Genomic DNA, 69,251 nt, shown 5'->3' on the forward strand with positions numbered 1-69,251 from the left:
GCTTCAGCCCGTACAGCGCCTTGCGTAGGCACAGAACCTTGCGCTCCGCGCCGTCGACGACGAAACTGAGTGGCTGAGCGACGTAGACTTCCTCCTTGAGCTCGCCGTTGAGGAAGGCGCTCTTCACGTCCATGTGGTGGACCTCCCAGCCGCGGTGCGCTACCAGCGCCAACAGAAGGCGTACGGATTCCATGCGAGCCACCGGAGCGAACACTTTGTCGTAGTCGATGCCGGCATGTTGGACGTACCCCTTCGCCACCAGACGCGCCTTGTGCCGGACAACGTTGCCATGCTCGTCGCGCTTCACTTTGAAGACCCACTTAAGCCCGATCGCGCGGTGTCCAGGCGGGAGCTCGACGAGATCCCAAGTGGCGTTGTCGCTGATGGAATTCATCTCCTCGATCATGGCCGCCCTCCAAGGTGCCTCCCACTTAGCTTCAGCGAACGAGGTCGGCTCCTCAGCCGTGGTGAAGTGGAGCTCATCGTCGAGCACCCTGGGCGCCAGGCCAGGTGCCGTTGCTGGGCCGATGATGCTGTCGAGGGCGCGGAAGCGGAGCGGCGCGTCGTCGTCGTGGTCTGCATCCAGATCCTCGAGATGGCCAGGTGGAGGAGAGATGAAAGCGACCGGCGAACCTGGTGTAGGCGATACTGGTGCGGTCGCCGGCGAGGGAGTGCGCCACATCGCAGTCCCCTGCTCAGCTCCCTCTGTTCCTGGCGTTCCCGGCGTGAACGCCGTGGCATACTCGGCGGTGAACGGTTCTAAGTCGAAACTGGTTCCGCCGTCGTGCTCGTCCCATTTCCACTGCCCCGCCTCATCGAAGACGATATCGCGTGAGACAGTGACGCGCCTGGTACTGGGGTCGAAGAAGCGCCAGGCCTTGGAGCCGCTCTCATACCCGACGAAGATCATCGGGATGCTGCGATCGTCGAGCTTCTTCTGGTGCCATCATGTGGACTTCACACGCCTGATGCAGCCGAACGTACGGAGGTAGTGCACCGGAGGCCGCTCGCCGTGCCACGCCTCGTAGGGAGTCTGGCCGTCGAGCGCGTGCGTCGGGGCCCGGTTCAGGATGTGGACCGCCGTGGTGACCGCCTCACCCCAGAAGTAGCCTGGGAGCTCCTTCACCTTGAGCATGCATCGCGCCATGACGACCACGCTCTGGTTGCGGCGCTCAACCACCCCATTTTGCTGTGGGGAGTAGGGAGCGGAGAGCTGCCACTGCACGCCGCGCTCGGCGCAGTAGCGCCCGAACTCGACGGAGGTGAACTCCCCCCCCCCCTCGATCGGTGCGGAGGGTCTTCAGCTTGCGGCTGGTTTCCACCTCGATCGCTGCCTGAAAGTTCTTGATCGTGGCCGCTTGATCCTTGCTGGAAAGCAACACGAGCCACATGAAGCGACTCATGTCATCGACCAGCAGCAGGAAGTACTAATTGCCGCTGGGTGTTGTGGGCGTGATCGGGCCGCAGATGTCACCGTGGACGAGGTCGAGGACGTTCATGGCGCGACGCCGCGCCTGCTCGGGGAAGGGTGTCCACCACTGCTTGCCGATGAGACAGGCGTCACATACCTGGTCGACCTGGTCGAGGGGCGATAGTCCTCGCACCATGCAGTGGTGCGCGAGCCGGCGCAGCGACTGGAAGCTTAGGTGCCCGAATCGAGCATGCCAACGCCACACCGCCTCCTCGCTCTTGGCCGACAGGCACACGGGGCGCCCGATCTTTAGCTCGAGAAGGTACAGGCACGTCGGGGAGCGCTTGACCTGGGCCAGCAACTTGCGGCCCTGCTCAAGGATCCGGAGGACGCCGTGCTCGATGTCGATCCGACAGCCCGCCTCATCTAGTTGCCCGAGGCTGATGATGTTCGCTGTCAAGCGGGGTATGTAGTACACCCCCGTCAACGCGCGATGCTCGCCATTCCTGTAGCTGAAGACGATGGTTCCGCTGCCCTCGATCTCTACCCGACGGTCCTACAGATGCCGGTGTTGAGCTCGGAGAAGGCGCTCCTCGCCCCGGTCATGTGGTTCATCGCGCCAGTGTCGAGAACCCAGCGGTGGGGGTCTCGATCCTCGCATGGGCCGAGCTGGGCGAAGACGCGCTCCTCGCGGATGTCGACGCGGTGGTGCGGCAGCGGTGAGGTGGTGGGAAGGATGGAGACGACGGCGTGGGCCATGAGGAGAGTAGGCTCATCTTCCTCACCTTGGACCACATGAGCCTGTCCCTTCTTAGGCTTGTGACATTCCTTGGCCCAGTGGCCGGTCTTACCGCAGTTTCGGCACGTATCTACTGTGTGTCGCTCCTGGCCCGTGGGCGAGGAAGAGCTGCTGCGGCTTGAGTCACGGTTGCCTCCGCCGCAACCGCGCCGCGTCTTGCCGCGCCTCTTGCCGTCGCTGCTCGAGCCGCCGCCATTGTCGTCGCCGCTGGCGCGCAGCTTCAGCCGTGCAAGCCACTCCTCCTCGCTGAGAAGAAGGCGGCCTTGTTTGTCGACGACGGGCTCGGACGGTGGTGGCGGCACCTTCTTCTTCTTCTGCCGCTCTTCGACTTGACGTAGGCGTCCCACCACCTCCTCGACGGTGAGGGTCTCGCAGTCGAGAAACGTCTCGATGGCGATGGCGATCTGCGACAGATGATCGGGGACCACCTGCAACATCTTCTTGACGATCTCCGTGTCCGTCACGTCGGTGCCGAGGATGCGAATGTTGTTAACGAGGCCGACGATCCGGAGGGCGAAGTCCTCGACGAATTCTCCCTCCTTGAAGGTGATCTCGCCGAAGTCCTTCTTCAACTGCGCGGCGTTCGACTCCCTCACGCGCTGGACGCCGACGCGCACGGTCTTCACCGCCTCCCAGGCGGAACGCACCGTGCGCTTGCGCGCCAGGGACCCGAGCATCTCGGGCGGGACGACGCGGAGGATGGCCGCGAGCGCGAGGCGATCATCACGGTACTCAACGACCTCGCCTTCCTCCGGCTCAACGGCCTGCCAGAGGCCCTGCGCCTGCATGTTCACGCGCATCATCAACGACCACTCTTGGTAGTTGGTGCGAGTGAGCATCGGGTACTACACGGTGCCGCTCGACTCCTTGACGACGCGCTCGATCACCACCTCGCCGCTGCGGCGCCCTCGCCACAGCGCATGCGAGTGTGAGACGCGGCGTCGCCGCGGCGGAGATGGCGAACGTTCGCCTATTGCCGGCGCAGACATGGCCCTGGGATCGGTAACCGCTCTGGTACCAAATGTTGGAGTTCACCGCGAATCCAATCGCCGGCGAACTCAGGAATGCGCACTCAAGAACACGATGAATACAAGTGGTTTGGTGCTGCAAAATGCGGGCGTTGTTTTCTGTTGTATTGGACGAGTATTTAACAAAAACTAAACAGCAAACTTGGCAGCTAATCTGCCGGAACGTGCGGCACGCACGCCACTACTTGGCCGCGCCATCCCGCGGCCTATGCGCTACCGCACGACGTCCCTAGGACTCGGACGCGCCCCTGCATGAACGCGGCATGCGTCGGGCTCACAGAACATGCACTGACATGCTAACGATAGCAAAAGGAAAACTAGATACATAGGTGATCGAGCGAGGTTTACTCCAACACAGACCTGGTAGCAGATGCTCCATCGAGCTGTCGCCGTCATTGCTGCCGACGAGCACGCGCTTCGCGTGGGCGTGTTCATCGTCGAGACCTGGTAGCAGATGCTCCATCAAGCTGTCGTCGTCATCGCTGCCGGCGAGCGCGCGCTTCGCGTGGGTGTGTTCATCGTCGAGACCTGGTAGCAGATGCTCCATCGAACTGTCGTTGTAGTCGCTGGACGTCTCCGACAAAATGGACTCGGATGGACTCACGAAACTGTACACGAAGCGCTCATAGCATGCAGCAGCGCCTAAATACATGCAGCAACTATCGAGGCGTCGCCCGTGTATGGGAGAAAGCAGAAGTTAGGGGCAGTTCTGAGAGAATGCGTTGGCTTGTTGCTTTGGCGCCCTGTACTATATAACGCCGAGAAAAAATTAGACGTCCTATAATAGAGAATAGAGAGAGTAATATTTTAGCACAAGTAGGGGGTGTAGGGAAAAAGGCCATCTCCGTCGCCCGGCTAAAATCGGATGCGATTCCTTTAACATACTCCACGCCTACCGCTGACTTGCTGCACGTCTACTGCACGGTCGCTGACACGTGGCCAGCGGGCGTGCAGTACCACTGGAAGCAAAGAAGTACCACTGGAGCTACCACTGGAGGCTGAAATCTCATGTCCGCACGCAACTCCGGTCGATAGAAGCAAAGAACTACCACTGGAGGCCCGCCGCCGCTTTTCTTCCTCCCACAGCTTAGCTAGGCCGTAGAGATCCCATCCCGTCTGCTTTCTTTCTTTCTTTGGGCATGGGGATTACGGGGATGGGGGAGCAGGAGGAGGAGGAGGAGGGTGTGGACTTCTTGGAGTGGCTGGGGCTGGACACCTCCGCCATCGTCTTCACGCTGCTCCAACATCCCGCCGACCTTGCCCGCGCCTCTGCCGTCTCGCGCTCATGGCGCACCTTCGGTCTGCCCTCCTCCTGATTTAGGGTTCATTCCCTTTGTTCGGTTCCCCTGCGCTGCTTCTTGCTTCATAGCGGAATCATGACTGAATAGAATAGCTTGCTTCATAGCGGAATCTCTGTCTCTTTCCCTCTTGTTCATGCTCTTTATTATGCCTATTTCGTGTCGTATGATATGATGCCTTACCAAAATGTACAGCATACACTACGAGTTACTCTAGATCGAAGACCACTATGTTTGCCTCCTTCATATATGTAATATGTTTTTCCCCAAAATACACGCACTCCTTCCCAACTAATTCAATTTTATTTCAAAGTGGTATCCAGTCATCGCAAATCAGTTCAGCAAGATACAGTGCCTGCGAGTCTGTCCTGAGGTCTCCAACTTCACCAGCATTCAAGCAAGCAATTCAGGTAGTGATGATATAAAGGAAGATATCGGATCAAGTGCTGCTGCTGAGAGGGAGAACCAGAAGGGAGATCACAGGGTCTATATGCATCTTAGTCATGACCTTCTCTCACCTTACAATAGCAAGGATTGCACCATTCGCTGCATAGGTGCATCGAGCACAGACAATTTTCCAGGAGAGAGCATACAAAATACCCTTGAACTGATTGATCATGTGGAAATGAGGCCGTCTTATTGGTCCAGTGCAGGCCAAAGTGATCCTAGTGTCCCAGAATGCCTGATATACATGCTTCACTCAGATCTTTGCCTCATTGATGAAATCAAGATACAGCCATTCAAAGGTGTGTGTTCTAACATTTCCTTTTGACACGCCAGAAGGTACCTTTTGCTAATATTTTTCACCATGCAGCATTTTTCCAGTACGGCAACCCAATCTATTCAGCACAGTACGTTAGGTTCTGGATGGGTTATCCAAAGTCGCCTCTACGTCCTGAACAACTTGTATCCGATGAGAACGAAGGGCAGCTGACTGCTGATGACAACTATATCTGGACTTACACATCTCCAGAATTCCCAATGTTGCAGGTCAGCTTGATATATATTTTTATATGTATTATTTCCGCCCTGAGCATGAGTTCGTGCTGTAATCCTAGGAATAAATCGTCAAGTTGATATAGAGCAAGAACGCTTTCTGAAAGGTTGGCGTGAATATATATATATATATATATATATATATATATATATATATATATATGTGGATTTTCTATATATATATATTTGGATTTTCTAAAAGTCCTTATTGCAGAGGGTAGTTAAATTTTGGTCAAGATAGATTAAGCGTTTGCAGTTGCATTGTGTAAAACTGTTGGAAGTAAAATGATCCATCCTGTTCCAGGAAAACGTTTTGCAATCTTTTAAGCTACCACACGCGGTTCTATGCATTGGTGGGGTGGTGAAGGTTGAACTTCTCGGGAGGATTCAAGAACAGGCGTTGGATGGTCTGTACTACATATGGTGAGCCACAGTCATTTTGTCTGTGATCACATATTCAATACACATTGATGATTGATCTTTCATTTCTGCAGTGTGTCCAATGTCCAAATATTAGGGAATCCACTATCGCGAGAGCTAGCGGTGTCTCCTTGCCAGAATGGTGTAGTCCTGAAGTACCATCCGGAACCTCGTAGAAGTAGTGTGTGTCGTAGTGACTTGTCGGCAGATGATGGTGGCAGCCCCGCGAAATGGCATGACTTTGCAACAAGAATCTGGCAGTCTTTCAGGACGAGGAATTGAGTGAAACCAGGCACTGCTGAGCAGGCTGCTGTTTGGCCCTCCGATGTAGTTTGTGAATGTCACGTCTGGTTTTTAAGAGAATAAATTAGATGTATTTCACATGTTTGTTAGCATCAAATTTTTTATACATACGACGATTTCATAAGAGATAACATAACAGTGTCATTATATAACGATAAGATTTATTGCAAAAGAATCTGTAGGTCTTAAAGAAAACATTAAGATAACTTTCAGTGGTAGTGGGTTTTTCATCCATCTACAAACCTTATCCAAGGGAGCGTCAGTCTAGAACACCATCTCTGGGTTGGCTGAGCAGCAATATGGGGTTGAGAGAAGGTAAACGTGAGCATATGGAGTACTCAGCAAGCGTGAGAAAACATGACATGAAGGCTTTGGGTAAGAAAGGCTCGACTCAGGTTGACTGCATCCATGCCATCTTAATTTAGGATTCAAAAAGACTAGTAATTCTATTTACTAGGTGTGATGACACCAACATTAAAATAACAGCTCATCGGATTCCATCTGACTGCTAGACTTACCAGATATCCTATATCCGGTTATCAACTCATCAGGATACTACCCGACTACCCAAAGCCAACCATCCAAGATACCCTATTAATCATGAAGAAGTCCAAGTTAGCTCTTGACCGTGAGCACGGCTGATCGATCAATTTTATACTCTGTAGAGTTTCACACTTTACGCACGAATCGTGATTCCCGTTTTGCTTCACACTTCCAGGGTGTAGAGCCGGGGTCTCACTACAAGGCCTTTACAAAGCGCCTCTAAATTCTTATGCATCCACTAAGGTTTCACCGCTAATAGGAATTTCATCCACTGCAGAGGCCCCCTCTTGTGTCACTTAACCGTCCACTGGTGCGTACAGAATAAGGAGGATATCTAATTAGTTGGCTAAGTCGTATCCATATAAGCCTCGTGATTGCGCTGTTGTGCCAGGTTATATGCTCCACAAACCGGTCCTTAGGATCTAAAGCAGGTACTTGCACATCACTCAATGCACACACAACAGCCATACGAACCAAACCAACTTGTCTAGATCCCTATAATCCATGTTGCCACAAAAGATTACCCAAACCGATTTATGTTGTATAGACCATTAATTAATTTAACATTTATCCCACCCAACTTGACAGCATAACTAAGCATTTCTACCTTTGACACCCAACTATAACACAGACGACAAAGGATAATATAGAAAGTACTAATAAACCCTAAACATGAGATTCATATTAACAAAGCATGCAATTAAAAAGTAAAAGACACACTACTCTATAATAGGCTCAATGTGATCAAGGACACTTGCCTTCAGCAGCGGGTTGCTCAAACTCTTCAAAGATCTGGTCCTACAGGTTCACTAACTGCTCATCTCTTATTGCAATTGCGCACACCAGAAACAAATAAGTACAAACATCTAAGAACAGAACACTAAACAAAAGCAAAGCGCTATAAAAAAAAACCCTACTAACGGATAGTACTCGCTGCTATGATTGCATGAGCGCAAGAATCGCCTCAAACAGAGCTATAACGGAAAAGTTACAAAGGTTTTAAGCTAAGGGGCCTATCTGCAAAAGAACATGAACGTTTTGGTAAAAATAAAAAGTTGCAGGGACTTATTTGTAAAAGTTTAGGGACCTATATGCAATTAAACAAAACTACAGTGGGCTAAAAGTAAAATAGCAAGGGCTGGCAAGGGCATTTTGTGAAAACAGTTAAGTCTAAGGGTCTAAAAGCAAGATTACCTAATTTCAGAAGAAGGTGCACGCGTGGCATGCACACGTGGTAAGGCTGATTGGGATTTGGTTATTTAAATCTAGGGCGCACGATCTAGATTGGACGGTTGAGATTTAAAACGCAAAAGGGTATCCAGACTTCTAATCTCGACCGCGCGCGACAAAACGGACGGCCGACGACGGTTGGGGGACAATGGGCGATCGACAACGGTGGGGACACAGCGGCGCTACCTCGAACATTGTCGGAACATCGCCGGCGAAGCGCGGGATTGAGCTACGACCTACCAAACTCAACGAGATACGGTGCAATCGAAAGAGAAGGTGATGGGGATCCTCACCGAGGGCTTCACGGTGGCCACCGGGGTCTCGGCGGTAGTCGGTGACTGAGGGAAGTGGCGGCGGGGGTTGGAGCTCGATGGAGGCTTGGCTACGGTAACGAAGAGACGAATCTGCGGATCGGGGAAGCTGGCTGGCGATCCTGCAATGCCAAGGAGTCGATCAGCTGACCTTGGAATGCGACGGAGGAAGCCAACGACGGTGAGATGGTGGAGAGGCTTACCGGAGCTCGACGAGATGGTGTTTCTGGGGGGGGGGAGGGGGGAGGGAGAGCCGAGGGGTGGGATGCGTTCCTCAGGTCCTTGCGGTGCTGGCAGCGGCCTCGGACGCGCCAGGGGAAGCTCAGTTGCAACGACGAATGCTTGGCAGAGCCCGACGATGGCAATGGCGGCTCTGCAAAGGTGAGGAGCGGCGGGGTTGTGGGCGAACGGGAGAGTGGCGGGGTTGGGCGGCATTTACAGGTGCGTGCGCGGGCAGTTGCAAGATTCGTTGGCGCGGGTGGAGACGTGGGCGCGCCAGCGGTTTCGGACGGCGTGGTTGCGCATTGCGTGGCCGAAGCGGAGGGACGGGGATGACAGGCGAGCCCGAGCCGTAAGAGAGTTTGGGAGTGTGTCGGAGGGTGAACTCATGTCGCAGGTATCCCGAGAGACCCCCTTTTAGAGATTCGGCCGGGGGGATGATCCTGAACGAGCTTGTTTTGGGAAATAAGCGGGAAACGGAAATAAATGCAGTGGCTGGTGGGAGATGATCGTCCTAGTGCGAGAAAGATGGGTGCACCGGGGTTTAGACAGGTTCGGGCCGCACGGGGGCGTAACACCCTACTCCTGTGTGAGTGTTATATCTGCCTTTGAAGGGAATTCTTCAAGGATGTATCTGGTTACAAGAGAGAGCCACTTACTGAGAGCTTGAGGCTCTCGTGTTCTAGCTTGGCTTGAGCTGGTTTGAGCGTCTGCGTCCTCTTCTTCACCCACCTTTTACGTGTTCTTCATCCTTTCCTTTTATAGGCGCGCCGATCTCGACATATCCTGAATGGGAAAGAGGGGATGCGAATGCCAAGGTGCCACGGAGAAAGGCGTCATCATTTCGTCTTGGCGAAGTGACAGGGGCGGTGGAGAAATGCGGCGCGCACCCGACCACCCGCCACTGTGGAAGCCCTCGGGCGCCATAAAGGGGGCCCACCGGGCAGCCTCAGAGGTGCCCGGTGCGCCCACCCTGTCTTGTCTTTCTGCCAGGGCAGGGTGGCGGGCGGAGCGCTTCGATTCTGGCAACGTTATCCCGAGGCACCCGGATGAAACGGGACGGGACCCGTGCATTTAATGGACCCACGCCCCCTGCTAGTGCATGGCAGGGTCGGACACTGGGGCGTGGGCAGCTGAGAATGTCAGGATGTCAGGATGTCAGGCCGCGCGTGCCCATTAAATGCGGTATTGGGCCTTTGACTGGCTGACATCCCGACGATGGGACTCTTCGAGTCGTCGGACGATCTTGCGCGAACCTTCAGGGCACCGAGTCCTCGGGGGCTGCCACGTGCAGCCCCGAGCACTCTCTCCTGAGCACTTTTGGCGGGACCTTCGGGGAACCGAGTCCTCGGGGGCTGCCACGTGCAGCCCCGAGCACTCTCTCCCGAGCACTTCGGTGGGACCTTCGGGGCACCGAGTCCTCGGGGGCTGCCACGTGCAGCCCTGAGCACTCTCTCCCGAGTACTTCGGTGGGACCCTCGGGGCACCGAGTCCTCGGGGGCTGCCACGTGCAGCCCCGAGCACTCTCTCCCGAGCACTTAGGTGAGACCTTCGGGGAACCGAGTCCTCGGGGGCTGCCACGTGCAGCCCCGAGCACTCTCTCCCGATCACTTCTTTCCCGATATTTGGGCTCTGCGGATCATCGGGGAACTGGGGTGCTCGGGGACCAGAGACGGCGGCCCCGAGCACCTTCTCCTGGGACTTAGCTTCTTCTTGCCTTGCAGGGTGGTGACATGTGACGGATGGCCGGCCTGGTCTTGGGACTTAGGGACCCCTGGTTCCGAATACACCGACAGAGTGGACTGGGCTTCGGCGCGTGAAGAGATGAGCCGGGCCGGTGAGAAAACGGGCGTAAGAGTGGAGGAAGACGATGATCAATCGGAGGAGAAGGAAGCGTGGCAAGCACCCCTCACAAGATACTGCCCTGTTGATTTATCATTCAGCTCAAATCTGTTTTGTCGTCCCAAGCTGGCTCGCACAAGGACTCTTTCTTCTTCTTCTTGGTGCTGTGGAATAAGAGTGCGCCTGTAACAGAGATGAGATGAGATGTTGTCTGCAACTGTACTGCATCGTCGAGACAGGCACATTGTTGAATTCAAACATATTCTGGATTAATACTGCTGCTGCTCAATCATCATTATCCCTGTGTTGATCAATCTAGCAGACTTGTGTTGGTTTTAATTTGCTGATGAGATGTTGAGCGATAATTTTAGATGTGCACAGTACCACCACTAGAAAGCAGCAGCTTGAGCCATCACTGAGCGGCGGGAGAGAGAGAGAGAGAGAGATGCCAGCATTGCCGCGCCACCTCCCACGAGCTCGCTGCCCAGGCCCAGGCCGCGCCGCCTCCTCCTGGGCCGCCGCCGTCGCTGACCACGCGCGCTCCGGCCGCCACGCCGCCGCGCTCACCGTCTTCCGCCGCGTTCTCCGAGCCCACCCCGCCGTCGCCACCTCCGATCAGCTCGCCTACGCCGCCCTGCTCCGCTGCCGCGACCACCGCCTCGCCCACCAGATACACGCGCAGGTATGCCGTCGTGGTCTGGCCGCCTCCAACCCCATCCTCGCATGCTCCCTCCTCGCCTTCTACTCCGAGGACCCAGACAAGGCCACCATGATGTTCGACGAAATGCCGAACCCAGACGCGATCTGCTACACCGCCATGATGTCCGCCCTCCTCCGCGCCGGGGACTGGCCACGGGCGCTCGCGCTCTACCCGCGCATGCTCCGAGCCGCCGCCACTCCGCCCACCCAGCACACCTTCTCCAAGCTGCTCGCCCTCTGCGCCTCCATGCGCCTGCGCCGCCATGGCACCCAGCTCCACGCGCAGCTCCTCCGCTGGGGCTGCGGAGCCCACCTCAACCTGGTCCTCAAGACCGCGCTCGTCCACATGTACGCCAGCTGCGGCGCCATGGCCTCCGCGCGCGCCGTGCTCCAGTCCACGCCCGAAACCGACGTCGTGCTCTGGACGGCCATCATCGCCGCCTACTCGCGGGGTGGCCAGCTCCAGGCTGCTCTTGGGGCGTTTCGTGACATGGAACGTGCCGCGGTGCCGCCCAACGCCTTCACCTACGCAGCGCTCATCGCTGCCTGCTCCTCCGCCCACGCGCTGCACATCGGGCGGCAGCTCCATGCCCGCTTGTTCAAGTCTCGGCTGGAGCACGACACGTCCGCGTGTAATGCGCTCCTGGACTTGTACAGCAAGGGAGCCTCCGCCCGTTTGCTCGACTTGCTGCACGCTTTCCGCGCAGTCGACACGCCCAACGTGGTGTCCTGGACTGCCTTCATTGCTGGACTTGCACGCCATGGCAGGGACCAAGATGCGTTTTCGGCTTATGCTCGCATGCGGGCTAGTGGGGTGCAGCCCAACTCCTTCACCCTGTCCACTCTTCTCAAAGGCTGCACCTCCGCACAAGCTTTCCTACACGCTGCGAAGATCCATGCCTATGTGCTTAAGACCAGCTTTGAGTCACTGGATGCAGCTGTCGGGAACTCGTTGGTCGATGTGTATGCAAGGTTTGCAAGAATGGATGACGCATGGGCGGTGGCTACCACGATGCCCTTCATAAGGGATAGATTCACATACACAAGCCTAGCCAAGGGGCTGAATCAGATGGGGCTTCAGCACAGGGCCCTCGAGATGTTAGTGCACATGCTCCACGAGGAGATTGATATCGACGGCTTCAGCCTCGCTTGCTTCCTTTCTGCTGCTGCGACCATGGCCTCCATGGAGCACGGGAAGCAGCTGCACTGCTGCTCCGTGAAATTGGGATTGAGCGGTCAGGTATCTGTCTCCAACAGCCTTATCGACATGTACAGCCGATGCAAGTGTCTGGAGGATGCCAATAGTGCTTTCCGGTCAATCAGGGAGCCCAATGTTGTGTCGTGGAATGTTCTAATATCCGGTCTGGTATTCAATGAGCGTTACACTGAAGCGCTGTCAGCTTTTGAAGACATGATACTGGCTGGAACTCAGCCTGACGGAATCACTTTCTCAGTTGTGCTTTCCGCCTGCAGCCATGGTGGTTTAGTTGATATTGGCATCAAACATTTCAACTCTATGAGGAATCTGTTTGGTGTTTTCCCACAAAGGAGCCACTACACATGCTTTCTGGATATGTTAGGACGAGCAGGTCGTCTTACAGAGGCGGCACACACCATTGAGGCGATGCCCGTCCAACCAGACTTGTCAATGTACAGGACCCTGCTGGCATTTTGCAAGCTCCACAACGATCCAGTGGTTGGCGAAAATATTGCAAGGAAGGCACTGGAATTGGATCCATCAGACGCGGTGTTACAGAATATGCTTCCAGGCATCTTTGGTGCTCCTGGAGACAAGATCGTGATGGACAGACAGGTCCACGGGGTGAAGAGGGGGATGCAGGTGTCCAAGCTAAATACTAATAACTATGAGCTACCATTCAATTTCTGAAAATTTGTTCTTTGTGTTCTTGTTACATGTTCCCAAGAGCAGACGCGAGTATTATTTCTGGGGCATTTTCTTCCAAAAAGTTCTCCCCATTAAGCTTGGGATGATAAGAAGATTAATTAGAGCCTGCTTATTTTTTCTGGAGACATTCCCCCCCCCCCCCTTCAAGAGTTTATGGAGTCAATGCAGAGTACATTTGAAATAGTTAAGTTCCACCTATGTGATACATTCTATGAAATAGTTAAGTTCCACCCATTTGAAGCCACAATCTTCTGGAGTCAATGCAGACTATGGCATCGACCACCTTCATTTTCTCAGTTAAAGGAATTAACCATCCCTCTCATACAACACTACCTATTTGAGTTCTGGTAAGCGTCCTGTGCTAAGATGCTCAGATGACATTTGCTCTAACATTCGTTACATAAACAGTATATATTTTCTCTGTTGTTTGGTATAAATTAATAACTGCTCTGTCTAGTGCTGTCTTGAATCATTATCCACCTGAGGTTTTTTTTTTCTCCCATAAAAGATAAACGATTCCTGTCAATGAAGTCAATTTCAAGTTCCAAGTATGATACTGGATACTAGATATAGAAAGTTAGTATTATATTTTTGCTGATTCAAAACCAAAATACAATATGTGGTTCTAAAAATAGCATTTTTTGTGTGACCTTTCCTGCAAACTTGTAGACTGTACTGCTTAGTACACAAAATTGTTGGAGTAGTGTCTCCTCTTAAAGGACACCAACATCACACAGATTGGCTTTAGTATATAATGGTAGGAATTAGGATAGCAATCAACCATTATCGGGAAATTCACAGGCAGCACTTTTAGGGCATATTTTTATCAAAGCTGATAATAAAATATTAGGATGTAACAAAAGTAAACGCTCTGTATTCCTTGCAACCATTTCATGTGAACATCTTACTTCTTTACTCTAACAGAAATTTCCTTATAAGGTGAAATGATGCCAATTTCTGTTTCACAGGAGCATGGATATGATAACCATCAGGAAACAGTATAGCATCATGCGAAAAATTCTGGGCCATCCAGACTCCATAGTACAGCTGGTTGTCATGCACCCGTTGACGCTCCCCTTGTTCCTGATGTTACTGGTAATATACTGATAAAATGATTTGCAAATTTAATTTTCTGAATAAGGAATTCTCAGCTATCTTAGCTCGTTACATGAGCCGTTTGGATATGTTATAGACAATATGGAGCACCGTAGTCAATGCTTTACCCACATATGTCCAGAAGTGGGTATAATATGCAAGAAAAGGGAGGATAAAAGGCTCCACATAAAACTTGTAAAGCTTCACAAAAGGCTTAACTACTGCTTCTGGATCTTTGAGGAAACCTGCATGTTACCACCATGCTTAGCTGGATTTTAGCTAGTAGTAGTTTATACTGAACATTTGTTGATCTTGTGGAGTGCATACCTTCAGCTATTTTTGGGAACATGTCGAGTAAGTGGGTGACAATGTTAAGTATTTCCTGCAAGCATTGGAATATTTCATGGGAGTTGATTAGTGAGAGCTATGTCTTTGTTCAATTGGACTAATACAGTTACATACAACAGTAAAAAAAGGAGACCCATTAGTGTGCGTACCAATGCCCACTTTCCTGGTTTGAGTGGTGACTCATTGAAGATATGAACTTTCCTGCAGTGCAGTGAAATTATTGCCATCTCAAGTAAAGGGAAGGTGATTATTTTTTAAAAGAAACAAAGAAAAATTTAAGTCCCCGGTTTCACACAGCTGTACCAAATATAACCAACACAACATTATAGTTCCAAGTGGTTGACTGACATGCAAAAGAATAACAATATATTACAAAGACATTAAAGGATTTTATCTAAGGAGGATATTGATCTCAGCTACCTAATAAGAATCGCTTCTCCATTTCCTGAACATATGCAGAAGCTGCAGCCCTTGGTAAAGGGGATGATGTTACCATTCCATTCTGCAACAAGCAATATGATGATATACAACCAGACTTTCCGATTACTTTGCAATTTGAATTCACGATGGAGGATCTTACCAAGGTGCCACATTACTGCAACGGTGCTCTCTGCACCTTGACAAACCTCATCAATGGCAAATTTGACGTTCTCTCCCATGGTTTCCACCAGTCTTTTGAAGTAGGTACTGGTACACTGCATGCAAGAATTATTATTTCTTTTTTCTTTTGTGAACTTCGAGTGTAGGAACCTGGCTGTAATAGCTTGATATGATGCAGAGGTAATTGGAGCTTGAAATGCTGAAGCAGATGAGAAAATGAAACCTTGCTGTCCAGTGGCTTATAATATGCGGTGTCCTCGATGACGCAATCAGGGGCAATCAACTTATGGAGCCGTTTGCTGTCCTTTTCATTGAGGCAGGAATAGAACTCCTGAATGACATCTGACAGGGGTGAAGAAGTACCTCTGCGGTTACCTTTGTTGAGTCCACCAGTTGCATTTGGTCGTAGTGCTGCTGCGTGTGTAGGCTTTAGGGGAAATCCTGGTTTCCTTTGGCGAGTGCCGCTTATCTCCGGCTGTCGGAACTGCAGGCGCTGTTGAGGACCTGGTTGTAGCTTGAAACAGGGAGATTGGAAGGAGATAGATGTCATGGTAGAGTTCATGGTGTTGGCTGGGCTTGCTGAAAGAGGTGTGAGTTGTGATATAGAGATTGCTGGGCATTTTTGCTCTTGCTTGGTACGTGGTTAAAGAATCCCTTTTTTTTCTTTCTTTTTGCTCCTGACATGGAATGGAACGTGATTTACGTGGTTAAAGCTTGCTTGCTTGGTGATTGACGAACGAATAAAGCAGACACTGGGATTGGTAGGGAATCATCCATTGAATTCCATCGAAGCAAGGGATTGCTTGCTGTTCTTTGCTCTGAAGCCCTATTGGCTCCGGGTAAGAATCTGAATCTTGTAGTGATGCAGCTATCCATCTACTTACATTGTAGTAAGAATGCATTGCTAGCTTTGGGATTAGAATTCCTATTGCATTGCATTTCATTGTGTCAAGTAAGATTTAATTTGGCGCATTTTCTTGTTTGCTGTTGCATTGGAGTTATGCGTGGTTAAAGCAATTTAATTTGTCAAGGAAGAAAAGAGAACAGAAAAGAAAAAGAAAAGAAAAGAAAAGCAAAATAAAACGTCTGAAGGGAATCGAGAACGTCTTAAGAGGGTGAATTAGGATACTTAAAAATTATTGGCTCCAAAATTTTCATAAGATAAATCTATATTAATTTCTATCTAAATATGCTCTAGCATTATCTAGTGTGTCTACTCTACCGCTTAAGAGAATTGCAAGTAAGTAAATACGAAAACGTAAATGAGGTAGAAAGACAAACTCGGTACAAGAGATTTTTATCCTGTGGTATCGGTGGTACATAAGCCACTTTTAGTCCACGTTGGAGCTCCACAAAGGATATGCTCCCGATCGCCAAGTCTCTTCTGGTCACGGCTCTTGAGATACCAAGTTAACAAAACAAGACCTTAAGCACGATGAGCCACTAAGACGAGGTCTCACCACTAACATCTCTTTCGGTCACTTGTACGCTGTCTTCAATTCGGAGCTTTAGTCACAAAGATAATAGCCTCCACATCCCCGCACAATCCTCTTGTCATCGCTCCACACCAAGTCGGAGGGTCAACAAGTTACCGGTGAGTCACAAATACTCCAAGACGCCGGTGTACCTTTTGGTACACTTTTGGATCACTCCTTGATGCACACTCTAAGTTGTAGCACCTGACAACTCTTCTATCTAGGCTTATAAGCACTAATCACTTATTAATGGTGTGCTTAATCGTCTTGGATGAACACTTTATTCTCTTTGGATGGCTTAGATGTCTTTTTAGATGTATATGAACTTCTCTGGACTCTAGCAATTTCAAATGAATGAGTAGAGGGGTGTTTATAGCTTCAACCCCGCGGACTAGCCGTTATCCCAACGGCTCATATATTCTGTGAACATCGGATGATCCGACGTTAACAGAGGTACAAGCACCGTACCATCCGGTGTGTATATTATCAGAAACTAGCCATTGAAACTCTACTCAGAGTTCTTCTGAACACCGGATTGTCCGGTGTAATCTTCAATCCATCACCGGACTATCCGATGAGTTTTCCTGAGCCAAACCGCACCAAACTTCTTCACTGCACAAAATACTCCGGTGTATACTATCTTCAACGCCGGACCTTCCGGTGTGTAGAACTTCTTCTTTTCTGGGTTTTTCACACACTCTGTTAAATGCTCCGGTGAAACCTCCGGTGTGCACTGTCTTCATCACCGGACCTTCCGGTGTGTAGAACTTCTTCTTTTCTAGATTTTTCACACCTTTTGTTAAATGCTCCGTTGAAGCCTTCGGGGTGCATCACTTCATCACCGGACTATCCGGTGAGTAGATCTTCGATCTTGTGCGCTTGGATTCATCTCTGCAAGAATTAGTTCGGTGTACATCTCTTTTGATCGTCGGACCTTCCGGTGAGTGCAATCAACTCTGACTCCTTCTGACAGAATTGCTCCAACGTATACACTCTTTATCACCGGATCATCCGGTGAGGCAAACTACCGTTGGACATAATGCTCCAATGAGTGCAATTCTTCTATCGTCGGACCTTCCGGTGAGAACAAATCCCCTAGGACTTCTCCAATTCAGTCAAACTTTGTTCCGGATGCGGTGGCTTCTTCATGTATTGTATCCATGAGACCTACTAACATATATTCTTGACAAACATGTTAGTCACATTGACTATATTGTAATTAATCACCAAAATCACAGTCATGGCCTAATAGGGTCATTTTCGCTACAATCTCCCCCTTTTTGGTGATTGGTAACAACACAACCAAAGCAAGAGGCAAATGATACTAATTTAAACCAATTAAGAGAATACATGATTTTAAAGTTCATAAGGCCATACCTCTTTGCTTGGATGCATAGTAAGAACAAATTATGATACTAATTGTAAGGCAGTCATATTCTTACCAATTTATTTCTCCTGTTTTTGCTACAATCTCCCCTCTTATTATATCTCACTCGATCAACCCATGTAAAAGCTTCTTCATCTCCTTTGTCAACTCAAGATGCATCCCTCTTTGTCAACAATCTACTCGAGATTTTTCTTGCATCTTGCTTTCTCTTGCTTCTTGCTTTGGTCTCAAAATTCTCCCCCTTTGTCAACAATCTCAAAAAAGCTACAAACACATGTTGAACTCAAGGGAAAAATATTAGAGTATTTTGGGAGAGAGCTCCATAAGGTATGATCCATAAGGTATTGATATCAATTGAAATGATATACCAATTGAAAGAATAGGAGGCATTGATACCATTTTACAAAAGACAAACAAGGATCATAAATCATGAAACTCATATGATATAATCTAAACTCTCCATATATGTATGCATTCATATGATAAGAGTAAAACATATACACAACTAGACAATACGACAAGATAGGAAGTTTAAGACATATCATGCATGGAGGTAACTTAAATGTAGAAAATGAATTGACAATGATACCGATTGAATCTTTTAAGCATTGCATACCTTTGGGAACTTGTTGATCACTTTATGAGACTACAAAATATATTACTTGAAATACATGTTAATCTCAAAATCACAACCCATAAGATATATTCTCCCTAAAAGTATGCATACAAATGTTGAATACTTGTAAGAGATATGTGCTTTTTATTGATAATAATGGAAATTTATCCTATAGATTGGTTCATGGCACATAAGGAATACTAGTTGAAGAGCTAGTGATTACCAATGTACCATTAAAAAAAATCTAAACCTAATAAACCATGTATGTTACTCATGGATAAGAACGAAATACAAGCAATCTACCATATGAGACTTACACTAGGCATTACAATAAATTTAAATAAGCACATGTAATCCTAGACAAGGCAAAGATACCAATTGAAAATATTTTATATCTACTACTGTCGGAGGATTAACTCCTGTCGCAGGGATCCCGGGAGACCCCTTTTTAGAGATTCGGCCGGGGGGATGATCCTGAATAAGTTCGTCGGAGAAATAAATGGAATGAATGCAACGACCGGTGGTGGGGGTGATGACCTAGTGCAAAAAGAAGTAAATGCACCGGAATTTAGACAGGTTCGGGCCACACGGGGGCGTAATACCCTACTCCTGTATGGATGCAATAACTGTCTTGAGGAAGTCCCTCAAGGATGTTGCTGGTTACAAGAATATTGGCCTAACTAAGAGTTTGAGGCTCCTTGTTCTTCGGTTGGAATTGTACTCAACCTAGCTCACAATGTCTCTCGTTCTTCTTTGTTGACATTGTGCCTTGTGCGTTGTGTTGTTCTGCGTATCCTCTGGCTCTGGATCTATATCTTCGATTCTTCTTCTCCTCTGTGCCGCCGGCTCTTTTAAATACTCGTCGGCTGCGACATGTCCCGAACGGGAAGGAGGGGGGGACAAGTTCCAAGACGCCATGACTGGGAAAGGCGTCATCATTTCTTCTGGGTGAAGTGACCGGGGGTGGAAAATGCGTTGCACGCCCGGTCGCCTGTCACCATAAATGCCCTTGCAACGGGCGCCATGGAGAGGGCCCACCGGGCAGCCGTAGAGCAACCCGGCGTGCCCGCCCTGTCTTGTTCCTCTGCCACGGCAGGGCGGCAGACGGAACGCCTTAATCCTCGCGATGTTATCCCAAGACAAGCCGGATGATACGGGACGGGACCCGTGCAATTAATAGCCCCACGCCTCTCTGCCAAAACATGGCAGGAACTGACGCTGCGGCGGGAGCAGTTGGATGTGTCAGGCCACGCACGCTCATTAAATGTGGCCTCGGACCTCTGACTGGTGGACACCTCATCGGCGGGCCCCTCGGGGGCCTTTCTGGGTTGTCGGGGCACCGAGTGCTCGGGGGTACTGTTCACCTCCCCGAGCAGTCTCTCCCGAGAATGCCTATCCTTGTCCTCGGGGTACCAGGTGCTCGGGGGTACTGTTCACCTCCCCGAGCACTCTCTCTCGAGCACTCTTGCATGATCCTTTGGGGAACCGAGTGCTCAGGAGCTGCCACGTGTAGCCCCGAGCACTCTCTCCCAAGCACTCTTACACGGATCCTCGGGGAACCGAGCGCTCGGGAGCTGCCGCACGCAATCCCGAGCACTCTCTCCCGGAACTTAGCTCTTCTGATCGTCGGATGACTAGGGTGCTCGGGGGTGACCGGGCACCTCTCCGAGCACTTTCTTCCCGGTACTTTAGGCTCTATGGATCATCGGGGAACTGGGGCGCTCGGGGACTAGCGACTGTGGCCCCGAGCACCTTCTCCCGGGACTTGAGCTTTTCTCATCCTTTAGGAGGGACCTCGTGGAATGGCGCCATGTGGCGGATGGCTGGCCGGACCTCGGGACTCAGGGACCCCTGGTTCCTGATACACCGACAGTAGCCCCCGGGCCCATTGGCAGGTGATGGTACGGAGACTGCGGATGGGCCCTTCGTCGCGAACGAGGCCGAGGCCGGCGTGGGTGCCACGTGGCAAGCTTTCAGAAGATAGCCCCTTCGGTCTGGGCCTTTGGTACGGCCCGACGGGGAGACGAATGGACGCGCGTCCACACAACTCCCGACGGGCATGACAACGGGACGGGCGGCACACGCGGCTGCCGTGCAGATCGAGGAAAATACGCCTGGCAACTGCTGACACCGCACGACCTGTGGGAGATTCGCCTGGTAGTTGCGTTGATCAAGGAAACCGTCCCGCCGAGTGCGCCGTGGCAGGAGACGTTTGAATTCTCTGAGGTATAAAAGGGGGAGGGGAGCGATCCGCCCCCCTCTTTACGCCATCTTGCGATCCTGCTCTTGCTTCCTTCGTGCTCCTGAGCCCTTAGAATCCCTTAGGCGATTAGAGCACTTCTCCCTCTCCACCACCGAGACAACCTCCCCCTTCGACGAGATGCCGAGAGCTGGGGGAAGCCACCGCGATAGGACTCCGGACAGCGTACTGCCGGAGTCTCGCTTGAGGAACGAGGAGGCGGCGGAGAGGATCAGGAAGCTGCTGGTCCCCGAGGGCCAGCAGGGGGCCCTGAAGGTGACGCCGGCGAGCTTCCCGCCGGCGATGACCCACCCCCGGCGTATCGTCCTGTTTACATCCTTCGTGGCGACGGGGCTGGTGACGCCGTTTTCGACTTTTTTTCTTCAAGTCCTCGACACCTACGGCGTTCAGTTGGTGCATCTGAGCCCCAACTCAGTCGTCGTCTTGGTGGTGTTCGCGCACTTCTGCGAGATGTTCGTGGGAGTGGCACCGTCGGTGACGCTTCTTCGGTATTTCTTCGCACTACGATCGGCCGGGAAGAAGAGAGGCTACTCCACGGCGGACGTCGCGGGCTGCTGCAATCTTCGGCTGCGGGACGACATGGGAGAGAGGTGCATCCCCCAGGTGCTGCGAAGCAAATGGGAGGAGTGGCAGCGGGACTGGTTTTATGTCGACGTCGACCCCCACGACCGTCTCGCCCTGCCGGAGGTGGCGACGGAGCCCCAGAAATCGACATGGGAGGTACCGCCTCCGTCGGATGCGAGGTTGGAGCCGGTCTTCGAGCGCATCAGGTTCCTGCGCGATGCCGGGCTCACCTCGGTGATGGTGGTGGCGGACTTCCTGCTCTGGCGCCCCTGCGGGAGCGGGCCTGGCCCTGCTGGCTCTACACCGGGCCTGAAGACATCACCCGAACCCAGATCGGCGCAAGCTGGGACCTGGGCCCGGTGGAGCTGAGGGGCATGCTCCGGGTGGTGACCAGCGTGGAGGAGATGAGCCGGGCGGAGCTCCCGTGGAGGGAAATGGCGCTCTGCGCCAACCCCGAGCGCGTGGTGATCCAGGCGAAGCTGCCGGAATTCGACGCCCAGGGGCTAGTCGACCGGCCGAGGAGCCGGAGCCCCGAGGCCCCTGAGCTCCCTGGGTTGGATGAGGCGGCCAGCGAGAGGGCCGCGAGCAGTCTGGTACGGACCGGCGGGGCCGCTGTGGGCAGCGGCCATCGCACCGGAGGAGGAGGCACCGCCGGCAGCGGAGCGGTGGCGGCGTTGGAGGACCGGGGGTAGCGCCCCCGGCTCTTCATTCCCGTGCCGGAGTCCCCACCGTCACCATCGGCAGAGGTGGCGTTCCCGGTTCTGGAGCCGCGCCTCGTTCGGCTGGGGCCTGATCCGACGCCCGGAGACCGCGCGGCGGCCCCGCCGAGCCCCCGGCGGAAGAGGAGGAGGGAGGACTCCGGGTCGGTGCCATCAGGCCCGGAGTTCAGGATTCCGGCGGCCAAATGGCAGTACCGAGGGACTAAGACCGCGTAAATTTTGCTCTTCATTCCTTCTTGGGCGTGCTTCGCCCGAACTAAGCCTTGGATTTAGGTTTTTGATCTTCGTCCTTCTCCTGCAAGCCGCCTACGGGCGCCGGTGAGGTCCAGGGGCGGCCGGAGGCGCCGAGGCCGGTGCCAGCCCCCAAGCCGAGCGCGTCGGCGGAGCCAGGGCTGGCAAGCGCGGCGGCCGGGCCGAGGCCAGCGGACACGGCGGCGGAGACGGGGCAGACGGACGCGGCGGCAGTGCCGGAACTGGCGGACACGGCGGCAGAGCCAGAACCGGCGGACGCGATGTCCTTGCTGGGACCGGCGAATGCGGTAGCCGAGAGGGTGCCGGCAGATGCTGCGGCTGAGACAGAGACGCAGCCGCCGCCGGAGCGTTCCGCGCCGTCCGAGCCTACCTCGAGCGTGCCTAGCCTGGAGCGGATGATCGTGCGGCAGTTTTCGGGGACCCTGAGCCCCCCAAAGGAGGCTCACAGGGGACCCAGCGCCCAGCCGCCGCCCAGCCAGCCCGCCGAACCCCTCCCGGTTGCGCTGGGGAGCGTCTGGGAGGCGATGGAGCGGCTGGAGGCGGCCGCAGCGGAGGAGGCGGCGCAACTAGAGGCAGAGCGCGCCGCACTGGCCACGGAGAGAGCGCAGCTCACGACTGCTTGGCGCTCCTTCGAAGACCGGCTCGTCGCGGTGCGCGCCGCCAACGAGGAGGAACAACGCGCCATGGAGGAGGCCCGCGCGGAGGGCGCGCGGGAGCGGAAGTTTTTGGAGGATACCCGCGCGGAAGTCACGTGGGAGCGGGAAGTTTTGGAGAACACCCGCGCAGAAGTTGCGCGGGAGCGGGAAGACGCCGCCCGCCTGGCTGAGGCGTCGCGGCAGCAGGCTGTCGAGGCCCTTACCAGGGAGAGGCAGGCGCTGGAGCGGGAGGAGGCGGTCATGAGCCGCGAAAGGGCGGCAGAGGCCCTCCAAGCTGACCTAACCCGCCGAGAGGGCGAGGCCGACTGGACACGTGCCAACCTCCAACGTTGGGTAGGGGAGCTCCAGGACATCGAAGGGGATCTCTGACGCTGGGAGGAGGACGTCGCCATCCGGGAGGTCGACACCGAGATCACGGCGGCTGACTTGGGCACCCGAGAGGACTCGCTGACCCGCTGGGAGTCGGAGGCTGCCGAGGAGGCGGCGGCCGCCGCTACCAGGGAGGAGCAGATCGCCAAGCACGAGGCGGAGCTGACCGCCTGCGAGCGGGCCCTATCCGAGCTGGTGGGGCAGGTGAAGCTGGCCGCCGGCCATGCACCCGACACCGGCTCTTCTGGTGCAGTCGGGGGCCAGGGGCTCGAGGAGCAGCTGCGGATCGCGAAGGAGAAGCTCGAGGCTGCCTTTGTCGCGCGGGCTAGCCTGCAGCATATGTTGGAGGACACACTCCAGCGGATGCGGCGGTCCGTGGCGAGGGCCGGCCTTGGGCGACTCGTCGTGGAGACGAAGGGCGACGGTCCCGGCCGATTTGTCCTGGGACTCCAGTAGGTCTGCAAGCGCCTCAAGGCGCTGCCCTGGGCTGTCCAGGAACTTGCTGACCAAGGAGGGCGCGGCTTGGCCCAAGCGGTGGCCGAGCACGTCCTGGCCTGCTACCGGAGCAGAGACTCGAACTTCCCACTGGAGCCAGCTCGGGAAGGAGTAGTCGAAGCCAAGGAAGAGGCCGCCCGGGAAGCAGTTCGGAGCATCGCTACCGAGGTGGCAGCCGGCTTCACGCGGGAAGTGCCGTCGCCGCCAGCCCCCGGGGGTGGCTGTGACGATTCCGACGTCGACTCCGACTAGGCTTTTTGTAGTTTCTTCTTCTTTCATTTTTCTTTGACTTGATGTAAATACAGGAGTGATCCCTTAGAAATGCTTGTATTCCCTTTGTAAATATAATGGAAGCTTTTCTTTGGGCTCGCAACTCCGGTATTCTCGAGTACTTAGTCGGTTTGATCCGACCTTTCCTTCCCCGAGAATGAAGTCGTTCCGCTCATCCTTCTCGGTGCGTTCAGCTCCTGAGCCCTCGCGAATCCGCATCGGCTAAGTCAAAAGACAAAGACACGAACTTCCTTGCTCGGGAGATAGATCGATCCAGCGCAGAGCACACCATGACCGGTGAACATTTTTCCACCTTGCGACCACTCAGTCAGCAGACCGGAGACACGCGCGGGCGGTAATGCGACCAAGAGTCCCCATGGTTCGGTGGTGTCCGGGCTTAGGACGGACCAGACCGAGCACCGACAGCCCGCCCCTGAGGCCTAGGCTCCGGACTACTCGAGCGACTCGAGCGATAGGATTACCCAGGGCGCCCAGGGACTCGGTAGTGCTCGGGGCCCTTAAAAGCGGACTGAACACCACGACCACCACGAAAGACTTCGATCGGACATTACCGCACGTACGGTACACCTTTCTATGGACCGTTCTATCGTTCTAGGGAAAAGCGGACACACGGTAGGGTTTTGTGCGCGAGGAGACCATCTCACCGGGCAGATTAGAATACGAGGGCCCCCGAGGACGACTCGGGAACAAAATATTATTAAACGTAAATTCGTCTGAATTTAACCACTCACCAGACAGCTGTCGGCCTTTCGGCCAACCGATCCAGGAGGGGCGTGCGCTCCGAGCTCGGGGTGCCCGGGGACTTGGTTCCCTCAGCCGGGGCGCCCGAGCATCAAGGGGCGCGTGAGGAGCCCAGGGTCAGGTGATCTCGACCACTCATGCTTAAGCGGTAGGACCAACCGAGGACCCTTAGGGCCGAGCAGCGACCTAGGCATCGAGACCCTCGCGGTCGAGCTGCTTTTGCTTTGATTGTCGATCTGTGACTTAAGAGAGAATGGAGAAAATCCTTGTTTGGTGCGCTCTGTTAGTGCGGTACTTGTCATAGACTGCTCTCGTTTTCGACCCGAGACCTCTCGAATACCCAGATCGGCGGACAAGAGCGGACGGAGGCATAACCCAGAGGTCCTATGGTTCGGTGGCGCCCGGGTATGACAGACCAGACCGAGCACCGACTGCCCGCCCCTGGGGCCTAGGCTCCGGACTACTCGAGCAGCTCGAGCGATAGGATTACCCAGGGCACCCAGGGACTCGGTAGTGCCCGAGAGCCTACCACGACGCCGAACACCACGGCCTACCACATCGGACGTAAGTCAGCGGCAACTGCCCGCGCGCATATCGATCGGGATTCTTTTATCAGCGGGGAAAATGAGAGAGCGAACTTTTCTCGCACAATCGAGCATCTCACCAGACAGATTAAACATATGGAATCTAGAAAAATGAAATTGACACATGATTGTACATTAATATTCATACTGAATTGACAATTTTTTACAAGGTTGGGTGACTTACCCAGTTAGTGGTAGCCCCCGGTCAACTTGGGCGGGGGGGAGGGGGGGGAGCCCCCGGCCTGGTTGACCTGAGCCGCGAACATGGCCATCTACGGGTAGAACTTGCGTAGGTGCTCGATGTTCCATGGGTTAGGGAGCAGTTGCCGTCTTCTGTAGCCAGCCGGAAGGAGCCTTCTCGCGGGACCCCGATTACAGTGAAGGGACCTTCCCACATAGGGGATAGCTTATTCTTTCCTTCGTGTGACTGGACGCGTCGGAGAACTAGGTCCCCCACCTCGAGAGACCGGGCCCGGACATGGCGCTGATGGTAGCGCCGTAGACTTGCTAGTAACGAGCTGCCCAGACGGCGGCACGCCGCCAGCGCTCCTCCAAGTAGTCGACGTCGTCGCGCCTCTGCTGCTCCTGTTCGCCTTTAGAATAGGCATGCACCTGAGGGGAGCCTAAGGTGAGCTCGGAGGGGAGGACAGCCTCAGCACCGTACACGAGGAAGAATGGAGTCTCCCCGGTGGCGCGGCTTGGCGTGGTCCGGTTGGCCCATAGCACGGCAGGTAGCTCGTCGACCCATCCCTTCCCATGCTTTGCGAGCACGTCATAGGTCCGGGTTTTGAGGCCCTTCAGTATCTCCGCGTTGGCGCACTCAACTTGCCCGTTACTCCGAGGATGAGCGACGGAGGTGAAGCAGAGCTTGATGCTAAGGTCTTCGCAGTAGTCCCCGAACAGGGCACTTGTGAACTGGGTGCCGTTGTCGGTGATGATACGGTTTGGGACACCAAAACGACTGGTGATGCCGCGGATGAACTGGAGCACCGTGTTCTTGGTCACCTTGATGAATGGGACCACCTCCGGCCACTTGGTGAATTTATCGATGGCGACGTAGAGGTACTCATAGCCCCCGATTGCTCGGGGGAATGGACCCAGAATGTCCAGTGCCCAGACCGCGAAAGGCCATTACAGGGGGATGGTGTGAAGAGCCTGAGCTGGCTGGTGAATCTGCTTTGCATGAAACTGGCACGCCCTGCAGCGCCGAATCAGCTCGGAAGCATCCTGGAGGGCTGTAGGCCAGTAGAAACCTTGCCGGAAGGCCTTCCCAACCTGCGTGCGGAACGATGCATGGCCACCGCACTCGCCCTCGTGGATCTCAGCGAGAAGCTCACCACCTTCCGCCCGGGAGATGCATTTCAGGAGAATACCACCTGCGCTACGCCGGTAGAGATCCCCATGTACCAAGGCATAGCATTTGGACTGTCGAGCAACTCTTTCGGCAAACGCCTCATCCCCGGGAAGGAACTTTTCCTTCAAGTATCCACGAGGCATCTTGAGAACATTCAGCAAGTGCAGCGCACTCGTCAGACGGCGGCACCCTGACGGGGCTTCCCACTGAGGGCGCCGCCGGGGTCCCCTGAATTGAGTTTGAGGTTTCCCCTTCACCCTGTTCGGCAGGCAGGACGGAAGGCCGTGTGAGTCTTTCTTCAAACACTCCGACAGGGACACGCGCCTGGGAGGAGGCCAGGCGGGAGAGCTCATCGGCCAGAGCGTTGTCGCGGCGAGGGATGTGCCACAGCTCCAGGCCATCGAAGCGCTTCTCCAGCTTCCTGACTGCTGCCACGTACGCCGCCATTTGAGGATCCATGCACTGGTACTCTTTGGATATCTGATTGACTACCAGCTGGGAGTCTCCCTTGACCAGGAGGCGACGAATCCCGAGGCCCACCGCGGCTCGGAGGCCAGCGATGAGACCTTCATATTCCGCCATGTTGTTGGATGCGCGGAACTGCAGCTGCACGACGTACCGGAGTTCTTCACCCGTTTGGGAGGTGAGAACCACTCCGGCCCCCGCGCCTTTCAGCGAGAGGGAACCGTCGAAGTGCATGATCCAGTACTCGGGCGCATCGTGCCCGGGATATGGAGAAATCTCTTCTGGGACGTCCTCGGGGACGAGTGTCTACTCTGCCACGAAGTCAGAGAGTGCCTGGCTTTTGATTGCCTGGCGACTGACAAAGTGCAGGTCGAATTCCGCCAGCTCCATCGCCCACTTGACAACACACCCGGTGCCTTCTCGGTTCCGGAGGATAGGTCCTAGTGGATATGTGGTAACCACCGAAACCTTGTGCGCTTGGAAGTAGTGGCGCAGCTTCCGGGGTGCGATGAGCATGGCGTAGAGCAGCTTCTGGGCCTGGGGGTATCTTGTTTTGGCCTCCCGGAGGACTTCACTGACGAAGTACATCGATCGTTGTACCCGGCGAGCCCGGACTGCGGCCTCACCCGAGGGGCTGTCGCAGCCCCCAGGCTCGGCGGCGTGGTCGGGGCTGACCGGGTGCTCGGGCTCTACTCCCTGGTCGGGAGGAACCAAGTGCTCGGGCTCGACCCCCTGCTCGGGGGGAGCCAAGTGCTCGGGATCGACCCCCCGCTCGGGGGGAACCGCGAGGACGGGGGAGTGCCCAGGGGCGGCCGGGAGTTGGGACCCAGCATCTGGCCCCGCGCACTCGTCGCGTTCCACCAGCAGCACCATGCTTACGACCTGAGGAGTGGCCTTCGGATGGAGCCACCAGCACGGGTGGTGAGGTGAGGTACTTCTTTAGATCGCGGAAAGCCTGCTCGGCCTCCGGCGTCCAGTCGAAATGACCGGTCTTCTTCAGAAGCTTGAAGAGGGGGAGCCCCCGCTCCCCAAGTTTGGAGATGAAGCGCCCGCAGGCCGCCATGCAGCCGGCGAGACGCTGGACCTCCTTGAGTCGAGCTGGGGGTCGCATCTGCTCGATGGCCCGGATCTTCTCTGGATTGGCCTCGATTCCTCGGCTGGAAACCTAGAAACTGAGGAGCTTGCCCGCGGGAACCCCGAAGACACACTTCTCGGGGTTGAGCTTTAGGCGGGTAGTGCGGAGACTGTTGAAAGTCTCGGCAAGGTCGTCGAGCAAGGTGGCGCGGTCTCGGGACTTGACCACGAGATCGTCGATGTAGGCCTTGACGTTGCGGCCAACCTGCGAATCAAGGGTGATGCGAATAGCGCGCTGAAAAGAAGACCCAGCATTGCGCAAACCAAAAGGCATTGACATATAACAATAAGTCCCCACCGGGGTGGTAAAAGCAGTTTTTTCTTTATCCTCTATAGCCATGCGAATCTGGTGATATCCAGAGTTTGCATCTAAAAAACACAAAACATCACATCCCGCAGTTGCATCTACAATCTGTTCTATGCGGGGCAAGGGAAAAGGATCTTTAGGGCAAGCCTTATTTAGGTCGGTGTAGTCCACGCACATGCGGAGCTTGCCGTTGGCCTTCGGGACGATAACTGGATTCGCCAGCCACTCGGGGTGGAGGACCTCTCGGATAAATCCAGCATCAAGGAGCTTGTTGACCTGCTCCCGGATGAACTCCTGGCGCTCAGGCGCCTGCCGCCGGACCTTCTGCTTCACCGGACGTGCGTCCGGACGCACAACCAAGTGGTGCTCAATCACCTCCCTAGGGATCCCGGGCATGTCGGACGGTTGCCATGCAAACACGTCGGCGTTAGCCCGGAGGAAGGTGACGAGCGTGCTTTCCTATTTGCCGTCCAGGTCACCACCGATGCGGACGACCTGGGAGGCATCTTTGCCCACCACGACCTCCTTTGTAGGAACAGAGGCGTCGGCGGCGAGTTGAGCTTTGGATGAAGAGGGTCCCGGGCCCCCTGGGTAGCCTTCGACCTCAGCCTGGGCTGAGACCAAAACCATGTATGACTGCTCGCAGCAGGAAACAGCGCCACCGGAGTCGGCAGTCACGGAGATGGGGCCCGTCACGGAGATGGGGCCTGCTGGGCCCGGCATCTTGACCGTGAGGTACGCATAATGCGCAGCCATCATGAATTTGGCGAGCGCCGGACGCCCGAGGATGGCGTTGTAGGGGAGGGGGAGCTTCGCGACGTCGAAGAGGACATTTTTCGTGCGGAAGTTGTCCCGACTCCCGAAGGTTATGGGTAGCTCGACCTGCCCGAGGGGCAGGGAGTGCCCGGGTGTCACTCCTCAGAATGGAAGCGACGGCTTTAGGCGCCTGGAGGGCACTTGCAGCTTCTCGAATGCCTCCTTGGAGAGGAGGTTGAGGCCTGCGCCCCCATCGATCAGCACTCTGCCGACCTTGACATTGCAGATGGTGGGGGACACTACCAAAGGTAGTCGCCCCACGCCTACAGTACTAGAGGGGTGGTCGGCTATACTGAACGTGATCGGAGCATCCGACCACCTCAGGGGCCTGGCGGCCTCTTCGCTCGGGGTTGCCGAGCATACCTCGCGCCGCATGGTCTTGATGCCACACCGCAAGGAAGGCGTGTAAGCGCCTCCGTCAATGAAGGCGACGGTATGCTCAGGTTTCTGGAAGTCGAGCTCGGCGTTGCCGGGGGCGGCCTCAGCATCGCCTCCCCCGCGGGACTCATCGCACTCCCTATGGCGCTGCTCGACGAGGCCTTTGACCGTACGACACTCCGTGAGATCGTGCCATCTGGTTTGGTGGATGGGGCACCATTTGCCTGGCTCGGGCCTCGCGGGAGCGGGGCCCTCGCTGGAGCAGGAGCCTGGGCGGGTGCCGGGGCTCTTGCGGGAGCTGGTGCCCTTGCAGGTGCCGGGGCCCTTACAGGAGCTGGAGCCCTAGGCGGGGCCCTGGCCGGGGCACTCGCGGGCGCATGCCGTCTGTCAGCGGCCGCCCGGCGTTCTTGCCGGCGGTCGGGCTCTTGGGCCGGCCTATGCGCGGGGCCCTGGGCCGGTTCGATAGGAGCGGCTTCGCGCTTTCTTCTCTTTTTCTTTTCCCGCCTGTCGGAGCGGGAAGAACTTGGTTGGTCGGCGGCGGGGCGCTTGGGGCGCGGAGCATGCCAAGCCCGAGCCTCCACCGCCTTGGCGCACTTGTCGGCCAGTGCGAAGAGTTCTGCACTGGTTTCGATTTCGTGCGTACCTAGCTTCTCGAGCATCCGCTCATCGCGGATGCCCTGCCGGAAGGCGATGATAACAGCGTGAGGGGCTATCCGCGGGATGGTGTTGCGGACCTGATTGAAGCGCTGAATAAAGCGCCGCAGCGTCTCCCCCTCCTGCTGCTTGACAGCATGGAGGTCGCACTCCAAGCCGGGGCGCGTGAACGTGCCCTGAAAATTAGCCACGAATTGGTGGCAAAGGTCATCCCAGGAGCTAATAGATCCTGGGGGTAAGTTCATGAGCCAAGAACGGGCAGAGCCCCTCAAGGCAACATGGAAATAATTTGCCATCACCTTTTCACTGCCACCGGCCGCCTGGACGGCCGTAGTGTATATCTGGAGGAACTCAATGGGGTCGATGGACCCTTCGTACTTCTCCGGCAGCTCAGGGCGGAACTTGGAGGGCCATTTGACCCGTCGGAGCTCACTAGAGAAGGCACGGCAGCCGGTGCCGTACCCCGTGGCGCGGGTGGCGTTCCTTGGAGGTGAACGCCGGCGAGCCGGGGAATCCTGGCGATCGTGGGCCGGCAAAGAGGAAGCCTGGTCCTCAGCCTCGGCCTCCTGCCGGGTCTCCCGCTGGCGCTCGAGAGTGACGCGCGCATCTTCATGGCCCCTCCGCTCGTTGAGACGCAAGCAGAGGTCCTGGGCTTCGGACGCGGCTAGGGGGGTGGCGCTCCGCCTGGAGGCCCCCTGGCCTGTGCGAACGTTGCCCGTTGATGGGCTGGTTCTGGCGGCGCCACGCTGGGTGGTGGCGTGAGAACTCTCGGCCAGCACCTGGTGGCGAGCAGTGCCGACCAGGGCAACGACTTCTTGGATCCAGCAGCCCTCCGGGGTTTCCGGCGTCGCCTGAACAGGCGGATGCCTAAGGAGAGCGTGCGCCGCAAGCAGCGCGCTCCCGGGGCCGGCCTCGCTGAAAGCGAGCCTACGCCTGAGAGGCACCCGGCGCTGTCCAGAGGCGGACCTGGCGGCCGGAGTTTCGACCACCAGCTGGGGGTCGGATGGTGCACCGACGGCGGTGACGGCGGCCCTGCTGGGCCCAGCGCCTTGGTCCCCTTGGGACTGGAACGCCGCGCGTGCAGATCGCGGCTGCTGCTGGGACGCAGCAGCGGCTAGGGCCTCCTGTGCGAGGGGCTGCATTTCCCCGCTGGAACTGGAGCCGGAACGCTGGAGGCGGTGTCCACCGGCCATTTTTTCTGTGGAAGAAAACAAACAAACAGATCCAGGGATGTTCCCCCCTACCTGGCGCGCCAGCTGTTGGAGGATTAACTCCTGTCGCAGGGATCCTGGGAGACCCCTTTTTAGAGATTCGGCCGGGGGGATGATCCTGAATAAGTTCGTCGGAGAAATAAATGGAATAAATGCAACGGCCGATGGTGGGGGTGATGACCTAGTGCAGAAAGAAGTAAATGCACCAGAATTTAGACAGGTTCGGGCCACACGGGGGGCGTAATACCCTACTCCTGTATGGATGCAATAACTGTCCTGAGAAAGTCCCTCAAGGATGTTGCTGGTTACAAGAATATTGGCCTAACTAAGAGCTTGAGGCTCCTTGTTCTTCGGTCGGAACTGTACTCAACCTAGCTCATAGTGTCTCTCGTTCTTCTTTGTTGACATTGTGCCTTGTGCGTTGTGTTGTTCTGCGTATCCTCTAGCTCTGGATCTATATCTTCGATTCTTCTTTTCCTCTGTGCCGCCGGCTCTTTTAAATACTCGCCGGCTGCGACATGTCCCGAACGGGAAGGAGGGGGACAAGTTCCAAGACGCCATGACTGGGAAAGGCGTCTTCATTTCTTCTGGGTGAAGTGACCGGGGGTGGAAAATGCGTCGCACGCCCGGTCGCCTGTCACCATAAACGCCCTGGCAACGGGCGCCGTGGAGAGGGCCCACCGGGCAGCCGCAGAGCAACCCGACGTGCCCGCCCTGGCTTGTTCCTCTGCCAGGGCAGGGCAGCAGATGGAACGCCTTGATCCTCGCGATGTTATCCCAAGACAAGCCGGATGATACGGGATGGGACCCGTGCAATTAATAGCCCCACGCCTCTCTGCCAAAACATGGCAGGAACTGACGCTGCGGCGGGAGCAGTTGGATGTGTCAGGCCACGCACGCTCATTAAATGTGGTCTCGGACCTCTGACTTGTGGACACCTCATTGACGGGCCCCTCGGGGGCCTTTCTGGGTCGTCGGGGCACAGAGTGCTTGGGGGTACTGTTCACCTCCCCGAGCACTCTCTCCCGAGAATGCCTATCCTTGTCCTCGGGGTACCAGGTGCTTGGGGGTACTGTTCACCTCCCCGAGCACTCTCTCCCAAGCACTCTTGCACGATCCTTTGGGGAACCGAGTGTTCGGGGGCTGCCACGTGTAGCCCTGAGCACTCTCTCCCTAGCACTCTTACACGGATCCTTGGGGAACCGAGCGCTCGGGAGCTGCCGCACGCAGTCCTGAGCACTCTCTCCTGAAACTTAGCTCTTCTGATCGTCGGGGGACTAGGGTGCTCGGGGGTGACCGGGCACCTCTCCGAGCACTTTCTTGCCGGTACTTTAGGCTCTGCGGATCATTGGGGAACTGGAGCGCTCAGGGACCAGCGACTGTGGCCCCGAGCACCTTCTCCCGGGACTTGAGCTTTTCTCATCCTTTAGGAGGGACCTCGTGGAATGGCGCCATGTGGCGGATGGCTGGCCGGACCTCGGGACTCAGGGACCCCCGGTTCCTGATACACCGATAACTACCTTTCACCTTTGGATGGGGATTTGGGTATATAATGATCATGATCTTCATCAATCCACCCAATCTTGTATACTTGGCTTTTTGCTTGAACTTTCACTTAATGTTGTGTGTCAGGTCTCCAAATCCTCTAAAACCTGTGGATTTTAAGTTTTCTTTGGAACCCAAACCGATTGGGACCTTTTTATGTTGGTGATGACTTCCTTGTCACCCAAATAGGTTGGTTTCACCCCTATCATTTTTCCCAATCATATGTGCAACCACTTTGCCATTGTTCTTTTTCTTAAGGTTGTAGTGGTTGCTCCTGATCTTGTTCTTGTAGTTGGGTTTGGTGTAGATGTTGAAGGTCTTTTTGGAGAGGTTTATCATCTTCTTCTTCTCTTTGGTCTTATTCTTAACTTGCTTGCATTGGAAGGACTTGTGGCCTTCTTGATGGTACTTGAAGCATATCACGATGGACCCCTCCGCAAGCTTCTTCACCATTGTGGTATGGTTATCTTGATGAGGTTGGACATGATTCTTATCCTTTAGTCTTGTCAAGTCCTTATTGAGTTTCTCCACTTCTTACTTAAGCTCACTGTTTTCTTGTGCAATAAGTTTATTAGATGATTCTACAACAGCATTGTCAATGCATTTCTCATTGTAAAGGGGTGAACTAGATAAATCAATTAAATCATCACAAGAAGTGGAAGCATATACCTTAGGTTTGGAATTAAAGAGAGAGGTAGATTGCTTTAAAGAGGCCTTAGGTTGAGATTCAATGCACTCAAATTTAACCTTAACCTCTTCATGCTCCTTGTTTAGCAAATTGAATTTGCACAATAATTGTTCATAATTAGAAACAAATGTAGCATGAATGTCATTAAGTGCAATAAATTTTTTAATCTCTTTAGATTGTTTCTTAAGGGCTCTTTGTTGCTCATTTATCAAATCAAGAAGTTCTTCTTGAGATGGTGAATCCTCATCAGATTCATCATCACTTATATCGCTTTTAATACCTTTGGCCATAAGGCACTTGTGAGATGACTTGCGCGATGACGACTTGCGTGATGATGACTTTGAGAAAGAGCTTCTTTTGGAGGAGTGGATGGTGAAGCTTTAATCACTTGAGCTTGAATCATTATCTTCACTCACCCATCTTTCCATGCTTGTAAAAGCTTTGTTTCTTACTCTTTTCTCCCACTTGTTCTTGGTCTTCTTTTCTTTCTTGATATGATCAATTGTTTTGATCAAGTCTTTCAAGGAGATTGGATAATCCATCTTTGCATTGATTCTCTTGATGTTTTTCTCCACTTGTAGCATGAGTTTTTCCATCTTGGGATCAATCTATTCATCACTCAAGGTGTTTTTATCGTCTTCTTCTTTGCTCCCTTCATCTTGATCTTCATCATCTTCACTTGAGCTTGACTCTTGCTCTTGTCTCCTCATCTTTGCCTTCATGTGTGAACATGATGCTTCCTTGCTTGCGAGGGCAAGTTTCTTGGCCTTGGATGAGGTACAAGCTTCAACCCCTATGTTTATGGTCATCTTATGGGCGGTGATGTTGCCTAAAACTTGGCTTGGACCCATCTTGCTCATGTCATGGTTGTTGTAGATGATGGAGACAATTAGCTTGTATTTTGGAAGAAGAGTTTGGAGTATTTTTCTCACCACTTGAGCATATTCAATCTTTGTCAAACCTAGCCCATTGATCTCATTGACAAGAATATTTATACGTGAGTACATGTCATAAGTATTTTTATGGGCAAGTTGTTTGATGCTATTAAGTTTAGTCACAAGAACATGATATTTCTCATTGCACACATCCTTTGTGCATTCATGTATTTCAATGAGACTAGTCCAAATATCATGTGCATTGGTGAGAGAATATACTCTATTGAATGTATCAACATATAAAGATGATAAAAGGATACTCTTCGCAAAGCATCAAATTGTTTCTCCGCTTTGGTAATGTGTTCTTTCATACCTCTTCGGTGACCCTACAAACATCTAGACATTTTGCTTGCAAATAATATGTTATTAGAATTTTCTATGGAGGGAAATTAGTGCTGCCAAAGTGTGGAGCACTATCAAAATCCATCCCTCACCTCGAATGTCACAACTCTAGTCGATTAAGCCCAATTGAAGAGCACGAGGCTCTGATACCAATTGAAGGGAATAGAGAACGTCCTAAGAGGGGGTGAATTAAGACACTTAAAACTATTGGCTCCAAAATTTTCATAAGATAAGCCTATATCAAATCCTATCTAAATATGCTTTAGGCTTATCTAGTATGTCTACTCTACCGCTTAAGAGCATTGTAAGGTAAATTGCAAGTAAATAAATGCGGAAATATAAATGATGTAGAGAGACAAACTCGGCACGAGAGATTTTTATCCTGTGGTATCGGTGGCACACAAGCCACCCCTAGTCCACGTTGATATGCTCCCGGTCACCAAGTCTCTTCCGGTCATGACTCTTGAGATACCAAGTTACCAAGACAATGCCTCAAGTACGATGAGCCACCAATCCACCAAGGCGAGGTCTCACCACTAACCTTTCTTTCGGTCACTTGAACGTCGTCTTTACTTCGGAGCTTTCACAAAGATAAGGGCATTCACGTCCCTGCACAATCCTCTTGTCGCCGCTCCACACCAATTCGGAGGGTCAACAAGTTACCGGCGAGTCACAAAGACTCCAAGGCGTCGGTGTACCTTTCGGTACACTTTTGGATCACTCCTTGATCCACACTCTAAGTTGCAGCACATAGCAACTCTTCTATCTAGACCTATAAGCACTAATCACTCACTAATGGTGTGCTTAATCGCCTTTGATGAATACTTTATGCTATTGGATGACTTGGATGTCTTCTTAGGTCTATATGAACTTGTTTGGACTCCAGCAACTTAAAATGAATGAGTGGAGGGGTATTTATAGCCTCAACCCCATGTACTAGCCGTTATCCCAACGTCTCACATATTCTGTGAACACCAGATGATCCAGCGTTAACAAAGGTACAAGCACTGTACCATCCGGTGTGTACATTCACAGAAACTAGCTGTTGAAACTCCACTCAGAGTTCTTCTGAACACTAGATTGTCCGGTGTAATCTTCAATCCATCACCGGACTATCCGATGAGTTTTCCTGAGCCAAACTGCGCCAAACTTCTTCTCTGCACAAAATACTCCGGTATGCACTGTCTTCATCACCGGACCTTCCGGTGTGTAGAAATTCTTCTTTTATGGGTTTTCCACACACTCTGTTAAATGCTTCGGTGAAGCCTCTGATGTGCACTGTCTTCATCACCGAACCTTCCGGTGTGTAGAACTTCTTCTTTTCTGGATTTTCCACACCTTCTGTTAAATGCTCCGGTGAAGCCTCTGGTGTACATCACTTCATCACCGGACTATCAGGTGAGTAGATCTTCGATCTTCTGCGCTTGGATTCTTCTCTGCAAGAATTAGTCCAGTATACATCTCTTCTGATCGCCGGACTTTCCGGTGAGTGCAATCCGCTCTAACTCCTTCTTACAGAATTGCTTCGACGTGTACACTCTTTATCACTAGATCATTCGGTGAGGCAAACTGCCTTTGGACATAATGCTCTGGTGAGTGCAATTCTTCCAGCGCGCGGACCTTCTGGTGAGAATAAGTCCCCTAGGACTTCTTCAATTCAGCCAAACTTTATCCCGACTACGATGACTTCTTCATGTATTGTATCCATGAGACCTACTAACATATATCTTGACAAACATGTTAGCCCCATTGACTATGTTGTCATTAATCACCAAAATCACAACCATGATCTAATAGGGTTATTTTCGCTACAACATCTAGACCTATTTTACTCACTCCACAAGCACGAACACTAGGCCTTGCTCATCCAAACATCTCATACTAGCTCTATAACCTCAAGAACACCGGTGCTTCACCATTTCTTGATCGTAGCTCCCAAAATCATCCAAAACCGAACTTAAAACGTTCATTGCTACCATAAGATCCTAGGAGACTTACCCCATATTCTTGCCAAGGTTGGTGACCGTCGGTTGGGGAAGAATCAGAGGAAATGGCTTGGAGAAGAGAGACCAAAGTGCTGAAATTTCAGAAAAGAGGGGTGACGAAAATGATTTGCAAAACCTCCAAATCTTCATGCATGCACGAAAATCTTGTTTGGATGAAGAGCTAGAGAGGTGGGGAATGCAAGGGTAACACTTGCATACCTTGCTTTTGCCTCTTGAGGTGGGATTTTGGGTGGAGAGTGGAGCGGAGTGCTTGAGGGAGGACGAGAGCAGCAACTCCCTTTTGCTGCTCGGCTTGGGGGTGAGAGGGAGAGAGTGAGCACGAGAGAGAGAGAGAGAGAGAGGGAGAGGGAGAGAGAGGGAGAGGGGGTGGGGTGCTGCTACTACTGAAAAAAAAGGAGAGGGGTGAGGTGTGGGGCCAGCCAAGTAGGTCCTACACGTTAGAGAGACAACCATTTTCAGCTATGAAACATTTTAAGAAATCATGCATAGCTATTACAAAAAAGATGAACCTATTTTAAATGGATTCACTTGCCATGTCTATGCGCGACTTAAACTAGATGAAACCTCTAACATCGGGTATTTTCATAACTCTAAACAAAAGTTAAATCGTCATTTACAATAACAAACACTCATCATATGCTTAACAAATAAACGTGATGCTTAGATGCATTCGGGGTGACGGGCCCATCACCCATGACGGTTATCACCCGTCACTCATGGCCTTTTTTCACATAGTGGCTGTTGCAACCATTGCACCTCTAGCTCTAGCGCCGGCACCGGCACCAGGAGGGGAGGAGGAGGAGGAGTCGACGATGGGAATGAAGCCAGGGCTGGGGTCGAAGATGTGGTGCTCCCTGATCTTAGAGACCTCCCTCTCCCTTCTCTCGTTCTCCTCCACCGGTGCCAATGTACTCGGTGCCACCCACGCCCCTCCCTTCCCCTCCTTGCTGGTCACATCTTTCGCCTCCTCATGACGGTGCTGGCGCTGCTGTTGCAAGTGCAGCTGCCCCGACGAAGACAGACTAGAGTCGCAGCCAGGCCCCGCAGCCATGTGGGGCTGGGTTTTATGAACCATATGAAGCTGCTGCTTCTTGCCTGCAAGTCGATTAGTTTGTGCATTTCTTCCTTCAGTCCTTCAATGGAGCTGGAGAGAGAGAGAGAGAGAGAGAGAGAGAGAGCTGGAGAGAGAGAGAGAGAGAGAGAGAGAGAGATTATAACATGTACGGTACATGTAGCTACTTGCCGTGTTATGCTCTCCACCTCGAATGAGTTGTCGTCGTCGTCATCTGAGTGCTCCTGGGCTTCCACTGTCAGGCTGACGGTGGCATCATCACTCAGCAATGACATGTCATCATCCGAGGAGTCACTGATGAGCTCCATGTCCACCGCCATCACATTCCATTTCCATTAATCTTGCTCTCGTCCTATTTGCACGACGGCAACAATGCTGTTGTTGCTTTTGCTTTAACTACGGCTTGTTGTTGCTTCCGGTGATCGTTTCCAGCAAAGGACAAAGACGACGAACTGGAGGTGGAGGAGGAGTTGCTCTTCTTCGACTTAGAGTTGTCGCTATAGGCGTCCCCGCCTCCCTCCAGGGCTAGCGCCTTGTCGTTAGTTACAAATTAAGTAGGGCCTGAAAATGAGTCGATCGGGAGAGAGGTGTGGCACCGGCCGTGAAGCTCTCATGCCGTATGAACATTGCTGCGCTCTCCTGCTCCTCCTAACCTCTTTGATATCGAAGGGGTTGCTGCGTTGCTGAAGTAGGGACGACGGGGTGGAGCCGGGGAAGTTGCTACTGTCATCGTCGTAGTAAGAACAATGGGGGAGGCCGAAGGGGTTCTTCTTCCTAGGTGCCAACACTGCGGGGATGTGGACGTCGACGTCGATGAGGTTCTGATGGAGGCTGCGCCTGGACAATAACTTCTCCAGCCTGGCGTCCCTCTCCAGCTCCAGTGACCCGATGCTCTGGATGATGTGCTCGTCCTTCGTTGTCCACGCCACCATCGCCTTCACCATGTCCTCCTCCTCTTCCTCCTCTTTCTCGCCGATGAGGTGCTCATCCATGTCCTCTATGTTGCTGACACCGCTCGACTCATTGTCCGGGTCTGAGTCCGAGACGTCGAAGGAGCTGCCTCCAGTGATATGGTGGATCATTTTGTCATCCTCTGCTGCTGCAAGTGGCACGTTGGGCTCGCTGTGGACGAGGACAACGCCAAGGAGGAAGGCGGTGAACAGCAACACCGGCGATAACGCGGTGAGGAAGGCCAACTATCACGTCCCAGACCCATAATCATGTCAATAAGCAAAATCATGCATCATAAATATCATGTTTAATTGTTGAGCATTGGAGTGCTTGCTAAATTCTAATGGCGACTTAACTTTGTGTTGAGTTATGAAAATACCCGTTGTTAGAGTTATTTGTTTAGTTTAAGTCTCGCCTAGGCTTTTAGGGTGAATCCAATTTAAATAGGGTTTGTCTCGTGTTGTTATCGTTGCACAAGAATTCTTAGAATTTTAGAGCACTAGAGCACCCTCTCTTAGGCTAATAAAAGAGAAGGATTTTGAGAAGGGATATAAATGTTTTCAATTGAAATTGTTTGTCTCTATAGCATGTGGGCCCACCTGGCCAACCCACACCCTCTCCTCTCTTGGGCTGCAGCAGTCCCACCCCTCCACCTCACTCCCTCACTCTTTCATGTGCTCCCTCCATCTCTTCTCCAACCGGCCAAAGGCAGCAGAGTTGTTGCTCTTATCCTCCCTCTCAAACCCTCTCATATTCTCCCCCAAATCTCTCCTTCAAGAGCTAGGATTTGGGGTATGCTTGTCACACCAATGAAATCCCTAGCTCATTAGCTTCACATCCACCCAAAAATCTCATGCATGCATGAAGGTTTGGGTGTTTTCCAGTCCAATTTCGCGACCTTTCTTTCTCTGAAATTCCAACAGCAGCCTTCTTCCTCTTCCTCAAGCTTTCCCCCTGATTTCTCCTTCGCTGACGATCACCAACCGCTACAAGGATGTAGGGCAAGTCTTTAGGTTTCCCCTACCGTGAATGAATGTCTTGAGATGGTTGATTTCGAGTTTAGGAGCTGTGTTGTTGAAATGGCGAAGTACCGTTGTGTTCTTGAGGCAACAGAGCAAGCATGAATGTTTGGATGAGTAGAGGTATTGTTTGTGCGTGTTCCAGTGAGTGAATTAGGTATAGAACCAATACTTTAGTGCCTATACATGTTTAGGTGAATTAGATTTCAACATACAAGTCGAATCGGTCGATGAATCATCAAAAAATTCGCGTTCTGCTACAACCTAGAAGTTCCAGGTAATCCTAGCTAAAAATACCTAAAAACCCTACCCAGAAGTTTTGGGTATGGCCCAAAAATTCCGGATTAATCCGAGCAATTTTAATCGAAAACCTTCGCTCAGAACCTCACCCGCAAGTTCCGACCTCAACCCGTAACTTCCGGATTTACTGTTCATTAGATGTTTTTCCTTTTTTTTTTACTTTGCTGATAACTTGTATATTTCGTAGCTAATTCATACGAACTCAAAAAAATCATGAAACTAGTTTGCGTTAGCTTTGTATGAGAGTGAACTACATGTTAAAAATGTTGAAACTCAAGAAAGTACTTTTTGATAATTAATTAATTAATTAAATGTGTTTCAACTCAATTAAATGACAGTTAATTAATACCATGTCCTAAATTTATGAAACCACTTGGATAATTCGTGTTATGATCATTGCTATTAGGAAAAATATATTTTGGTATGTAAGTGTTGTTTAAATCATGAAGCTCATTTAATCTTGATAGCTAGCTTAATTACGATCCTTTGTGAACAAACCTTAAATAAATCTTTTATACCATGAGATTTTGCACTTTAATTCATATGATTTTTGTTTCATCATGTTCTTTACTCAGTAACTCATCTCCCGTTATATTTTCATGGCATTCGGTGCATGTATCATAGCATTTTATCACATTAATTGCGATGCACCATTCTTTCTTTTAATGATCGATGAACCGGAGAGCGACAAGGGTATTCTTGAGGTGGAACCTGATTGTGATTTTTTGTGTGAAGTAATTGAGCACAAAGGCAGACATCTAAGCATACTTTGGATCATGTAATGTTAATATGATAAATTATGCTTACGTATGTTTGCATGTTAGTGAGTCAATATCGGTTTGTGGGTAGATCCTAATGTTGCATTGCCCTACCTTGATTTTGTTTGTCCCTTGATCTGTTATAACCTGGGTGGCCCTCATGTATTTGTCAAACGTAAAATGAATGCGATGTTCTTAGTAAGCTTAGGTCCTCGGTAGAAGTCACGGTGATTTGACTATCGTTCACGAGCTTAGGGCTTACTTATTATTCACCAAGATAATGATGATGAAGGGATGTGTAAGTTTGTGAGGATGAGGTGAGGTTCGAGCGGGCAATAGGGATGGCTTGAGAAGGGAGTCTCTGATGCTATAGGCCCGCTTGAATTGATTAAGCACCGACCATTGGCACAATTGACTTTAGCAGGTTTTGTACTTATCACATGTCGATATAATGGTAAGATAAGCTGAATACCTTATGTAACTATGATCTTTTGGTGTACGAGTCTATTTGCATCAAGCGTAGAGTTTCGATATTGGGAACTGGTGATGGTATGTTGGGAAATGGTTGTGATGTTGACGTCAAGTTGAGATGGTTCTAATGGCAGATATGGTATGTTGATAATCTCATGATAGAAGGGTTTTGTCTAGATCATAGAAGCCCACATTTGAGTCAAAATCACTTTTGTATTATAAATTTATTTAACCTTTATAGCTGATTCCTTGCTACACATCCTCAAATATATTCTTCTTGGAGTTGGGTTATTATTAAGTACCTATTATGGATTAAGTCTTGCGAGTACCTTTTTACTCATACTGTTTTGCTTTTTAGGTGAGGAAGAGTTAGTGTTCGGCTACTTTATGCCCGCTAATATTGGCGACGGGCAAGAGTAGTGCTACCTACTCGGGAGATGTCTTTTGGGGTGGTACTTATGAGCACATAGTACTACCCATCTTTTATCGTTCATGTGTTTTTTCGCTGCGTAGTGACTCTAACCCACTAGGAGATGAAACTGTCTTTTCTTCTCCTAGTGTTCGTTATGTAAATTTTTATTAAATTGTAATCACTTAAAGACTTATAATATAATTTTATTACTCGCTCCTTATTATGTCTTGATATGGTGAATCATGTTGTAAATGTATGTGCTTTGATTTGGATATAAAACACATACCCTGAGACTATCGAGATGGTATTCTGGTTGATCGTTGTAGTCATGATTATGTAAATAATCGACTTAATGATTAATTAGAATACTATTTGAACGTTTCTTCACACCAGCAACCAATTGAAGGTGGAACAGAGCCACAAGGAGTAGAGAGCGCACGGCCAGGCACCATAATCGCAGCACTTGCGTTGCCATCTCCCTCCCAGCATCGATATCATCTCACCAGTTGAGTCCCAATCCCATACAGGAAATTAAGGAAAATGATCTTATCTTGCCCTAGATTAATTGGGCCTCTGCCTACATCATAACGCATTGAAAATTCTATGATAGAATGAATTCATTTGCAGCAATCCTAAGAGACAGGAATGGATGAATGGAATTAAAGCAGAAGCAAGGTAGCTCGCTAGGGATAGATCTATGCATGAATGATCACCTATACTTCACCTCACCTATATCTCTTTTAACAAATAATAATAAATCCGCCAGCCATCTTCCTCGATCAATCTCCTATTCTCCTTGAGGAGGATTGGATTGATTGATTATAGAGGATGGAAGGGAGGGGAAGGAAGGAAGGAAGGGAAAAAGGAGGGGAAGGAGAAGAGAAAGAGGAGGAGGCCCAAATACTAGCATAGCATCGAGATGGTAGGAGTTGGGCCTAAAGTAATATGGGCTGGGCATCCATGGGCCTAAAGTAATATGGGCTGGGCATCCATGGGCATAAAGTAATATGGGCTGGGCATCTATGGGCCTAAAGTGTTGTGTTACCTCTTTCTCTCTCTTTTTTTTCTGACCCCCACCCCCACTCCCACCCCCACCCACCTCGTCGTCGTCGTCGTCCTCATCCTCCTCCGAATCGAAGCTGCAGGCAGCTGTGCCTGCTGCCTTCCCAGGACGAGAGACGAGACCGCAATAGCAATAGCAATAGCAAGAACAAGAGCAAGATGGCCGCTCTCGCCTCCCAGGGCCCGGCCTGCTGCCTCCAGCTCCACCTCCTTCGCCGCCCGGCCCCACCCCGTGTCGGCCTCCTCCTATCGCCCGCGCGTCTCCGCCTCCGCCTCCGCCTCCGCCTCCGAGCTGCTCCCGATTCGCCCTCCGACTCCTTCGCTGGCTGGTCCGACCACGACGACGACGGCAAGCCTCCCCAATCTCTAGGGTTGGGAGCAGGAGGAGGTGAGAAACTCCAATCCTCTTCTTAAGTCATTCCATTTCTTTTCTTGATTGATTCATGTCAACTGTTGCATACTGTCGAACCCAATCCTCAATCCAATCTATTTTCCTTTCCTTCTTTTGGAGTGCTAATGACGCTTGTATGGTAGCTCATCCTCAGGGCTTCTAGGAGCTGGGCTTGCTGGGTTTTTCTTCCTTGCCGGTCTTACCTTTGCTGCAGTCTCTATCAGAAGCAACAGCTACGCAAGTGGTACGTCCACGCTTCTCTCTTTTACCATCTCTTGTAACCCTGTGCATGCTGCGTTTCCATCTCCAGCATCCTATTCTGCTTAGCTTGTCAATTACTGTCGTTCGATTCTCCACACAGGAACAAGGGCACAGATGCAAAACTTGTCTACAGATAGTGCTGCCACCGAATCTTACTCCGATGACTCCCGTAAAGAGAATGGTGTCGAAGATGAAGTTTTCTTACCAAGCAACAGCCCCGATAGTGAAAAGGGTACAGATGAATCCCCGACGCCTCCAAAATCAAACCATATACCTGCGGAAGCAGCTGAACGCGAAACAGGGCATCCGTTGCAAAACACAGATATTGTTACTGATGATAACTGTGCTCCCAGTGAAGAATCACATCAATTTGACAATCTGGTTCCTTCAGATGGTACTGGAAGTCCGCCATCACCTCCTCCTTTTCGCAACTCAGCTGAATCTGCACAAGTTGCTTATGCATCATCTAGCAAACTTGAGGGTGCAGTCCCTTCTGAGGGAACCCCTAATCTAGAAGAGACATTAGATTCCGAAATGGCCTTGCCAGAAAACCAGCATCTAGATGAAACTATAACATCAGATGCAGTGTTGCTAGATTCAGATGATGATGTGCGGCATATGCCCATCCTAGAAATCTCAGACAGTGCAGCTGCGACTGCATCACATCAAAATGACAAAGCTATCGAGCAGAATCCAGAAACTTATAACAAGGATGAAACTTCTCCGTCCAGGTTGCCTGATTATATAGAATATGAGTGTGCCGATCAGATGCTTCCTCTCAGCTCGAATGACTTACCTAGTAGGCCAAGAGAGGGGGAAGAAACTTTGGCAGAGGATCTTAATGAAAGAGAAAATGAATTAGGAAACCAAAATAATTTATTCAAGTCCACAGCACCTGTCCAATCTTTCTCTTCTGCTGGAATCCCCGCTCCCTCTCTGGTAGCCACTGCTTTACAGGTGCCTGCTGGACAGATTGTGATTCCAGCTACAGTTGACCCAACCCAGGAAAATGCAGTAGCTGCACTGCAAACTCTAAAGGTATATTTCATGAATCCACTGTCACTCAATTTGAGGAGGATTCTTATCGTACAATTTTCATTTCCGAATTGTTTCTTTACTTTGTAGATAATTCTAGGATGTTCTGTAGATATGAAATAGCTCTATTTAGCCTTGAACAGATATTGTTTGCCTCACTGAGGTTTGGAGCCGAAACATGACTGAAGTATCACATTATATGTTGCATGTGTGCTAGACCTTCTCTGTAGAAAGTCCCATCTCATTTGCATGACATAAGCTACAGAATGGAGCTGGTTGTTATATGGACAACCTTTTGAATTATACGGTACTCTTTGCTTAATTATTGCTCTCTTTTTGAAGGTGATCGAACCCAGTGCTCGAGCTGGTGACTTGTGTACCCGACGTGAGTATGCTCGATGGTTGGTAGTTGCAAGCAATTGCCTTGCAAGGTGCATATTTTTTTCTTTGCATGAATTGACCTCCCAAGTAGACAAAAGTAGTATTTGGAAATATGCAGCATGGTCCCATTTCTCTTTTGTCCTATTAGTTGAAAATGCCTTCACCTTCATGATCTATTTGAGTTATGTGATATTGTTGTGCCTCATTTTTTCTTGCTATTAGATTTTCAATTTCGCTATCTTAAACAATTGTTCCATTAACCATCTTATTCTTCTGGTTTCCAAATACAGGAACATTTTCTCGAAAGTGTATCCAGCTATGTATATTGATAATGTTACTGAACTTGCATTTGATGATGTCACTCCTGAAGATCCTGATTTTCCTTTTATACAAGGTGAGACATAGAAATAGTTTTCAGGACAAAACTGCATATTTAAGTTTATGTAGGTATTAGTGAATCATCATTGTGAATGTTATGTCATTCTTATGTATTTCAATATACCCGTAGGCTTAGCAGAAGCTGGATTGATTTCTAGCAAGCTTTCAAGATCTGATATGAATATCCCTGAAGATGTTCAGAACAATCATAACTTGTTTTCCCCAGAGAGGTGATGTTTTTTTCCGTTGCATGCGCCTCACTCTCTCGTTTACTCTCATCGAACTCCAAATAAATTGTCTTCCTTGTCAGTGCTCTGTCACGTCAAGACCTTGTGAGTTGGAAAATGGCTCTGGATAAGAGGCAACTGCCTGAAGTTGACAGAAATGTAAGAAGTGAAAATATTCTTATTCATAATTCAGTCTTAAACCAGCTGGCTATGTTCATATTAATGCTTTCTCTTTCTCTCTCTTTCTGATCAGTCTTTGTGCAAAGCATCTGGCTATATAGACATTGATAAGATAAATGCAGCTGCCTGGCCTGCTTTGGCTGCTGACTTGGCTGCTGGAGACCAGAGCATTACAGCTCTTGCCTTTGGTAAGCTCTTTATATAATTGATCTACTTGTTTGGCTTCAGGGTGATCACTAAAGCTCTTCTCTTTAAGGTTTTACGAGACTTTTCCAGCCAGACAAACCTGTGACGAAAGGACAAGCTGCCCTAGCAATTTCAACAGGTGATTCTGCTGAGGTGGTTTTGGAGGAGCTTGCTCGTATTGAGGCAGAGAAAATGGCTGAAGCAGCTGTAAATGCACATGGTGCATTGGTTGCTCAGGTTGAGAAAGATTTTAATGCAAGTTTTGAAAGGGAGCTCACAAAGGAAAGAGAAAAAGTAGAGACCTTAGAAAAACTAGCTGAAGAAGCTAGGATGGAACTGGATAGGTTGAGAGCAGAAAGAGAGGAAGAAAAGAGCACTCTTCTCAGGGCCAGAGCTGCTGTTGAATCTGAAATGGAAGTTCTATCAAAGTTGAGGAGTGAAGTAGAGGAACAGCTGCAGAGTGTGCTGAGCAAGAAGGTGGAGATCTCCTTCGAGAAGAGTAGGATTGAAAAACTCCAAAAGGAAATAGAGAATGAAAACTCGGCTGTTGTGCAACTTCAATATGAGCTTGAAGTGGAGAGGAAGGCGTTGTCTATGGCCAGGTAAGAATTCATGACACCCGATCTTCTCTGCAGCAAATTTGTTTGGCAACTGTGAGCCCTTCTTTAGTTGTATATTACTATTTATACACGCTAGTATAGACAAGGTGGTTACTGGTTTCTCATCTAGCTGAGTGCTGAGATAATGTTTTTGTTTTGGCCATTGTAAAGTTAAAGGTTCAACCTGATTGCTGATAATTTGGACGCTCAACTTTCTTTTGGGAACTTGCAATGGTAGTGATGACACCGGAGACTACACAAGTATAGTAAGACATCCTGCATAACACGTCATCTACTAAGGACATTATAAAATTTAACAGGGGATTGCTATATTCTTAGATATGTCTGGTTTTGTAACTCAGAAAACCTCAAGGTCTGTTTAAAATCATGCAAAACTAGTTAGTGCACTGTTAAGTTACTAGATTACGTAGGATTCCAGCTCCTGTATGCAAGATAACACCTTAATCGCAGGACTGCCAACTCTGTCATAATCTGCATTCATGCTGTATGAGATAGCTAATAGGCTCATTCAGAACGCCATATTGGTATAGATACCAGTTATCCAATATTAATTGACACACTATCTTCAACCAGGGCTTGGGCAGAGGAGGAAGCAAAGAAGGCTAGGGAGCATGCACGGACCCTTGAGGAGGCCCGAAACCAATGGGAGCGTCAAGGAATCAAAGTTGTTGTTGAAGGAGGACTTGAGGATGACGCTTCAGCTGGGGTCACATGGGCTAATGCGGGCAAAGAACATCCAGTTGATGAGGCAATCAACCGGGCAGAATCTTTGCTGGAGAAGCTAAAGTCGATGTCTTCTGAGATGAAAGTCCGATCTCGTGGTGCACTGGAGAGAGTAATGCAGCATTTGAGGTTTTTCATTGCAAGCCTAAAGCAGCAAGCAGCAGACTCAAGGCAGCAATGTTTGGAGTTTGGGGCTGCTGCTGCTTCGAAGGCAAACAAGATGTCAGCAGAAGTGCAGGGCAGTGTATGCGCATTTGGTTCGACCATTGGGGACAAGTCGAAGAGGGTAATGGAAGACTGCAAAGAGGGCTTGGAGAAGTTTACGCACAGATTCAGGACAGACTAGAGAGGCTGCGTCTCTGTACCAACAATAGTGGAGTGCTAGGATGTGTGCAGCTGGACAATGAAGGATACTTGTAACTCCTTGGAATAAATTTTTTGGGTGTTGTTGTAGAGTACACTATACTCGTGCTGGAGTGAACTATCAATTCCGTGGAATAAGGAACTGTTTGATTTAGCTTCAGTGTGAATCCAATTCAGTTCGTAGAATCCGTAGAAGTCACTTTCCATCAAATTGTGGAGTGTAGGATTTCGTAGTACAATCTGAAATGTGTTTTATCTTGTTTTTTGCTTTTACTTTTGAGACTAGAATCTATAATGAGAATAAAAAACAAACTTGACCTAAGTGGATGCTATTTACACACAGATGGTGAAGCTTATATTATTTTTTCTCGTTAAAGAGATGATGAAACACAATCCCAAACTCCAAATCTAACATGGATGAATGCACAGCTGCACGCCAATAAATAACACCAACACCAAAATAACACAGAACCTGAAAGCATCACGGAAACAGACATGTTCTTACTGACTTACTGCTAAAGATGCTCAAATGGGTTGTGCTTATTGGACCAGTCCGAGGCACGATACTGTAGTCACGATACAGTAGACTTGCTATGACACGAGTCGAGATGGGTCGGGCCGGCACGGCATGAGGCCATGGGCCATTTCTAGGCCGAGCGCGTGGCACGGCTCAGCTGAGTCGGGCCGGCACGGGCATAGCACGGCCAGACACGATTCGATCCGGCACGTATGGGCCCGGTTATTTTCTATTTTCTATATTTTTTAATTTTGTAGTTAATTTTTTTTATCTATTTTCTATATTTTATTTTCAATATTTTTATCTCATTTTATCTATTATATATATATATTAATTTTATAGCTATTTTTATTTTATCGGGCTGGCTGTGCCAACATGCCGTATGTGTGTCGTTGGGCCACTCGTGGTGCCATGCCCATTGGGCTGGCTGTGCTGCCGAGCCACAATTGTGCCCGGGTCGGGTCGGCACGGCACGATGGCTAACGGCCGTGCCGTGGGCCGAGGGGGAGGCACACGAGCTGACCTGAGTGGTCTATTTGATCATCTCTACTTACTGCTATCAACTGTACCGACTACGAGAAACACCGAAAACGTAGGGTGATCAGTGAAAATGCGAGGCCAGTTTTATGTTATTTTCATGGACAACATAATGTGACACGAGGAATCATTTACTCCAGCCTAAGGGATGGATCCTTTTCATCTCAACAGAAATATCAACTGCCCAAGCTGCAAAACACACACAATACAGGATGCCCATTCTCTCTTGTGAAGGACGCCACATCACTCTTATTTAAAAAGTCTTTAATGAGTCCCGCGTCCTCCTGAGTCCCGCGTCCCCTGAATCCCCCACCCCCACCATTTCATCCATGCCTCTCATCCCCCTCACCCTTTCATCCTACGACCCTCGTCGTCCCGGTCTTTGTGCATCTGCTTCATTCCTCAACACTGCCCTCACCCAAGCGTCGCCGCTCCCAGCACCACCGCGCCCTCCTACCCCCGTCCGCTCTCCTCGCCGCCCGCATCACTCCACCACCAGTCGTCCACAGCCGCTCGGATGCCCAACCACATCAGGCCAAATCACGGTTGATCCACACGCCACTATTGTTGATTGATCCTCACCGTCTCTGCATCTTGGCTACTGTGGACGCTCACCGGGAGCGCTAGAACCACACCTCCCCTGCGGGCCTCCCTCCATGCCTTCCTTGCCTGCGATTTTGGCCCATGCGCCGTCGCTCCCTGCACCACATCCCTTGTTGTTTTTGGTGCCCCACCCCGGACCTCCACCTTTAAGGTTTGGGGATAATGAGGCAGTAGCGTGGGCTGCGAAGTTGGGAGACGAGGTGGGTCCCGAGGAGCGGGAAGGGCAGGTGAGCAGCAGCAGTTTAGCCAGCATGATGCGGTCAGGCGGTGGGCCTAGGGACGAGTGGGTGTGTTCGAAGGCCTGGGCCCAGGATCATCGCCTGCCGTCCCTGATCCTCCCTCACCGCCACCAGAGGACGGTAGGTGGGTGCCGATGCGCCCAAGGTATTCCACTGGGAGGATTTGCAGCAGGAGCTTGCACGCCTCTTGAGCCTCTGAGATGCACCTCGCCGCCACCAGGGACCACCAGACGCACATTGCCGTGCGCCTCGAGTCCGTGTTATAGGTAATTGAGTTTTGGGAGTTGATTCAGGTGGCACTACTTGATTGGTTCCTAAGGGAACGGTCGAGTTCGGATCTTGCGTGGTTTAGCTTTCCCTTTCGGATTTGGGAATTGGGAAGATTGGATTTGCTTCCCTACCTTCAATTGTTCTTGGAATGTGAGAAAAAGGAAGCCTATGTGTAAGGATCGGTAACGTCTTAAGAGGAGGGGGTGAATTAGGACACTTAGAACTATTTTGGCTCCAAAAATAACACTAGATAAATCTATATCAAATTTTATTTAGATATGCTCTAGGTTTATCTAGTGTGTCTACTTTACCGATCAAAGCGATTGCAACCTATCTAAGAAGGTAAATTGCAAGAATGTAAATACGGAAACGTAAATAAGGTAGAGAAAGAAAACTCGGCACAAGAATGTTTATCTCATGGTATCAATGGTATGAATGCCACCTCTAGTCTACGTTGGAGCTCCACAAAGGATATGCTCCCGGTCGGCACCCGATCACAGCCTTTGAGCCACCAAGTTACAAAGACAAGACCTCTACCTGGATGAGCCACCAATCCACCAAGGCAAGGTCTTACCACTAGCCTCTCTTCCAGTTCCTTACCGTCGTGATCACTTCGGAGCTTGAGCCACAAAGACAAGGGTCTCTGCGTCCCTGCACAATCGCCTTGTCGCCGCTCCATAGCAAGTCGGAGGGTCAATAAGTTTGCCGGTGAGTCACCAAGATTCCAAGATACCGACGTACCAAGAGGTACAAGCTTGGATCACTCCTTAATCCACTCTCTAGACATCAATCACTTAGCGACACACTCTCTAGGCCTATAAGCACTATCACTCTCTAATGGTATGCTTAATCGCCTTGAATGATCACTTTAAATACTTTGGTGGCTTGAATATCTTATCGGGTATACATGAACTTCTCAGGACTCCAACACACTCAAATGACTGAGTGGAGGGGTATTTATATCCTCAAACTCGTGCACTAGCCGTTAACCCAACGACTCAGAAATATTGTTAACACCGGATGATCAGGTGAGAACAATAGTACTAACAACAGATCATCCGGTGAGTACACTCTCACAAACTAGCCGTTGAAACCCCCACTCAAGCCTCTGTGAACACCGGATACTCTGATGTATACTGCAACATTATCACCAGACATTCCGGTGAGTATACCTTAGCCATCCGAGCTAACATCTTCACTGTGTAAATTGCTCCGGTGCACTCTCCGGTGCTTATCAATTCATCATCGGACTATCCGGTGAGCAATCCTCAGCCATCCGAGCCAAATGCAACCCTCTGAAAAATATGCTCCGGTGTACACATGACTTCATCACCGGACCATCCGATGGCTTGAGCTTCATCTGCCTATTTGTACTGTTCATTATCTGGTATATTTGTCCGTTGTACTCTTGCTTCATCACCAGACTATCTGATGCCTTCAAAATCTTCTGCCCAGAACCAAATGCTCTGGTGTTTATTTCTTGTTGAATACCTGATCATTTGGTTAGTTGATCTTCAACTTCAACTCTTGAAACTGCATCTGCTGGAATTGCTCCGATGCTTTTACCCATTTGACGCTGGACCATCCGGTGAGTCAAAACTGTCTCTGTTTGTATGCACTATTCATTGTTTGGTTTGTGCCATACACTCAATACCGGACCATCCGGTGAGAACAAAAATCCTGAGACTTCTCCAATTCAACCAAACTTTGTCCTGGCTTCATTGGCTTATTCGTATTGCATCCATAAGACCTACTAACATATATTCTTGATAAATATGTTAGCCTCATTGACTATATTATCATAAATTACTAGAATCACAAACATGACCTAATAGGGTCATTTCCCTACAATCTCTACCTTTTTGGTGATTGATGATAACATAATCAAAGCAAGTGGCAAATAATAAATGATACAAAATGTAAAGATCATAAATGAGCACAAAGTCTTACTACATTACTTGGATACATATTCTTACCAATTAGCCCCTCTTTGTTGCGGCTCCCTCTTTCTCTATTGCCACTATCTCTCTTGATCGACCTATGCAAGAGCTTCTCTTTTGTTGATCTAGCGGCCTTATGTTGCTTCTAGCATCTTCTTCTTCTCTCCCTTTATCAACTTTGGTATTCCTAGACAATGTTCAAACCACAATTGCCCCACACATGAAAGTTCTGATTAAAAAGTATGTTTCTATACGTAGCTCATTTTTTTACGGTGGAAGTTGCAAGACCTTTATCAATGAGATTATTGAGTACCGATCATATCCATTTTATTTCCCTTTTGAGCTCTAAGAATACTATCAGTACCAACACAAACGCTACTCAAATATGCAGTGTGCTGTATCAAGTATTTTCCTCGAGAAACTTCTTAGTTTAAACAAAAGTTTAACATATTTGTCTAAACTTGTGTAAGATATAATCTTCTCTTAAATGTGTTGCTTGATGCATTTGGGCCCTGTTTGGCACTTCTTCCTCAGCTTCTCCATAGAAAAAGCAAAAGTTGTGCTAAACAGGGCATTGGATTATCAAGATGTTGATTTTTCTATACATTCAAATTGGTATGACGCAGCTGTTCAGTTCCACTAATCTTACCATAATATTTTATTTTGGGATTATAGGAAGCTTATAAATTGCTATCATGGGAAAATGGTCGTGGACGCCTTGAAAATCTGGAACAGAAGCTGCGGATGAGACATAAACATATGATAACACAAGTTGCTCAGATATATCCTGTGAGGCCTTTGGATGAATTGTCTCCAGAACACAAGCCCGGGTTAGCCTCCAATAACATCAGAAACAAGTATGTCGGTTTATGGAGTGCAACTTTCATGGGTTTTCAGTTCCATATTCATGCTTGCTATAAAATTAAAAATATTGTATTACCGGTGAACAGACCTGAATTTGAAAATAAGAGAGGGTCAGATGATGTTTAAATAATAATTATAATTATGAGCACATGATTATAGTTGTTAATAAAGATAGTGTTTAAGTGTTCGTTGTAAAAGGTAGGAGCATTGACTAAGCTACAATGTTGTGCAAAGCTTGACAAATGACTCCCAAAATAGACCTTTGGCCATATTGGGTCTACAGTTATCAAAGCTTTCTATGAAAAAGACCGGCTACTTTAGTGACAAGACGGAGTTTCAGAAATCTGCTACTGTTCTAGGATATGCTGCACATGTATGCATAATTTTATTTGATTAAATATTAATTTATTATCAAATGAAAATTGAATTCACCATTCATTTGGTATTTCTACTTTCTTTTCTAGAGGATTTAGAAATTTTATTGGTTTATAGTTTATTCTGTTACAGAACGAACAAATATTCAAATTAGGTGAACATATAACTAAACATTGTTCTTCATTTTGTACTATTTTACAATTGTAGACATAACTGTTCTTTTTTTAATCATAGGCAGTCTCTCTCATTGCATCATATCTCAATGTTCCTCTTCGATATCCTCTGCGCTTTGGAGGTTCATGGTCATATGTTTTGGATCATGCGCCTTCAGTTGAGGCATCATCTATAACCATAGTAGTAAGTTTTATCCCTCTAAACACAAGCATGAGGACAATGGAATTCCCTCTGTTTTTTAATGGCCAGGTGACAACAAGATCAACATATGCAATATTCTTATTGAACAAGGTTGGTCTCCTTGCTATTTGGGTATTTATTTTAATGCAAAGTGAGCACTTAACATTAATGGCTTTTACTTTTTAACACTATTGTTGATCATAGAATCTGGATGATGTAAAATGAACTAGGAGATTATTTAATGCCTTGCATAATGTGATATCACAGGCTATTGGGATATATTAAATATGCACTTATGCACAATCCCATGATTGGTATTTTGTTTTGTTTGTTATTTTTTAGGTGCCTCTCATGATCTATTTCCTATTCAATCAATTTCTGAAGGTGCTGACCTAGATGGTGGAAGAGGTTGTTACTATTTGAATAAAGAAGATGCCCTCCTAAACCTGGCATTGATAAATTTTAGACTAGCTTTCCTAAGGAAACGGGACTATGAGCCAATGCAAACTCCCTTTTTCATGAGGAATGAAATTATAGAAAAATATGCACAGGTGACCCAGTTCGACGAGAAACTTTACAAAGTAAGGTTGATGAAATATTCCCTGCTTGCAAATCATGTAGTATGATTTTACATTGGTTAAATTATACTTTTGTAGTTTTCTTTTTGAAAAGTAATTGCTCTATCAATTTGCCATCATGTGTTCACAACTTATATGTTAGTTTAGTACTGTACAACAAAAATTTGAAAGATACATTTTGTCCAATGAAATAACTAATATGTTGTACTCATTTATCTTTCGAAATTTCATATATGAAATGTGAACAATGATATATCATCTTAGAAGGGTGATCTTCTAATTAAGTTTGACATGTTCACACAACAATTTTTGTCTTGTGCTTTCTTTCTTCATTATTTCTCTTTTTGCAACACACGAGCAAATAACTAGTAAATATATATTCTTACTAAGTATCTTCCCCTTTCGAGGATAGAACAAGAACAATCAGAACCCTTGACTCTTCTTTTAGTGCAATCGGTCAGAGCTTCGATGTGATTTTGGGCTCAGAACCCTGGTTTGGTGCAGCAGCAGCAGCCTTGCTTTGCATGCGTGCCTTCACTTGAAAAAGGAGCTCATGGGCTTCTTCAAAATGAGGACTTGTGGCTTTCTTCACATTATCTATCCAAATGAGGATCTTCTCATGAGCTCCCAGAAATCTGTCACGTATATCATCACCAAGGATCTGCAAGCCATATATTGCTGTTAAATACAATCTCACATAATCAAGTATCTGGAGAAAACTTCTACCACAATTCAAGGCGATACCAGAGTGGCACCGGGTCTTCCTCTTGCACGCATATAGAGGATGGTTAAACACAAAAGACAACACAGCATGCAACAATTGGATCAAGGATGCAGGCTGTGACTAATGTCAATTGGTTCATGATTCAGACTGCAGAACATAACAGCTTACGCTGTGAAAATGCCACCAACCTATGTGGAAAAAATTGTCTATTTAAGAAATAGCTTTCAGATAAGAAATAATCTATCAATTTGTTTCTTTTAATGGAAACGACACCAATTTGTTAATATGGTACAATCAAGCACTACCCTGGCAGACAAAACTACATCCCCAATGTCGCCATGTGTTCAATTGTTCATGAGCTTTGGAAACCAGAAACTCATGCGTCTTTTTCAACAATACCACAAACTTGTCCACCTGATGGCCTGATCAGAGAAACAATTCTACTATGGGCAACGAGAAAGGCAATCACTGCAGAACTGGGAAAACATTTTTAATTAGATCTTTTGTATCCATCAGTCTTTTCCATCCATCACAAAGTGTTTTATCCAAATTTTCCTTTTCCTTTTCCTTTTACTCTTTTGCATTACATTGTACTATTGACACTTGTGATGGTTATCAATATTTTAGAAGTAAATTTCACAAAACTACACTACGATTGTAAAAACTATCGCAAAACTACACTTTTAGAAAGCAATTTCACACCGCACTTTTCTTGTCCTTATGTATCACATAACTACATTTTTAAGAATAAATTTCATGAAACTACACTTTCATTGTCATTTCATATCGTAAAACTACACATTTTATGAATCTATATCACAAATTACACTTATATTGTCATTCAATTTCACAAAACTACACTTTTGAAAGTGTAGATTTGCAATACCAAGTGACAAAAGTGTAGTTTAGTGATACAAGATGTCAATAGAATTGTAGCTTACGATATAGAATGCCAGTAAAAGTGTAGTTATGTGAAATTGATTCTTAAATGTGTAGTTTTGCAATACAAAGTAACAACAAAAGTGTAGTTTTACGAAATTGATCTTTAAAAGTGTGGTTCTGTGATAGTTTTTTCAATCTTAGTATGTGAAATTCACTCATATTTTAGTAAGGTAAAGAATCATCTACCTTCTTCCTCTAAAAAAAAACAGTGTACCGTAATGACTAATTCAATACTAGGGCACTTCTCAAGCTTTTGGTGGCAAAAGTGTTGCACTCAAAATCTATATTTTGACATATCTCAAAAGGATATAATAAATTCAGCAGGCACAATGTCATGCTGATACTGCAAGGGCAACAAACTTGAACTGATGACAGAAAAACGCATACAATGGATTGAAACAGGAAACTACATACCTCCAATTGCATTATCTCACAAACAAGGCTCAGATCTGCAATTGATGGCTGCGGGCAACCTAGTAAGAACTTTGCGTCACCTTTCAGCCATACAGTTTCGATCCTTCTCAGTGACCGCATCAGCAGTTTCTCTGCTTGTTTTGCAGCCTCAGGACTTGGTGTGAGACCAAAAAAAGGGGCCAATGCAGTGTGCTGTACAAGGGTTGCTGCTCAAGTATAAACAATCAATGGATAGTAAAGGGCTCGGTTATTGAGACACGAATTTATGTTATTAGGCTGCTGGAAACTGCAAATGCTCCAGTTAAGCATAGTCTAATTCCATTAGAAGATAACTCAATTGACGTGTGATTGGATAATCTCTAGTGATATTGAGAAACGGGTAACTGGGATAACTAGATTGCCCTGCCTAGCAGGCTCTGATCTTTATTTTGTTTATTTATTGCTTGCCGATTACACAACAAGCCTCTCTTTATATAGAGGTCCAAAAGTCCTAACTAGGATAGCTTACAGATAGAAAAGGACTCTAATCAGTCCGGAAATCTAACTATTCCAAAACCTAAAAGGAAACTAATTCTTTTCTTCCCTAATTGCTTTTTTGCGCCTATATCAAGTGAACATATATATGGTGTTTGGTTTGAGGAACCAAATGGTCAATGGAGCATCCAATACTAACTCCAAACATAAAGCACAAGGCTGGTACAAAATAAGGAATGGAGTCATCCTACCGAAATCATGGAATGGTCCTATGATGAACTAACCCATCATAAGATAAGACCAAACACCCTAATAATTCATGGTAAATAATAACTCCACAATAGCCTAGCAGAACATGCCTTGAGTGAGTAACCTTGGCTCTCACCTGCACCACGACGCAAATTTGAGTGATGCCAATCCAAGACTGACTCAATTTTGGCTCTGGTAAACAAATCGGCAGGATACCTATATGAAGCAAGAGATTAAACAATGGCTCTAAAATTACCAAGGAATACATAGAATTCTAATCACAATAGACCACATAGAACTGTTTCAAAAATCTTCAACCTAGCCCACCTAGGTGCACCTAATCGGTCCAATTAGGCACTAGGCGCCAATCTGCTGCCCGTCTAGCACCTAGCGCTTCTTAAAACATTAAAATAGTCACCCTCCATAAAGAAATGTGCTTTGAACTTTAGCCCTAGTTAGAGCAAACAAAACTATTCTAGTGACCCAGCTCTAGCAACTAAACAGCTTAATCCTGCCTTATGAATTACGATCCAACTTCAATCAGTGTTACCTGGACACCCGTCTCCAAATTTTTTTTTCCGAATCGGACACTCCGAATCCGAGTTGGATTCCGAGTTGTATTTCGCGTGTCCAAATTTTCTTTGCTGAATCGTACATCCGAATCCGAGTTAGATTCCGACAGCCGTGTCCGTGTCCAGGTAACACTGACTTCAATAACTCCTTGGACAAATACATCATTGCAGAACAATTGTAAAAGCTTGATACGATGGTAACACAACTTCTGCCAGTCTAGATAGTTCTTAGATGGTATGGCAAATCATCTCTAAAATGAATGGAAAATCCAAACTCGCTTGGTTATAGAATGGCAAATTAGCTCAGAATTGACTGAAACAAATCATTTTTCATGGACTGTAGCAAGACAGATCCATTCCAAAACTTACAAGTACACAACTGAACTGAAACGATCAAACTTCATTGGCTACAACATGATCAATCAAAATCAAACTCATTATTTTGAAGCTATGGGGACAAAAAAAAGAAAGCGAAATTCCATAGGTCATACATGGCAAATCAACTCTAAATGCCACCAGCTTACAATTTAAGGAAAATCAACATGTCGTCAAATAAATCCACAATTCACTATTTGCCATCAAATAAGTTGAGTTTCGCTTCATGCCAAAATGCCTTACTCCATACCACTTCCATCAATTGGACCCTTTTTAGCCAAAATTCATTATTTTGAACTCATTATTTTCATGTTAGACATCATAGGCCCACCTGTCAACCACACCACCTCCGCAGAAGGACGTGGTGATTGAGCGCCGCCTCCTTCCCCTTTTGTTGACATCCTCAAGCACTGAACACCTACAATGTCCGCGCTTGCACCAAGCATGACCACAAGTGCGCCAACTAAAAGGGAGCTAAGGGCGGCAACTTAGCCTATCGGCTGCCGTAAGCAGCAGGCCAAATCTTTGTGCCCCACCACATGGACATGTGTGGCCAAAGCATACTCCTGCATCACCTTGGCGGGGACGTCCATCGCCATTGCCCTCCCAACGGCAACCCCTTCCGTTGTCCTACTTGTGTCGGCCGCCAGATCTGGTGTCACCCCTGCGAACATTGTTTCCATGTTTGTTGCTAGAAGATTGGAATAAATGGTCCATGTTTGATTGCTTTGTGAATCGTGAATTTGTTTCCAATTGTTGTTTGGTTGGTTTGCGAATTGCGTTGTACATGATTATAGGCCTGAAGACTGTTTTGCGATTTGGGAGAAGATTTAGCAATCCTATTTGCCGACCGCTGCAGTAGCAACACGAGCTTCTCCACCAGCACTTCAGCATGGAAACAACTATTCATATCTCATGCACTAGCTTAACCTTGATCCAGCTAGGGCAATCAGTGCACACTATGGAGGTCCGACTTGGGTTCAAGCCAATCCTCTCTGTTGGGAACTCGCTTGTCTGCACCATGGAAAAGGAAAGGCACTTTGGCCATTTCAAGAAAAGCTGGCAAGCCAAGCGGATGGTTTTGGATGGTGAGGCAAGGCATGAAGTGAAGAGAACTTGAATTCAGATGAATGGAGTGAAAGTCGAGTTATTCGATGGCAAATCGTAGAACTCGGACCTATTTGATGTCATAAAATTGATTACCTCAAATTTACTAAAACACATCAAATTCCATGTGATACACTATAGCAAATGTAGTCCAAAGCTCATTAGCTCAAAACTGGAAACAATTTGTGGGCTATGTCGTGGTAAGTCAACTCCAAACTCATCAGCTTAGTACTGACCAAAACATGTGCCAGTGAGTTAGCATTAGAGTCGAATAAGAATTCATACAAGGGTATGCTTGTAATATTCATACCGTTAATAAATGTGTGAGGTCTAACAAAGGACACATTTAGTCCTCAAAGTTCCACATGGTATCGGGTCATAGCCTTAATCTTTACACCTCACTCAACTTGACTCATGCTCACGGCCGCCATCACACCACTACCGTCAGTCATTATCTATTGTCCCCAAGCATCAGAACCGCCTCCTTGTCGGTCCATAGGCACTACTCAGAAGGGTCATGTATCATCGCCAGCCAACATGTGGGACAAGCTATGCTCATGTAGCATCTCTCTTGCATTTTGATGCTCATTTCCTATAAAAGGATTAACCTTGGGGCACTACATTTGGGCCATCGCCCATTAAATGCTACAGCTACTCACTTTATGCATCCAACATGGGACTACCCACTACCATAGCTCCACTTGGACCACATGGGACACTTACAATCAGGTCGAGGTACTACGTTGGGCCTTTGTTGGGCTGTGGCACCTACAATCTATCTAGTGGACGGGTTTGTTCCATATTTTGAGGCAAGAGGCAGGAGTTGTAGCTGGTTTCATCCCATTCCACACTTGATCTCGACCCTGACGGTGTCCAATCTAAAATTCTAGCGCATTCATTATTGTACTCATACTTCAGCTTGAGCAATCTGATGGTTGAAAAGATTCCAACAAAGACCAAAGACGTACTTGCGAGCTTTGAGTTGTGACACATAAAATAGTCACAATAAAATCAAGTGTCATTACTATTATGTAACACAACTCCAATAAAGAAATAACAGCACTTGTAATAATAAAATAAGTTGAGTGTCACTACTATAATTTAACGCACCAGTGATCTGCAACTCCCGGGAACACCGATGCAAGATACCTCAAAATGGCATGACTGTCACAAAAGGGCAAATTCATCACAACAAATCAAGTATCACTACAATTATCAGCATAGTTTAAACATGTCAAAAACCATTACATATAATGCAGTAATAACATAAAAAGGCGATCCTAGTTATATGGAATGTAAGTAAACAACTATATTATGAGGTCTAGAACATTTTTTTCTTTTCTTGGCATCACAAACCTCCATAGTCGCACTTGTGAGATTCCTAGACTTCGCCTAAAAATCAGGTCGATTTCAGTTGATGGTGAGAAAGTGTGGCGATGGCGAGGTTAGGGGAGGGGGTTAGGGTTCAGGGTGGATTCATTGGGTTCTGGGCTTAGAGGGATGCCCGGGGAGGTGGCCAGACCGGCGATGGGTGGCGGTGCGACGAGGCGATTGTAGCGGACCGGTACCGCAAGTGGCGGGGGAGCGCTGCACAGTCGCGGTGGAGAAGAGGAACAATCACGCGAGCGGGAGTAAGAAGATAAGACAAGAACCGTCCAATCGTGAATCGATGGCCGAGCTTTGTCAATCGAGGGAAGTGGCGTTTTCAGTGGCCTGAAGGATAGCAACGCCCATAAAAATAGCATTGGCTTCTAAACTATGAAGAAGGTAAAAAATGTTTGAACATGCCGTCAACAGAAAACAAAGAAAACGGAATGACTTTTAACCAGTATCAAGTCAAATGAATTGAGTCTATGTATGTGGTTGTTGATGGATGAACTTTCAACAAAGCTTGAGAAGGTAAGCGATAAAATAATAAACCAGGAGGGTTTGTCTAAGGAAGTTTTTAGAGGGCGTACCTTTCAAACAGTTTGAATCTTCCATCAACAATTGTAGGCACTTGTCCCATAGGGTTTATTTCTGAAGAGAGAAACGCAGTAATCAGCGCAAATCGAGCAGCACTGCAAGTACTGATGAGATGAGTTTCATGAATCATCCGCCACCACCCAAGACCATGTCATAGCATGTAGTATATAGAATTGGCTCTCGATTTGAGACAGGTGATAGAATTGCAGAATTCTTGTCCAAAAGAAAAGGAAAAAAGAGGAAGAAAATCAGGAGAGGGCGTGAGGATGATGAGAAAAGGGGTACTTTTGAATTCAGGGGTGAAGTGCTGAGCCTTGAACAGATCCACCGTGACCTCCTCGAAATCGATCTGGTTCACCCTGCACGCGGCGGCGGACATCAAAAATCGGTGGCCGATGACTAGGGGGACCGAACGCAGTAATACCTGCAGAAGATGATGACGGCACGGGAGGGCTGCGACCGCCGGTCGGCGTACACCTTGATGGGCTGCATAGCGAAGCTTCGGGAGGCTTCTGGAAGCTTCTACAACTCTTGCGGTTTCTTGCCAGTACAAAGTCGTCAAGTCGAGGTACTCAGGGGAGGAGAAACTCACCTCGCACGGGGAGAGAGAGAGCAGCGGAAAGAAACGAACGAAATCCACTTCAGCAGAGCCGTGGGCCCCCCATGTCGGCTTCAACGGCCAGATTAACTCGCCAAACGAAAATAAATACTGTATAAGAAAGATCAACTTGATCAACTTACAAGATTTATCGTATTGGAAACGGGAGACTTCTAATATATATTTCTAAAACTAGCTAAGAATCCGTGTGGTTGTAATAAAAATATAAATATTGAATGTATCATCGAATGAATATATTAAGAGTAATACATAGTTTGATTTCAGAAGTATATTAAGAGTAATATATAGTTTGATTTCAGAAGGGATCAGAAAAATGAGAAATGGATTATCTGCTAATTTTTATTCTAATTTGTTTATTTATTTTTATTAGTAAAATTAGTCCCATATTTGTAGCTGCGTAACGAGCCGAGGAAGGTGGAGGATAAAGGTGGATGGTAAAGTGAGTAAATTATTCAAATTTTAAAGATTATATTATATGGGAGAAGAATATGAAAAGATGTAACGTGAGAAACAGGTCGTGTTTTATATAGTAGAGATAAATTTAAAACTTTCACAACTACTCACAGGTTGAATTCTAGTTTTGGGAATTCGTGGAGTTAGAGCTGTAAGTACATTGAAAGTGTTTGGGTAAAATATTTTGTTCCTATTTTGATTAATAATAGAGATTTAAACCACTTTCTCTTAACTTACAAACTCAAGATCTGACATGAAACTGGGAGTTGAAACTTTGCCACACACGACCATATGAGAAATCAAGTTGAGATATACCTTGGTTTATGCTTTGTGATGAGTGATTGATAATGTGTGGTTTTGGTTTAGTGCTTGTTTGATTGCTAATACATAGGTGTAACACTCTAAATTTTAATTTTTTGTAATAGTTTAAAATTTTGCTAGAAATTTAAATATGAGTTGCAATTTTATTCAATAGAAGAAATTAATTTCTACATTTAATTTTGACATAGGTTATATATAAGTTTGATGCATTCATGTCGTCATAATCGCAATAGGTTTTTATGCTTGAAAAATATTTGTAAAAGATCGTTAGAAGTCGCTCGTTCAAACTCATTTTTGATTTTGGCTCAAAATCTAAAAAAAAAAGGTTTTTCAAAATGGAAAAGGGTTCTCGGGCCGATTCTTCTCCTGGCCCATCTATTTCCCTTCCTCTCTCTCATTTTCTCCACCCTCGAGCCAGCTTGCGTCCACCCAAGTCGCTTCCTCCCCGCCTTCTCTCGCCACCAAGCGGGCCCTGCCCGAGCCGGCTGGAGCCGAGCCGCGTGCACGCCCAAGCCACGGCTGCCCTTCTCCTTCCTCCCGTCGCCCGAGCCCGATCCGCTCCCAAATCGTTGCGCCGATTCAAAATCCCGCCTCCCCGCACCATCACTCGCCAATTAAAGTGCGTGGCCGCGATCCCCTCCCTTCCTTCACTCGATTCCGACCATTTCCCCCTCTTTAATCCCTCAAATATGAGGAAAACCAACGCATTCAAGGAAATCAAGACGTCGGCCAATCTTCTCGAATCCGTTCGATTCTTCTTATTGTCTCTGTGGCGACGTTCCACACCTTTTCCCCTGTTTTCCCCTTTTCTTTCCACTTAGAATCATCCTCGGCGCCGATTCTTCCCGAACGCCGGTGAGTTAGCTCCGCCGCCTCAATTTGTCGCCGGCGAACTCCCTTTGATAAAATCGATCCCTCTCCTGTGTGCACGGGTTCTTGAGGGCCCGTTTGCGCCGCTTCTCGGCGTCTCCTCGTCATCGGAGTGCCGCCCGCACCCAGCTTCAACCCCGCCAACCGCCCCTCTCCATCGTTGGCCGCCCTCAGATCCCCTCCGTCACGAAGAGACCCACAGTGAGCTTCCCCGTGTCGCCCTCTTTGTTTTGCACCGTTCTCCATCAAAAATCGTGGTCGGATGTGCATTCCTACGCATCTCCTGTGATGTGCCGGTGACCTCACCGCCGTCGGCCACAGCCCCCTCTGTTTAGCATCGCCGGCCAAATCCCCGATGAATCCCGGCCATCGGATCTCAATCTAATGGCCTATAGCGCATACCCCTTCATACACTCATAACTGGCCCACCGTGGACATGGACCGGCCTTTCAGGTCATGGTCCATGGGTCCGTAGAACTTTTCCATGAGCTTTTCCAATAAAAAATTAAATCGATTTTGATTTATGACGTCATAATCAGAATTTTCAATATAAAATCAATTCGGTTTATTCTCGAAGTCAACTAAAATTTGCAGTTAATCCCTAAAACTTCAAAAGCTCAATACTTTTTGCTCGTAGCTCTGATTTGGGTAATTTTTGCACTCTGATGTTGGTAGCGATGTGTAGAATCTTTTTATAGGGTTTTTAGCTAGTTTTAGTATACTGTTCTTAAAGGTTTTCCTCGTGTGATTTTTCCGGTTTGTCGATTAAGAGGTGAGTAGTTCAGGAATCTTCAAGATCAAGCTTTCGAGGACTTTGAGCAACCCTCCGCTGAAGGCATGTGCCCTTAAACATCTTGCTCCTATTTTAGGATTCATGAGTAGTTATTTTTTCTTTACCGCATGCTTGTCTAAATTGGAATCACATGTTAGGGTTTACTAGTTTTGTATAATTATTCCTTGTCGTCGTTGCTTAACCATGAGTTAAAATGGGTAGTGTATGCTAGTGCAGTCATAGTTAAGAAAAATGTTAATCTTAACTAATGCCTATGCAACATAAATTGGGAGTGGTTATCTTTTGTAGCAATATGGTATAGGGATCCTATCAGAATGGTTGGTTTGAGGAGGTGCTGAACAGCAGGCTTGTGTTTATTTCTGTGTAGGGTCCTAAGGGCCGACGCTTGAACATGTAACCAAGTGAATCCGCACAACCACGGGCCTATATGGGTATGGTCATACCAACTAATTAGCCACCCCTCTAACTCTGTGGACATCGTTGGACGGTTGAGTGGCACAAGAGGGGGCTTCTGCAGCGATGTAATCGTCTGTTAGCGATGAAACCTCAGTGAGTGCATGCAAGTTGGCAGGAGCTTTGTAAATGCCTTGTAGTAAGACCCCGACTTCACACCCCGGAACTGTGAAGCAACACGGGAATCACGATTCATGGGGAAAGCTATGCAAACTTTGCAGAGTATTAATCTGGTCGATCAGCAGTGCTCACGGACAAGAGCGGACTTGGACTTCTTTAGGATTAGACGGGATCAGGGTTTGGTATTGTTTGTTGGGTAGCTGAGTAATGGAATTACCTGGTGAGTCTTGGTAGTCGGTTGGAATCCGATGAGTCAATCCTTTTTGTTATGATGGTGTCTTCACACCTAGTAAATAGGATGCCTGTTGTTGGAGTTATTAGGTTAAAATTTACTTAATGCAGTTAACCGTATCTAACATTTTCTTGCCTTAAGCCCCATAGCATGTTTTCCCCTCACTTGCGGAGTACATTTTTGTACTCACACCCGTTGCCCCTTCTCTTGCATTCTACCGCTCTGTTCAGAAGTCGTCAATGAAGTCGTAACCTTTGATGAAGACGACTTCGACCCGGAGTTGCTGTTCAAGGCTGGAGTGCCCCCGGTTGACATCTGTGGAAGATGAAAGCACCGTTAGCGCTGAAGATCTCTTGTTTCGCTGTGTTTTTTTTAGACCCTTATGTCATTTTTTAATAAGTTAATAACATTATTGTAATTTTAACACTGTGATGATATACATATGATGTAAACGCATGTATGAAACTTAATCCTGTCATATATGTGTTGTGTCCGATTTTGTTCCTTTAAAACTGGGTGTTACAAACTTACAATAGGTATATACTGCAATAATAATCCAGCAGTGATGGCAATTTACGCAAAAAGCTCTTAATATAATGGTGAAACCTTAAGAGCCCAACCACTAGCATCTGGATTCATTAAACAAATCGTGCTTCAAATAGAAAGAGAATTAGAATAATAGAGAATATGCATAAACATTACATGATACTTTCAAAATGTGGATATGTAAAAACTTTTCCTACAAAGGCGCGCTGGAGGAAGAGATGAAGACGACAGCACCAACGGAGGAGGGGATCAAATCTGGAGGCCCCGAAAATACGGCGACGCATTGCTTGCAGCGTGGATCGACGACCAAGACAATTCAACGGCAAATTAAGAGACAACCCAGCTACCTCGCAATGCATTGCTTGGGTGCGCCGCCGGCTGCTGCATATATTTTCTATCTGCCATGACACGCATACCGTGACATATATGTGTGTGTGTCCGATTGAGTATTGAAACATACAGTACTCCAGATGAGTAGCAGTGTTTTTGGTTATTTGATTTCCACAGTCAATATTAACCCGAGCCTAGTATATATTTATATATATATACATATGGTAATGCTATTTTACATCTATGGTATAACATATTATTCTATATCTACTGAACAAAACTTTAATAGTAACTACTGAATCATATTTTACTACTGAATTTTTTTATAAGTACTGAAATTTTATTCAATAGGTGTAGAATAATATGCTACACCTAGGATGGACAATGGCGCGGGTGTTGACCGTGTTCGCGCTACAATATCCGCGCTATTGTCCATGGCGCGGACCCCAAAGGCTCGGCACTGGAGGTGATGCGAGGGGTCCGCGCCATGGACAATGGCGCGGGTGTTAGCCGTGTTCGCGCTACAATATCCGCACCATTGTCCATGGCGCGGACCCCAAAGGCTCGGTACTGGAGGTGAAGCCAGGGGTCCGCGCCATAGACAATGGCGCGGGTGTTGACCGTGTTCGCGCTACATTATCCGCGCTATTGTCTATGGCGCGGACCCCACGGCTCCTAACTGGGTTCAGTTAGGGTCCGCGCCATGGACAATGGCGCGGATGTTGGCCATGTTCGCGCTACAATATCCGCGCCATTGTCCATGACGCGGACCCACTGGAGATCAAAATAGGAAAAAAAACTCACAATTTGAGCAGATGGGTTGGGTCGGGTCATTCGGGTTGGGTCGGATGTGTGAGTTGAGTCCGGCCATAGAATAAGATATTTTATAGCTAGTTATATATAAATACATCTATATATATATATATATATATATATATATATATATATATATATATATATATATATATATATATATATATATATATATATATATATATTTGGTGAGGGCAGCCTGCTTCCTCCCATATTGAAGCTGTCTGCGTGTACATGACATGATTTAATAATTAATACTAGTTGGGTAAAGACCATATATTCCTTTGCCTTGTGATTGTATTGTTTTGATAATAACACATAATATGGAAAATGGCGGAAATTAATTAATCAGTTATGGTCAGCTTAATAATCGTATGTAGGTAGCTTAAATTAGTTAGTGAGAAGAAGAAGAGAACTACTCCATGCATATGAGGGAATGAAAAATGGGGTGGTTAGTTACTTGCAGCGAGCGGCAAGCAATGGAAGATCCACCGATCGAGGAATATATAATATAATTTGATCAACTAATTAATGGATCGTCCGTCAACGAAGGAATAGTTATTAGTACCGTTAAGTTTGACTAGTAGTAATATATATAATAATTAATACTCCTCTCCTCTCCTCCTAATTAATATTTAGGGGTACTCCAGTATTTTCTTTTTCATTAATTCGGGCATGCAGCACACACAGCATAGCCACTTAATTTGTTTCGTTTTAATTTGGTATTAGTTATATGGAGTACTTAATATTAATATGGATGGACACGAACCGCCGTGGCCCGGCCGCTACCTAATTAATTTAAGTAGCTAGGAGTAAGACGCACATGCTGACATGCTAGCTGTTGAGATCCGGGGTGAACAGTGCGTTGTGAGAGGCGCTACAGGAATGTGAAGTCACGGCAACTGTAGGGACTCTACTATTTATATAATATGTAATGATTTTACTGTTAACAGAAATATTGGAGCTCGCACCTCGTCTATCTATTTACACAACTACAAAATCGATTATAGATAGCAAGCGTTGCAACTTATCTATTTATTTATACTACTACAGAATTAGTCATAGATTATGGTTCATCACTGCCAGTTATGTAAGAACCGACAGTGAAAATGTATCATATCTGGTTCTTAATTTCTTACGTCTGAATCATGATGGAGCCGTTAAGAACAAACACTAATAGTCGGTATCAATATCAATTTGTAACACGAACCGACACTGATATCAACTAGCATTAATGGTTCTAGCCACGAACTACACTGATAGTCTGTTCAAACCCTGAATTTTGATTGATTCTAGTTTTAGCTCGCCCTCATATCTGGCTCCAGAGATTTTTTACGATGGCGAGCACCTCTATCTTATCACCTCCCCCACCGGCCTCCTCCCCACCTAGCTCCTCTCCTGCCTCCTCCTTCTCCCCTCGCGAGATCCACGTCAAGATCCATCGAGGATCCACGGTGGGATCCAGCCATGGATCTCACTAGGGGCAGATATGCACTTTGTCGAGTTGGGCCCAGGAGTAGACGATAAGCTAGGGGCGTGACATGTTCTGTGGCGGTGGCCTTCGTGCCACCGCATCTGGATGTGCGTGTGTGTCGTCGAGCTAAGGCCAGGAGCGGATGGCGAGCTAGGCGCGTGGTGTGTTCTGTGGCGTCGGTTTTCGTGCTGTCACATTTGGATATGCGTGTGTGGGACGTTAAGCTAGCGCAGTCGGCGGTGACGGCGAGGGGTCCGTGTGGGGCGGTGTGTTCGACGAGATCCACAACGACGACCTAAGCTCCATGACAGCGAGTGGTGTGGCGGTGGGCTCGAGCGGCTTCGGCTCAAACACACGTTTAGGCCTATTTTTTTTTTGAAACGGTTTTATTGTCAGATTCATAACCGGTAATGATAGCGCTCGATTTTCACTATCAAACATAAATCCGACAGTGAATACCGATTTGTAACCGGCGGTGTCAGTTCGATGTGCAGCAGTATTGAGATCGCTCACAGCATTTTGAAGTGACCGTGACTTCAGATTCTAAGTCAGAGGATCCCGGTTCGCTAGTATAGGCTGCTGTGCGTGGATGCATACGTCGTCTATCGGATTTCTTTTTATTTATACTTTGATTTCTCTTCTCTCTCACACTATATATATGCACATACAACACATGGCTAGCTAGCTACCAATATGCAAGCTCGATCGTCGTCAACAAGCTGCTGCTAGCTCGATCCATCTATCCATTGATCGATAGTCGATATATGGCGGCGGAGTCGAATCAGCATCAGCATGCGGCGGCGCTGGCGTCGTCTAGCCGCCGGAGCCTGAGCTGGAGCTCCTCCATCTCGCAGTCGTTCCGGCAGATGGAGACGGAGGACCCCTTCGGGCGGGCGCAGGCGGAGCTGGAGCACCGCGATGAGGAGGAGAACCTGCGCTGGGCGGCGCTCGAGAAGCTGCCCACCTACGACCGCATGCGCCGCGGCATCATCAGGAGGGAGCTCGACGGCGGCGGCGACGGTGTCGAGGTCGTCGACATCCAGAAG

The 69,251-nt window shown here is 48.7% G+C and overlaps 7 protein-coding genes across 9 annotated transcripts in view; 5 read left to right on the forward strand and 2 right to left on the reverse strand.

The window, feature by feature from the left end:
- Nucleotides 1–4,148: 4,148 nt before the first annotated feature.
- On the forward strand, nt 4,149–6,361 carry LOC133914041 (F-box protein At4g00755-like). Its single transcript, XM_062357200.1, has 5 exons — nt 4,149–4,537; nt 4,860–5,282; nt 5,351–5,526; nt 5,837–5,955; nt 6,027–6,361. Exons 1-5 carry the CDS (start codon nt 4,378–4,380, stop codon nt 6,232–6,234), a joined length of 1,086 nt encoding a protein of 361 aa, XP_062213184.1. The 5' UTR covers nt 4,149–4,377; the 3' UTR covers nt 6,235–6,361.
- A 3,998-nt stretch (nt 6,362–10,359) lies between these two features.
- LOC133914933 (pentatricopeptide repeat-containing protein At5g52850, chloroplastic-like) lies at nt 10,360–14,100 on the forward strand. The gene is made up of 2 exons (XM_062357889.1): nt 10,360–13,352; nt 13,974–14,100. The coding sequence occupies exon 1, from the start codon at nt 10,846–10,848 to the stop codon at nt 12,985–12,987; it is 2,142 nt and encodes a 713-aa protein (XP_062213873.1). The 5' UTR covers nt 10,360–10,845; the 3' UTR covers nt 12,988–13,352; nt 13,974–14,100.
- Nucleotides 14,083–15,610, reverse strand: LOC133914934 (uncharacterized). Of its 2 annotated transcripts, XM_062357891.1 has the most exons (6): nt 15,272–15,610; nt 15,029–15,143; nt 14,869–14,950; nt 14,598–14,649; nt 14,428–14,482; nt 14,083–14,345 (listed from the first exon to the last, which is right to left on the reverse strand). In XM_062357891.1, exons 1-6 carry the CDS (start codon nt 15,608–15,610, stop codon nt 14,170–14,172), a joined length of 819 nt encoding a protein of 272 aa, XP_062213875.1. In that variant the 3' UTR covers nt 14,083–14,169. The 2 variants fall into 2 exon arrangements, with proteins under 2 accessions (XP_062213875.1, XP_062213874.1); XM_062357890.1 differs by having other exon boundaries at nt 14,869–15,143.
- A 27,749-nt stretch (nt 15,611–43,359) lies between these two features.
- On the forward strand, nt 43,360–48,236 carry LOC133914935 (uncharacterized). The gene is made up of 10 exons (XM_062357892.1): nt 43,360–43,725; nt 43,883–43,972; nt 44,090–45,027; nt 45,367–45,455; nt 45,696–45,799; nt 45,914–46,013; nt 46,094–46,169; nt 46,264–46,378; nt 46,447–46,978; nt 47,570–48,236. Exons 1-10 carry the CDS (start codon nt 43,497–43,499, stop codon nt 48,063–48,065), a joined length of 2,769 nt encoding a protein of 922 aa, XP_062213876.1. The 5' UTR covers nt 43,360–43,496; the 3' UTR covers nt 48,066–48,236.
- Nucleotides 48,237–51,377: 3,141 nt separating this feature from the next.
- On the forward strand, nt 51,378–54,006 carry LOC133913968 (vacuolar protein sorting 38-like). The gene is made up of 5 exons (XM_062357153.1): nt 51,378–51,410; nt 52,864–53,045; nt 53,269–53,425; nt 53,662–53,913; nt 53,986–54,006. Exons 1-5 carry the CDS (start codon nt 51,378–51,380, stop codon nt 54,004–54,006), a joined length of 645 nt encoding a protein of 214 aa, XP_062213137.1.
- Nucleotides 54,007–54,547: 541 nt separating this feature from the next.
- Nucleotides 54,548–61,802, reverse strand: LOC133914936 (glutathione S-transferase T1). The gene is made up of 7 exons (XM_062357893.1): nt 61,606–61,802; nt 61,467–61,540; nt 61,175–61,235; nt 60,327–60,380; nt 57,299–57,378; nt 56,440–56,645; nt 54,548–55,020 (listed from the first exon to the last, which is right to left on the reverse strand). The coding sequence occupies exons 1-7, from the start codon at nt 61,671–61,673 to the stop codon at nt 54,817–54,819; spliced, it is 747 nt and encodes a 248-aa protein (XP_062213877.1). The 5' UTR covers nt 61,674–61,802; the 3' UTR covers nt 54,548–54,816.
- Nucleotides 61,803–68,906: 7,104 nt separating this feature from the next.
- LOC133914937 (ABC transporter G family member 48) overlaps nt 68,907–69,251 on the forward strand; it is a 9,550-nt gene continuing 9,205 nt past the window's right edge. For both annotated transcript variants that reach the window (XM_062357894.1, XM_062357895.1), the window contains exon 1: nt 68,907–69,251. This exon is cut by the window's right edge and continues 95 nt beyond it. In XM_062357894.1, the coding sequence (XP_062213878.1) occupies nt 68,970–69,251 (282 nt within the window). In that variant the 5' untranslated portion in view covers nt 68,907–68,969.

Source organism: Phragmites australis, chromosome 4, assembly GCF_958298935.1.
Source record: "Phragmites australis chromosome 4, lpPhrAust1.1, whole genome shotgun sequence".
Taxonomy (NCBI): Eukaryota; Viridiplantae; Streptophyta; class Magnoliopsida; order Poales; family Poaceae; genus Phragmites; species Phragmites australis.

What these genes read in the sequence shown, in the direction of transcription:
- LOC133914936 (XM_062357893.1), bottom strand. Translation starts at nt 61,673, where the DNA reads ATGCAGCCCATCAAGGTGTACGCCGACCGGCGGTCGCAGCCCTCCCGT. An exon ending in CTTCACCCCTGAATTCAAAA is followed by an intron (nt 61,236 to 61,466) that starts GTACCCCTTTTC and finishes TTCTCTCTTCAG; the next exon opens with AAATAAACCCTATGGGACAA. An exon ending in GTGAGATAATGCAATTGGAG is followed by an intron (nt 55,021 to 56,439) that starts GTATGTAGTTTC and finishes TATGGCTTGCAG; the next exon opens with ATCCTTGGTGATGATATACG.
- LOC133913968 (XM_062357153.1), top strand. Translation starts at nt 51,378, where the DNA reads ATGTATACTGCAACATTATCACCAGACATTCCG. An exon ending in CATTATCACCAGACATTCCG is followed by an intron (nt 51,411 to 52,863) that starts GTGAGTATACCT and finishes TTGGGATTATAG; the next exon opens with GAAGCTTATAAATTGCTATC. An exon ending in TTCTAGGATATGCTGCACAT is followed by an intron (nt 53,426 to 53,661) that starts GTATGCATAATT and finishes TTTTAATCATAG; the next exon opens with GCAGTCTCTCTCATTGCATC.
- LOC133914041 (XM_062357200.1), top strand. Translation starts at nt 4,378, where the DNA reads ATGGGGATTACGGGGATGGGGGAGCAGGAGGAGGAGGAGGAGGGTGTG. An exon ending in CAAGATACAGCCATTCAAAG is followed by an intron (nt 5,283 to 5,350) that starts GTGTGTGTTCTA and finishes TTCACCATGCAG; the next exon opens with CATTTTTCCAGTACGGCAAC. An exon ending in GATGGTCTGTACTACATATG is followed by an intron (nt 5,956 to 6,026) that starts GTGAGCCACAGT and finishes TCATTTCTGCAG; the next exon opens with TGTGTCCAATGTCCAAATAT.
- LOC133914933 (XM_062357889.1), top strand. Translation starts at nt 10,846, where the DNA reads ATGCCAGCATTGCCGCGCCACCTCCCACGAGCTCGCTGCCCAGGCCCA.
- LOC133914935 (XM_062357892.1), top strand. Translation starts at nt 43,497, where the DNA reads ATGGCCGCTCTCGCCTCCCAGGGCCCGGCCTGCTGCCTCCAGCTCCAC. An exon ending in CATTACAGCTCTTGCCTTTG is followed by an intron (nt 46,379 to 46,446) that starts GTAAGCTCTTTA and finishes CTTCTCTTTAAG; the next exon opens with GTTTTACGAGACTTTTCCAG. An exon ending in AAGGCGTTGTCTATGGCCAG is followed by an intron (nt 46,979 to 47,569) that starts GTAAGAATTCAT and finishes ATCTTCAACCAG; the next exon opens with GGCTTGGGCAGAGGAGGAAG.
- LOC133914934 (XM_062357890.1), bottom strand. Translation starts at nt 15,610, where the DNA reads ATGAACTCTACCATGACATCTATCTCCTTCCAATCTCCCTGTTTCAAG. An exon ending in GGAGAAGCGATTCTTATTAG is followed by an intron (nt 14,650 to 14,868) that starts GTAGCTGAGATC and finishes ACTGCACTGCAG; the next exon opens with GAAAGTTCATATCTTCAATG. An exon ending in AACCAGGAAAGTGGGCATTG is followed by an intron (nt 14,483 to 14,597) that starts GTACGCACACTA and finishes CAATGCTTGCAG; the next exon opens with GAAATACTTAACATTGTCAC.